The sequence below is a fragment of the Nicotiana sylvestris genome, chromosome 7, assembly GCF_000393655.2.
Source record: "Nicotiana sylvestris chromosome 7, ASM39365v2, whole genome shotgun sequence".
Taxonomy (NCBI): domain Eukaryota; kingdom Viridiplantae; phylum Streptophyta; class Magnoliopsida; order Solanales; family Solanaceae; genus Nicotiana; species Nicotiana sylvestris.
This window is the reverse complement of record NC_091063.1, coordinates 170,541,451-170,613,539: the sequence shown is the minus strand read 5'-3', so window position 1 is coordinate 170,613,539 and position 72,089 is coordinate 170,541,451. Positions and strand designations below refer to the sequence as shown.

Sequence of the window (72,089 nt, the reverse complement as noted above, 5' to 3'; positions counted from 1 at the left end):
GGTCCTGGATCATTCGTTTGGTTGCGTGTTGGGTCAACACGACATCACAGGAAGAAAAGAGCAAGCCATCTATTATCTCAGCAAGAAGTTTACAGTCTATGAGAATAAGTACACTCAACTTGAGAAAACATGTTGTGCTCTAACTTGGGTAGCACAGAAGTTTAAGCATTATCTGTCGTCACATACTACTTACCTTATTTCACGTCTGGATCCATTAAAGTATATTTTCCAGAAGCCTATGCCCACAGGAAGATTGGCAAAATGGCAGATATTACTCACAGAGTTCGACATTGTCTATGTGACGAGGACGGCCATGAAAGCTCAAGCATTGGCCGATCACTTGGCTGAGAATCCTATTGATGAAGAATACGAGCCTTTGAGGACGTATTTTCCAGATGAAGAAGTGATACATATAGAGGAGTTAGAACTGAATGAGAAACCAGGGTGGAAGCTTTTCTTTGACGGGGCTGCTAATGCAAAAGGAGTTGGAGTAGGAGCAGTACTTATTTCAGAAACAGGACATCACTATCCTGTTACAGCTCAGCTACGTTTCTATTGTACCAACAACATGGCTGAATATGAGGCATGTATTTTGGGCCTACGATTGGCTGCAGACATGGATGTTCAGGACGTCTTGGTCTTGGGAGACTCGGACCTCCTAGTACATCAGATCCAGGGTGAATGGGAAACACGGGATTTGAAGCTTATACCATACCGACAATGTTTGCACGATTTGAGCAAGCGATTTCGATCAGTGGAGTTCAGACACATCCCGAGAGTTCACAATGAGGTTGCCGATGCTTTGGCCACTTTAGCATCGATGTTGCACCATCCAGACAAAATCCATGTTGACCCATTGTATATTCAGGTTCGTGATCAGCATGCCTACTGCAACATAATAGAAGAAGAAATGGATGGCGAGCCATGGTTTTATGATATCAAGGAATACCTCAGGATGGGGATATACCCGGAGCAGGCAACCGGAGATCAAAAGAGAGCCATTCGACGACTGGCAAATGGATTTTTCCTCAGTGGAGGAATGTTGTACAAAAGAACCCCAGATCTGGGATTGCTGAGATGTATTGATGCAGGTCAAGCCACGATAGTGATGACAGAGGTACATGCTGGAGTCTGTGGGCCCCATATGAGCGGATATGTGTTGGCAAAGAAGATTCTGCGAGCGGGATATTATTGGCTCACTATGGAGCATGATTGTATCAGTTTCGTACGAAAATGCCATCAGTGTCAGATACACGGAGATCTGATTCATTCTCCACCAATGGAATTGCACACAATGTCCGCACCATGGCCATTTGTAGCATGGGGCATGGATGTCATTGGGCCTATCGAGCCGGCAGCTTCGAACGGTCACAGGTTCATTCTGGTAGCCATCGATTATTTCACTAAGTGGGTTGAAGCCAAAACTTTTAAGTCTGTAACCAAGAAGGCAGTGGTGGATTTCGTCCATTCCCATATCATTTGTAGATTTGGGATCCCAAATATAATAATCACGGACAATGGTGCTAATCTTAACAGCAACTTGATGAGAGAAGTATGTGAACAGTTTAAGATTACACACCGTAATTCCACTCCGTATCGGCCCAAGGCGAATGGAGCAGTTGAGGCAGCCAACAAAAATATAAAGAAGATATTGAGGAAAATGATTGAAGGATCCAGACAATGGCATGAAAAGCTACCATTTGCGTTGTTAGGATACCGCACTACTGTTCGTACTTCAATAGGTGCGACTCCTTATTTGTTGGTATACGGAACCGAAGCAGTAATACCAGCAGAAGTTGAAATTCCTTCCCTTCGAATTATCGCTGAGGCCGGGATTGACGATGATGAATGGGTCAAAACCCGACTAGAGCAGCTGAGTTTAATGGATGAAAAAAGATTGGCAGCAGTATGTCATGGCCAGTTGTATCAAAAGAGAATGGCAAGAGCATACAATAAGAAGGTGCGCCCCAGAAAATTTGAAGTAGGGCAACAAGTATTGAAACGGATCCTCCCACATCAGATTGAGGCAAAAGGCAAGTTCGCCCCGAATTGGCAAGGGCCGTATATTGTGACCAGAGTATTATCCAATGGCGCTTTACGTCTGACGGATGTTGAAGGAAGATGCGTCGACATGGCTATCAATTCTGATGCAGTCAAAAGATATTATGTGTAATTTCTTTTGTTGTTTATTTGTTTGTTTATACTTAGTGCTTATCGGATAATGAAATGACGGAGGCAATTCTTTCTTCTATCCAAACACTTTTAACCTTTGCTTTACCCCTTTGAGCCATACTTATCTTTTTATACCCCTCTCTTGGAATCATTAATGAAAAAATGTATGAAAAAAAAAACTTTTTGAAGGTCGCAAGAAAACAAAGGAGTCAGTGAACTACGTTCGACCTGATTCCTCAAAGAGGATACGTAGGCGCCTCACGGCTCGGTCATAAGGTATAAAATAAAAAAAAGAAAAAAAAATCAAAAGAAAAATCCCCAAGTAAGAAAACTGGGGCAGAAATTATGTTTCTAAATTTTGAAAAAAAAAAAAAGAAAAAAAAAGAGTTTGATTCCAAGAGTTGTAATACTTTACCCATCAAAGTTATTTTGAATTTTATATCCTTTTCTTCTAAAACCTATATTGATATCCAAAAAAGACCTCCCGATCAGTATCCGAGAGGTGTTAAGATAGGCAAATGAAAACCAAGAATAAAACATCGGTCCCTGACTGAATGAGGATCATGAATTGAAAGAATTTTTAGCCAAAAGAATTCCCGGCAGAGATAAATCTTATCGGCAACACTCCAATCCCAAGCTGAGAAAATAAGATGAGAGAGTCTTATCGGCGAAAACCTTCACAGGCGCCATAAGGCGACATAAGCTGAGAAATACAAAATGAGAGAGTCTTATCGGTGAAAACCTTCACAGGCACCATAAGGCGACGGGAGTTGTGAGAAATGAGAGAGCCTTGTTAGTGAAAACCCCGCGAAGGGCACTATAAGGCGACAAGATAGATTGACGGAAAAGATCCGTATTTTGCGAAGAATTGGGCACCTATTTATCCCCAGCAAGTGAAGACATCAGAAAGTTTGATCGACACAAATAGACTGGGTTGATTAATCCGGAATGCACAACATGATCATTGGAATCGGTTGTATCACCCAGATAAGTTCATTTTTTTGTTCAGAAAGATTTTCTCATTTTTCTATCTTTTCATTTTGTTGTTTAAAAGAATTTTTCTAGAAATTTATGTTTTAAGGAAGGTCTTTCAGAGCTTACTACCAGTTGCCAAAATGGTACAACATAAAAAGTGAAAAGGGCAGGCAAGAGACAAGGCAATAAGGCAAAAGACGTTGGTTGCTAGGCCGAATAATATTGTCCTAAAATGGCAAGGAAAGTACGGGGAAGAGCCGAAAAAAAAAATATGTTGAGGAAATTGTAAGCCAAGTTCCAAGACGATCCCCAGAGTACTCCGACCGAATATCGACCAAGCTACGAGGTGGTCGGACAACACAGAAGGGGAAGGGAAGAAAGGAAAATTCATCTTCGGCAAAATAACCTCCAGAAATTTTTGAGATACAAAATGGTGAAGGGATAAATGGAAAAACCGTCCCCAGCAGAATGTTATCCCCAGCAAATAACATCATCCCCAACAAGTTTTGAGAACGCCGAACAAGAATAAGGGAAAGGGAACAATCATCCCCATCAGGAGTGACATGACCATTCGCCATATTTCAAAAAAAAAAAAAAAAAAAAACTAACTAAATTTTCTTTGATTTGAACAGGAAAATAAAGTGTTGATGATGGCCTAAAGATACGCCATAAGAAAGATCGCCAGAATTGGGGCATAAAATTTTCTACCACAAGTGGAAATTTTCTCGGAGAATCGAGGAAACAAATTCAAATTATTCTTTGCCAATTAGGCGCCCACCAGGTATAATGCGGGAATACTTTCTGTTCTAGGTCGCCCACCAGTAAAATGCGGGAATACATTTCAGTTCTAGGTCGCCCACCAGTAAAATGCGGGAATACTTTTCTGTTCTAGGTCGCCCACCAGTAAAATGCGGGAATACATTTCAGTTCTAGGTCGCCCACCAGTAAAATGCGGGAATACTTTTAAGTTCTAGGTCGCCCACCAGTATAATGCGGGAATACTTTCTGTTCTAGGTCGCCCACCAGTAAAATGCGGGAATACATTTCAGTTCTAGGTCGCCCACCAGTAGAATGCGGGAATACTTTCTGTTCTAGGTCGCCCACCAGTAAAATGCGGGAATACATTTCAGTTCTAGGTCGCCCACCAGTAAAATGCGGGAATACATTTCAGTTCTAGGTCGCCCACCAGTAGAATGCGGGAATACTTTTAAGTTCTAGGTTGCCCACCAGTAAAATGCGGGAATACTTTCTGTTCTAGGTCGCCCACCAGTAAAATGCGGGAATACATTTCAGTTCTAGGTTGCCCACCAGTAAAATGCGGGAATACATTTCAGTTCTAGGTCGTCCACCAGTATAATGTGGGCATACATTTCATAATTTTGCATTGAAGCAACTTTTTAGTTTTGTATTACAGAGCTTGGAATCAGTAACCCCACCAGAAGGCGGAAGGTTACAACAGGAATCCCCAGCAGTAAACAATAAAATCCCCAGCACCGGGAAGCAGAAGGTTGCAACAAGAGGTCCCAGCATAAACTCAAGTCCATGTGTCAAAAGGAAGAAAAACATCGGAAGAAAAGCACCGGAGGAAACACAAGCCGACAAGAAAGCAAGACAACAAGAACAAATTTTAGTTTAGCCTAGCTTCTTGTTTTCTTTTAAGCACGGTGTAACAAGGAGATCGGTAAGCAGTGATAACAACATGCAACAGCAGTAACATCGCAGTCCCACGGTAGTCCCAGCTACCAAAAACTTCCCGAACTACATTGACCTGATTCCTGTTTAGCCCAGGATATGTAGGAAACCTTTGAAGCAAAGGTTCGGTCAAATCTTTTTAAAAAATGCTTCACACGGAGTACTCGGATGGGCAAAAATCGCTCGCTTTTTCTTTGCACGAAAACCCTTCGTGTATCCGGGCAAAGAGGGGCAGCTGTAAGCACGTGATTTTTGCCCTATATGAGAATTACTCCCAAAAAATTCAAAAAATAAAATGATTTTTCTTGGTGTGCCATTTTGTGATATTTTGTGACATTTTGAATAATTATTTGTATTTGTCTGTGCATGTTTATTTGCTAAATTAATAAATAATACAAAAATATGTCGCATTTTTGCATATAGGATTTAATTCTACAATTGTAAGTGATTAAATTTGTTTTACAAAAATTAAAATTACAAAAATAGGCATCATTTGCATTTTTAGCATTTAATGTCCAAATATACAATTTTATGCTTATTTAATACTTAATTGTGCGTTAATTGTTATTGAGAGTTAATTTGCGCTTTTATAACTTAATTTAGTTCTTAATAATAGTTTAAGTATTTTTATAATTTAGTTTTAGAAAAAATAAAAGAAGAAAAGAGAGCGAAAATATAAAGAAAGTCGGAATTAGGCCTCTTCTTCAATTTCAAGACATAGGCCCAAAAAATGGCCCAATCTTCCCTACGACCCAGTCCATTTCGAACTGGGTCGACCCAGTCCATAACCCAAAAGACCCAATACCCCTATCTTGCATTTCAAAGACACAAAACAAAACAAAACAAAAAAAAAAACCAAAAACCCTAAAAATGACCTAAGTCATCCGCCCCCCCCATCATTCTTCTTCTTCTTTTCTTCTTTCTTCTCAAAACTCTAAAACACACATCCATGGCTGCCATGGCTAAGCTCCAGAAGCTTAATCTCCTTCGACACAAGCGCACACACCACCAAGAAGCCCATCTTCTCCATGTCAAGCTCAAAAGGCACGTCCATGGCTGCGTCTTCGTCATCAACCCATCGCCATGTTTGTTGCTTTTTCTTGCTGCCTCCGCGTCCTCCATGGCTTCCCGAATTGCTGCTCCATTTTCTCCATAAGCTGCTGAACGCAGCAGCAGTAGACGACCAGCTGCTGCCCGTGTCCAGCTGCGACGAGCAGCCATGGCTATCCGCGACGCTGCCGCTGCTCCTCCTTCCTCCGCCGCTGCTTCTACTTCTTCTTCGTCTTCGTCGTCCTTCGTTCGAGCTTTGGTCGAGGCTTGGACAGATTTGTTTACAATCAAAGTTCGTCGTTGATTCATCTCCGGTTAGTTGTTTTTGAGTTTTATTTTTGTTCATATTTTGTTTGATATTTTCCGGATCCAAAATCGTTAAATGATTTAATCCTTGTTTTGTTCGTTGTTCATCTTTGAAATAATTTTCTATTGTGTTCATGTTGTTTGTTAAATTAATTTTCAGATTTCAAAATAGAAGTTTAATTAGTTGTTTTCATGTTTATTTCATGTTTGTATTATTGTTTAAGTAAGTATTTGTTAGTTTGATGTTTGTTAGATTCAAATTGAAATTTAATCAACTATTTCTTCAATTTGTTTCATGTGTTTATGTATTGTTAGAAATTGTTAATATTGTTAAGTTCAAGTTTAAGTTCATAATTGTTTCTTCGTCGATCTTGTTATTTGTTTAAAGAATTTAGTTGTATTAAAGGAATATATTGTTTTAATCGTTTAATCCGTCATGTTTGTTGTCTTAAAATAGATTCATTCATGTTCATACTTTGTTTGGATGATCTTGAATCCGAATTTTGTATAGTTTGATTTCTTGTTTACCATTTATTATTATTGCTTGAATTGTTCTCATAATCTTGTTTAAAGTTTAATATAAGAATTGTTTGTTGTAATGTTGTTAGAGTTGATTTTAAGTTCAATATGATTGAATTTAGAAATCTTCATACTTTGTTTGTTGTTGTTGTTGAATCCGAAAATAGGATTGTTTGTTGCTAAAATATTGTTCAATCAAATTTTAGTTATTCTTGGTTGTTCAATTTATGTTCATATGATTTGTTGTTGAAATGTTGTTAAAATCATGTTCATGTGATATTGTTGTTATGATGTTCATCCATGTTCATATTGTTGTTTGAACATTGTTAGAAATTGATCATATTGTCTATATTTTGGTTAAGTTTGATTAATTGATGTGTTATAGCTGATGGGTAGTTTGGTAAATTTGTAGTACGTTTAGGGGTAGTTTGGTAATTTCAGTAAGGTCGGAAGGGGTAGTTTAGGAATTGTACATTTTGTAATTGTTTATTTGAAGCATGGGGGACAAAATGAAATGGGGTGGGTTGTGATATGATTATTTAATATAAAGGGGGGACAAGATTTAAATTAAAGGGGAATCTTGTATTATTTTAAATAAAGCATGGGGGACAAAATATAATGGGGTGGTGTGATATATTTATTTAATGTAATGGGGATGAGTGGGAAGATAATGGGTTTGGTAGAGAAAGGGATTGATTTTAATTGATTTATGGGATGGGATATATATATGTGAAGTCTTGAACACAAAAGGGAGGAGAAATACAGACAGAAAAAAAAAGATTGAAAAAAAAGCTGAACATTTATTCCGAAAAAAAAAATTGAAACTCTCAAGAAAAGAAAAACATACAAAGAAAAAAAAATTGAAAATTAGAAGAGAAAGTAGTACACACCTGATAAATATTCTGGTATACAGGTGTAGAAATTAAGGGTTGAAGATTAACTAGCCTGTCAAAAATCTGAAAATTTCCCTTGGTTTCTGTCCGTTATTTTCGGCATTCCTGGATTTTATTTTGAATTTTTCAAAGCTGTCACTGGGATTTTCGTTGACTGGTTATTGCTGGTTATTGTTGCTGTTGCTGTGTTACGTATTACGTTGCTGACTTTCTTCTTCTTATATTGACAATATCAGGTACACAACTGTAATTTTGGCATTTTGTAAGCTGAAATGAAGAATGGAGTGTTAAATTTTTAATTTAGTTTAATTTAATTTTTTGTATTGTATTTAGGTTATTCATGTATTATTATTCCGTAAATCACTGTCATCGGCATAACTAGGCATATTATAGCGACATATTAAATAACGTCTTTACCAGATTATTAGGAAATATATTTAAACCTGATTATTAATTAAAATTGTTTAATAAAAAAAAATAGAAGAAATAACGTAAAAATGACGTTATTGAATCAGTTTGGCAAAAATTAACTAAGTTCCTTATTCATAAGGTTTTTTCGTCAACGATAAGTTAATCTGAATCATGTAGTCAATTTCAGTTATAACATGAATTAGTTTGCAAACAAGTATTAGGACATGATGAATTAAAACAAAGTTAGTTAATGTTAAATTGTTTAATTTTTTAGAAATATGATTTAGTACTCAAGTTTTTATTTTTATTTCTTTCAATTTTCAGTATTTGTAAATAATTAGTTTCAATAAGCTTAAGTCTTACTAATAATTTGAATTTTAATCCAACTATGGGATAATTAGTTTTTTTTATTTTTTTACTTTTCAATAATTCCATGTTGTATCTATGATTATAATTTTATTACTTTCTGCTAATATTTGTTTTTCTCTTCTATTTAATATGTCATTTTCAAGAATGTAGATATTGATTTTATATTTATAAAAAAAACTTAGTAATAATAAAAAGGTAGTCATTAAAGGATATTATTAAAGGATTTCGCTAAAAATAAATAGATGTAAATAATACAAATGTATAGGATTCTCCAATCTCATTTATTTATTTAATTATTAAAAAAAATTACTTAGAATTTGGGATGGATTGTTTAGTGAATTTCACTTCCTTCCCCAAAGATAATGACGCGTTAAACTCTTTAGGCGCGATTTAATTAATTTTACCTTCTTAAACTCGGATGCGCATTTCATGCGACCCAAATCTAAATCCTAAAACATCAAATAAAATATGTTTCGTATTGTGGGTGCATTTCATGTGACACAATCCAAAGATATGTTTTAAGCGATGTTCACATTCCTAAAAAATAATAATTATAATAATAAAGCGGTAAAAGATAAAATTTGCACATGGTTCATAATTGTATTAAAAATCAGATAAATAAGCCGAATATAACAGTTGAGCGACCGTGCTAGAACCACGGAACTCGGGAATGCCTAACACCTTCTCCCGGGTTAACAGAATTCCTTATCCGGATTTCTGGTACGCAGACTGTAATATAGAGTCATTCTTTTCCTCGATTCGGGATTAAAATTGGTGACTTGGGACACCCTAAATCTCCCAAGTGGCGACTCTGAAATAATTAAACCAATCCCGTTTCGACTGTCCTTTAATTGGAAAAACTCCCTACGCACCTCGCGGTGCCGGAAAAAGGAGGTGTGACACGCTCATTTTGTTCCTTAAGCTGTTTCTGCAAAGTTAGTACTAAATTTTGCAAATGAGAATTATTTGAATTACCTGGTTCTCCTTCCTGTGGTTCACTGGGGGTTCCTCCATTTCCAGAATTAACAAGGCCAGAACGAGGATTCTCCAATGTATTATTATTAGGCGTAGGTGTGGGCGGTGCAATATGTAATCGACTAACTAGAGCCTGAAGAGCTTTGTTAACCCGTGCATCAATTACTTTTTGTAAAGCTTTATCTGCCCCTTCAAAATGTTTAGATTGCTCTTGTTGATCAGCACGAGATTCAGGAGCAGGAGTGCCTTCACGAGATTGACGTGGTGAATTTTGAGGGGAGGGAACCACGTCAATGTTCTGTAAAGCTCCTTGATTTTGATAGATTTGATTTTCATGGTTTCCCAAGGTGTTTTCACTGTTATTGTTGTTTAACATGATGTAACAACGACTGGAATGTAGCTTAAAAGAGAAGATTATCAGATTTCCGGTAACGGAACCAATTTATTTAACCAAAAATCCGAGTCTTTGGTCAAAAGCTAGAAATATAGAGAAATTCGAGTTACTGATAATCTGGAGACGAAAGTAATAGAAGACTTTTGAGAATAATAAAGTAATAAGTAGTTTTGTTCAGTGTAATCTCAATAATATTTCTTGTGTCTCTACAGATGTTGAGTCCTTCTCCTTTTATAGTTGATTCTATGAGAAGATGTAATGCCTTTGTCTTAATGAGGCAATTATGACCAATAAATGACATTAAAAGAAACGTTACACAATCATTTCTATTTAGTTCAAATTTTCTAACGTATTTGATATTTAATGTTGTATTTAGACTCTTTTACGTCATCAGATTCGTATCTTCAACTTCTTCCGATCTTCGGTCTTTAAATGACTCGAATAGGTACGAGACTCATACCTATTTGAGTAACGGTCCACACCTATGTTGTTTTCTTCTCCTCATATTTGTTGTCTCCCGTGCCTCTTGGCTATTTATTATGTTTTGACCTTTTGACCAGTCCACGTGTCATGACACGTCATCTTCAATATTTAGACTCAGTTTTTTCCCAATACAGGATTAACAAAGGAAACTCTTGAAGACGTAGAGTTGGCTTCTAAACTTTATATATCAAACCTTTTTTTATTTGAACTATATCTTGCCTTATATGAATTTTGAACTATGAAAGGAGTTTTAATAGTTAGCTCTTTAAAATTCAATTATTTTAGCTTTCTTTTTCAGAACTCACGAGGAAAGAAAAAATAATACGTGTTCATCTTTTTTGTAGGTAAAAGAAGATTTTCGAACGCAGACCTACTAAAGATTAGTCGATTTCACAAAATAATTTAGGAGAAAATAAATTTTTATTAGTGTTCGTCTTGACTTGTGATTATAAAATATCTATATTTATCCCTTAGTGAAATATCGTTCGCCTTTTTTACTCTTTAAAAATAGAGTTCATACTAGATAAAATGGTCATTTAATTATTTTTTAAATTTTATTTAAAATCTACTAAGTTTTATTTACCAAATCCATCCTTATTTACACTATGTACAAAATCCTAATATTTAAAACTTAAAAGTCTACTCAGATTTCACCGTTTCAATTAAACACAAACGTAGAATAAACATATATAATTGAACACTAACCTAAATATCTCAACTTTTATGCAAATTACCTTACACATATAAACCAATGGACGATGGAGTAATCATTAAAAGATAGTGAATACTTATGTAGGCGTACTTATATAACTAAATAAGGAACCATATATAAATAGTCTAGCTATATATGTCATATAGGAATACTAAAATAAAAATATATTCGTGTACAAATTGATAATAGAGAAATATCGCATATGTATAGAAAATTATCAGACTTCTGCAGGGTAGAGTGTCTTACTTTATTGAGTAATTAAATTATTAAGATTAGTAATTAACAACAACAACAACAACAATTTAGTAGAATCTCACTGGTGGGGTATGGGGAGGGTAGAATGTACGCACACCTTACCCTACCCAGAAGGGATAGAGAGGCTATTTTCGAGAGACCCTCGACTCAGAGACAATAGATTCGTAAAGTACAACAAATAAATGGAAAGGCCAAAATGTAAAAGACAACAAAAATGTGAAACACAACAAAACCGCTAGCAGTCCTAGACAAAACACTATTAGGCTAGCCGGTGCAGCAAGGAGAAACGCTCGACTACCCCTAATCTACAACTCTAATGCCCGACCTCCACACCTTCATATTAAGATCAATAATCATTATATTTAAAAATTTATATATTTTTTTATTTTTATTTTATAATAATTCTTTATATATCTATATATCTATATCTATATATATATATATATATATATATATATATATATATATATATATATATATATATATATATATATATATATATATAATTCTTTAAAAATTTATACTCATTAAGCGAAAGTACACGAGCAACGCGCGTACCCTAAAACTAATATATATATCTATATATATATATATATATATAATTCTTTAAAAATTTATACTCATTAAGCGAAAGTACACGAGCAACGCGCGTACCCTAAAACTAATATATATATATATATATGTATGTATGAAATTCTTAACATGATGTGAGATTATTCACTTTGGGCCAAGGCCGCACGGTTTTCTCCAAAAGACCTCACACTAGGAGTGTTCATAAAAATCTGAAAAACCAAACTAAACCGACCAAAAAAACCGATACTTTTTTGCTTGATTTGGTTTTGGTTTTGAAATTTAAAAACCGATCAAATTTGGTTTGGTTTTGGTTTTAATATATATATGGAGAGAGTGGGGGTGGGGGAGAGAGAGGACCTTGCGCTATATGTATGTATATCTCGATAATGGATAGAAGTAACATTTGCATTGTAGGTATAAAACCTATGGTAACACTTTTCCACTAGGATGTACCTCAAGCCCTAGAAGATGACTATCTTGGTTTTCTCAGCCCAAAATTGTGCAAGTGAATCTTAAATTATTTAGCTATCGTTTGAACGTAGATTTATTTGAAATTAAAAAAAAAATAGAATTTTTGAAGTTGTGTTGAAAAATAGTTTTTGGAAGTTGAAGTTGTGTTTGGGCATGTATTTTACTTGAAAAAAAAAAAAGTTGAAGCTTTGTGAGTGGAAGAAAAAATTTCATCTAAAAACTATCCTAAACCAGTTTTTGAAAGAAAAAACAATAGTTTTTGAGAACTTGAATTTTTTTGGTTCAAAAAATAATCATATTCCACTTACAAACAACATTTTCAAATAAAAATTGGAGAGAAAAAAACCCAAGTTTTATGGCTAAACGGATCGAAAGCTTATACTTCTTATATGTTTGTTTACTTGTTAAAGACAAATTAAAATGCCAGTCCATCTCATTTGATTTGATTTTATCTGATCTATATTGTCAGGGGTGAATACCTAGACTTCGTGGAAATATGTTTCAAATATTTTGGAGATAGAGTTAAGTATTGGGTAACGATAAATGAGTCATTTAGTTGTCGTTAAACACGAACCCATAAACTTCAAATTATGACTCATCGGATGGCTACGCTATTAATCATTCATCTTTACAAATTGCTTTGCTCTTAATTTGAATTAATATAATCTCATGTGATAAGTGGGAAATCTTTTATGCTGCAATTAAATAAAAATTCACATACATTTCATGATCATAGTTGCTACGGAATTATCTTAGAGACCGTTTGACTTAGCTGATTTAGAGTAGCTGATAATTATTAGCTGCTGGAAAGCACTTTTAAGTGCTGAAACTGATTTAAAAAATAAACAGTTACGTGTTTGGATAAAAGTGCTGAAATTAATAATAAGCGGCTGAAGAACTGGGTATACGAAGAGTTTTGTTTAAAAAAAATTATTTTAGGGATAGAATAGTAAATATTTTGGTCAAACCTAAAGTGCTTATAAGCTGAAATTTGATAAGTTGGGGGAGACCAACTTATGGCTATTTGCTTATTTTTGGCCTTATAAGCACTTAACTTATAAGCACTTTTAATTTTACCAAACGCGTAGATAAGTCAAAAAGTGCTTATAAGCCAGTTTGACCGACTTATAAGCTTAGCCGAATACCCTCTTATTTTTTCTCTCACTTTTTTATGACACGCACAGGCTAAACAAAAGGGTAAAATAGGAATTGCACTAGTGTCTCATTGGTTCGAGCCTTACTCCATGAAATCAGCAATTTCACCATAATTGCTACTACTAAAATCTTTGGTATTGCTTACATTTCAGGAATGGTAGGGTTTAATCTATATCCATATCTATCTATATACTATATTAAAAGCACGAAGGTCCTTACCGAAATGTTGTTTGCCTTTTTTACTCTTTAAAAATAAATTTCGCATTGGACAAAATAGTAATTCAAATTATTTTTCTAATATTTAGGACTTAGTTTCCGATTTAAATTATGAAGTCCTAATATTTAGGAGTTCAAAATCAATTAAGATTTTATCTTATTTAAATTATTTATATAACTGTAATCATTCCATATTAAATTCTTAATATATAGGATTTTAACATCAACTAAAATTCTATTAATTAAACGCTTTAATAAACTCACCCAATACATGCACGTTCAATTGGTAAGAAATATAGGCTGATGCCGTTTTAACCAGGAGACGATTAATTTTAGAGAAACTTTCATAAACCACTATGTTTTAGTGGTTATTAGCTAGTTCTAGCTACCATTTACTATATTACTTCCTATAACTATGTTTTCAGATTTTTTTAGAGTGTATTCGATGTATTTAAGTTACCGATTCATGAAAATAGTAGCATTTCTAGGCGTGAAACAGGGGATTACAGCTAAACAGATTTTTGTATTCGAGTGTATTCGACTGTATTCATGGCGTGAAACATAGGATTACAGCTGGACAGATTATTGTATTCGACTGTATTCACGGCATGAAACAGGGGATTACACTGTTCTTAAACGGAAAGTGAATCAATTAACATAATAGACTCCTAATATAACTCAACAAACTCAATTATAACACACAAATTTTGTATTTCCAGTTATAAAAAAGATTCTCAACCGAATCACCCCAAAAACATAGCAAACTTCAGAGAAATTATATAATACATCTGAATACATAAATTATATTAATTAAAAAAAAACATATGAATACATTCATGGAAAATAGTGAGATAGTAAATACAATGAAATACATAGAATACAACGGGATACATTAAAATAAAATGAAAAAAAGACAATCAAATATATAGAATACAGCGGGATACATTGAAATATAATGAAAAGGAAGACAATGAATACAATGAAATACAACGAGATACATTGAAATACATTAAAATATATTAATAGAAAATTCAAGTTGCGCAGCCCCCAACTCTGTCGTCTTTGTTCAAGAACAATCCTAATGTCATCTCGTTGGAGCAACATCAGTATCCAGTCCTCGCTCGCCATCACCATTGCCTCCGGTTGCCGACGATTAGCACGTAATTACCGGATTAAAAACAAAGCATGTGATGAAGGGGAGAAGAAGAAACTTAGAAGCCGCTCTAATAGGCAACCTCCATCGACGGGTTCTTTTCCATCTTCGGAGGAGAAGTCGTGTTCTCCGCCGCTTATCAAAAGTAGAAGCAACAGAAGCCGAAGTCCAGTGCTTTCATCTTCAGCCTTGTTTCGGCGGAGGAGAAGACATCAGGAAGTAGAGAGAGGGAGAATAGATATGGGGTAGGGGGTAGGAGAAATTTGAGGAGATATGAGAAAGAAAAATATTACAAAGCTTATTTTATGACTTAAGGGTAGGAGGTGACCATAAATAAATATTTGGCTATAAAAATTAAAATGTAGCTATGGAATATAATTTTTTAAAAGGATATTTATTTAAAATAAATAAGGTATCAACCTTTGCTATAGGAGGTAACTAATCCTTAATTTTATTCCTTCGGCTGTAATTTAACTCGGTGTGAGTTTTTCTTTTTCCAAAATTAACTTAAGGTGAATAAGCAAAAATATATTTTCAATATGACCATGCATTAGCCGTGTCATATTTGGAGTGTTGGAGTGCTCCATGGGCCTATTTTATATGGGCCAGAAGCAGAAGCCCATCCTCAAAATATATCCCATTTCAAAGTTACCAAAAGGCATGTGGGCCTATGTTAATCTGATGATCCATAGTGAAATGCCCAGAACTAGAAAATCGTCAGGTGATTTGCGAGAATAGCCTTGAAAGTGAGTGATTTTGATTTTTTGACCCCGTTTCCCCCATAAGCAGAACTTTAAATTTAACAAGTGTTGCCCATCGATTGCCCTATGAATAACACTTTTAATTTTGGGAAATTTTCATAAAGCACTATCTTTTAGTAGTAATTAGTCATTTATAGATACCATTTGCTATATTACGGATTATAGATACCTTTTATGTGGTTATAAGATGTATTTGATGTATTTAAGCTATTGTATTCATGAATACATTAGCAAAAATAGGCGTGAATCAGGGAAGTCCAGCTAATTAGTTGTTGTATTCGAGTGTATTCGACTGTATTCATGGAGTGAAACATGGGATTACGGCTGGACAGATTATTATATTCGACTGTATTTACGGCGTGAAATAGGGGATGACACTATTTTTAAAAGGGAAAGTGAATCAATTAACATAATAGACTCCTAATATAACTCAATTATAACACACAAATTTTGTATTTTCAGTTATAAAAAAGATTGTCAACCGAAAAATACCCCAAAAACATAGCAATCTTCAGAGAAATTATATAATACATATGAATACATAAATTATATTAATTAAAAAAAACTTATGAATACATTCATGTCATATAGAGAGACAGTGAATACAATGAAATACATAGAATACAGCGGGATACATTGAAATACAATGAGAAAAAAAGATAGCGAATACAATGAAATACATGAAAATACAACGAGATACATTAAATTACAATGAAAAAAACAGTTTATATAATGAAATACATGAAAATACATTGACATATATTAACAGAAAATCATCCTACGACATCCATATCTCAATTTTTTCAATTGGCAGGGACGGTATTCACGATATCATAGATCCGCCGTCTTTCCACCCCTAATCTTCGTGCAGCAGCATCAAGCCCTATGGTTTCAATACCTTCTCGGTTGTATAAGCTCAAAAAATTGGAACATAGAAGACCGAGAGACTTTTGTTTACGACAATAAGTAGGTCTAGAATCTTTTGAAGGATCTGAAGTTAACGACATAATTGTTTTCTTTGAGGAAATTGATTCAACTGTGTGTGTGCGTGTATGGCCAAACTTTCTAAGTATTCTGAAATGGAATCGATATAAAAGAGAGAGAAAACTCCTCTCAAAGTAGACAGAGAAGAGTAAGAGTATCGGAAATTTTAATGGGATAGGGAAGAGAAGGGGATGTATCAAAGTAGAGAGAGAAAGAAAATATTATAACTGATTAGCGTATTTAGTGGCTTAGGGCTAGGAAGTAACCAAAATTAAATATTTTGCTATAAACCTTAAAAGGTATCTATAAAATATAATTTTTAAAATAATATTTATTTAAAATAAATAAGGTATTAACCTTTGCTATAGGAGGTAAAAATTCCTTTAATTTTTGACCGTAAACATTTGCCCACGAGACAAGCGACAGTCAAAAATTGAAAACTATCTATTTTCAAGATCATTGGGTGTAACTTCCTGAAAATCGTCCTCGTATTTCAATATGACCATGCTTTAGCCATGTCATTAGCCATGTCATATTTGGAGTGTTCAATGGGCCCATTCCAAAAGCAATAACCCATATGCAAAACATATCGCATTCCTAGAAATCAAAAGATATGATGGGCCTTATGATAAACTAATATGGAAATGACACCGGATAGTCATTTTTAAATATGTTGTTTAAAATATATTCACAGTTTATAATGTATTTAAAAATTAGCTAATTTCGCTCAAACTTTAGGGCACAACGTCCTAGAATTTAAACCTCAAAGTTCAAACTTCAGGACATCGTGTCCTAAAGTTCGAAAATTATGTTCAGAAGTACGAATCTTATGTCCTGAATTTTAAATTAATAGTTCAGAAATTAGGATACTTAGTCCTGAAGTTTCGATGAATTAGTTAATCTTTAAATACATTGTAAAATGTGAATATATTTTAAATAGCGGACTTAAAAGTAGTTATTGCTGCACTTCGTCCTATCTGATTCTGATTAAGAAAAATACCAGCTATGTCCATTTATAAGTAGTTTATTATAAAAATTGGCTCATTCATAAAATATTACTAATATTAGCCAAATATTACCAATATTAATCAATTAGCTATTTATAGCCAAAAGATGTTACATTTTTGCTTTCTTTTGACTGTGTGTTATTAGAATAGATTAGATACATTTTAAGGAGCTTGAATCTCAATTTTAAGATGATTTGGTGGAGTTTTGAGGTGGTTTGAATTGAAAATTCGAAGTAGAAAATGAATATGAAAATAATAATTGGTGTATCACATATGTATCATATTTGTTTCAAATGTATATCCATGTATATCTGCGTGTGAGATACATGCGTGATACATGTTTGATACATGTGTGGCAGAAGAATTTTTTGAACTAGATTTTAACTGTGAATTTGATACCAAATCAGTCCAAATCACCTCCAATCTTCCTCAAAATTTGTATATTGACTCATCTATATGTATTCAATGAATTTCAACCATATCCATTGAAAAATGTCCTTTTTTTCTTAGATTTTTAGAATCTTAAATATATATTTTTTGTATTACATCACCGTGTTTGCTACGTCATTCATGAAATTTTCTTTCCGTCTTGCATCTAATATTGCTAATCGCGCTTAAAATATATGGAAGGAGATCTTTGTGTGTGATTCTTGAAGAGAAAGGGCTTTATTTTCTTGAATTTTCAATTTTATATATATTTGGCTAGTTTTGATAAGTCTATAATTAATGGCTAAAGGTTGATAAGTTGGAACTTTTTTAGGATATTTCTAGCTTTGGTGTGTGAAATTGGTTGAAATGGAGTTTCTCAATCCAATACCATCCCCTCCTTAGTGGCGGAGTCAGGAATTTTTTCAAAGGTGTTCAAATTTGAATTAAGTGGAAAAAAAATTCTTGACAAAGGGTGTTCAATATATATTATATACCTTTAAAACCTAATATTTTACCTATATATACTGTGTAATTTTTCGGCGAAGAATGGTCAATTAAGGGAATGTAGCTTCGCCCATGCCTCCTCCTCCTCTTTTTCTTGTTTGTCCTCTTTTTTTTTTTTTTTTTTAAAAGAAATCCCATCTTATTTGCTTTTTTCTCTTACTATAATCAGAAGCGAATTTAAGATTTGAAAATTATAGGTTCAGAATTTTACCATAACCCATTCGATTTATTGAGTTCGCATATGTTATTTTTTTACGTATTTAGTGAATTTTCTATATTCGCTTCTAATTATGATGACAAAACTGGAGTTTATATTCCTCAGGAGAAGCATTTTCAATCCAAGTTATTCGAGGAATAGATAGTAACTCATCAATAATGTTGCTATTTCGTATTTTCCTCCTTTTTTTAAAAAAGTCCTCTTTTTCTCCCATTTTAATCTTTTCTCCAATGGCTTTAGTTTTAGAGAAAATTCACCCCATGTAATCTGAGACGAAGGGCTTGGAGCGAAGGAAATATTATGAACGCACATCTATTAACAATTCTTTTACATAAAATGCGAAGGTAATTAGTATAATGCATTTATTAAAATCCACAATCTCAACTTCAAAGAACTTAACCTTCGTGCACAAAGTATTCCGTATTCAAGCAAGGTCCAAGTAAGGGTCGGGCCCTAAGGGGCCGGGTGTGAGGTAGATAACCTACTCTAATACAAGTATTTATTGTTGTTTAACAAAAATAACTTTACCGTCGATCTAAGATTCTCCTTCGCACACTCTATCTCCATCTCGGCTTTATCGCTCTCTTATGTTTGAGTTTAGAAATGCAAGAACATGGAGTATAAGTTTTAGATTATAGTTATAATAACTTGGTCAGGGATTGAGGTAATACAACAACATAAGCTAAACGTACAAGTTTCTTAGAAGCAAAGCAATTGAACATCAAATTTTAGAGCTTAGACTTTACGTACCAAACATAATTAATCAGAGGCGGAGCTACGATTTTAAATTTATGAATTCAAAATTTTAATCACCTTAAGTTACAAATTTTAAATTAATAATTCATACATACTCAATGAATTTATTAAGACAAATACATGATTCGAACCAAATCTATTAGGTTCGACCGGACCCACTCTCGACACTCTAGCTCCGTCCTTTTAGTTAACAAGTATGAAAAAAGTGGTAAGACCTCGGAAAAATAGTTCACGTGTAGGCACGTGATTAATCTAAGATACTAGTGGCGTACCTGTGTTCCTCTTCCTCCACTATAATATTAATTAAACCGAATAAAGAAAATAAAATAAAAATAAAAAACAAAAAGAGAGAAAAGAACAAAAGGTCAAGAGGGAAGTGGGGGACCCACATTAGAAGCTGGCAAATATCTGACACAAATGTCTGAAATTTTGTCTGACATATTTAGAGTAGTCTCCTTCCCTTACTGACATGTGACCCACCCCCTACCTTTTTCTTTAATTATTTAACATATTTTAAAGATAATAAAATATTTATAACAACAAAAATATCTTTTGAGATAAAGACGAAACAAGTGAGGTGGATTGGTTTTTATCATACTTCATATTTGTGATCGTGCACATTTGGTCCAAGCCAAGGATCTATATTCAACAACAACAACAACCCAGAGGCTGTTTCCAAATAGAAACCCGGCATTCTTCCCTCCAAGAACTTCCCACCTAGCTCTTGGGGAGACTCGAACTCACAACCTCTTAGTTGGAAGTGGAGGTTGCTTACCATCAGAGCAACCCCTCTTGTCAAGGATCTATATTCAAAATTTCCAATTACTAGACCACCCAAAGTAATTATCCTACAAATTTCTTGCTTTGTTACGATGATTAATAACATGTTTGGTCAAGTTTCTCTCGGTCAAAAGTATTTTTTATCCTAAAAGTACTTTTTTTTTCCTAACTTGAGATATTTGGCTAACTTTTTTTTGGTGGAAAAAGTGCTTTTGGAAAGAACCAGAAAAACAAAAAAAATTTGTCCTTCCCAAAAGCAGGAGCAGAAGCAGTTTTGACTTTTCTTATTACCAAAAATACCCTTAACAAAATATAGTATATACCAAAATAACTGTTAAACTTAATACTTAGGATATTAATGTGTAAATATTTCTTATTATTTTTAGGATAACTTTCTAATATACAGTGACTTTAGGGGTGAATGTTTTATATTTGTTGAATGATTTTTAATATATTTAACTTATATTAAAAGAATTAAGAACTTTTAAATTTTATTTTCATATTTTACTTAAATAAAATAAAAAGATTTAATTATTGTATGTAATAACAAAAAATTGAAATTATTTATTTACTATAATATTAACTATTAAGTAAATTTATTCATGTCCTTATTCGTAATTTGATACTTAAAAGCACTTTCTGAAAAGTATGATCAAACACAAATTATTGCTCAAAAGTGTTTTTCAGAGTGATTAGCCAACCACAAATTGCTTATCTCCAAAAGTACTTTTTTCAAAAGCACTTTGGAAAAAACACTTCTCAAAATAAGTTGATTTCTCCAGCTTGGCCAAACAGGCTATAAGTCTAGTCCTTGAACAAAATTTGGTTCCAATTAGTGGCAAACTCAGGATTTTAACACGATGGGGCATCATTAATTTGCTTAACTAATGCTTTTTAAAGGCTTTTAATATTCAGAATGTCAAGTTATTTATATATTCGTATTTAAGATGTATACACATACATATACAAGAGTTTTGCCGAACTTCTCGTACGTGGCTAAACTTGTTGTTTTGTTACAAGGATTAAGTCTAGTCCTCGAACAAAATTTAGTTCCAATCTGAGGCGAACCCAAGATTTTAACGTGACAGAACATTGTTATTCTGTTTACCCGATGCTACCTAAAGGCTTTTAGTATTCAGAATGCCAAGTTGTTTATATACTCGTATTCAAGATATATATATATATATATATATATATATATATATATATATATATATATATATATATATATATATAACCGAGGTTTACGGGATCCGATGACCCCTCAAATGTTTTCTAGATGAGCTTTAATTCATTAATTGCAAACCTCTCGTTTGGTAGGGTGTATAAGAATAATGCGGAATAAGGTGTATTAGTAATGCATGGGTTAGTAATGCAAGCATTAGTTATGCAGATATTATTTCTTATCTACTGTTTGATGTAGTGTATTAAAATTACAATGCATTGCATAATTTTTAAGAAAAATAGTTGTTTACAAAAATGTCCTCCATATTCTCTAGCTTTAAGAGACTTTAAGGATACTTTTGTCTTTAACTATACTAATGCATGCATTAATAGCCTTGGTATTACCAATGCCATAGTTTTCTATGCATTACTTATACATAGGATAATATCAAGTATGATATATAGTTAATACAAGTGTATTAATTATACATAGGTTAAAAATATACACCAAACAAATTATTAGTAATGCATAAAACTAATGCTTGTATTATTTTTTCTAATACTTCCTGTCAAACGACTCCTTAGAGTGAAGGCATTGTACTTTAAGAGGAATAAGTGGAAACAAATGTTAGTGTGAAATGGTTCAAACAACTCGGAACACATCAAACCAAATATTAAAAAACCGAAAGCAATTCAAGAGCCTATTTTGGCTTAGCGAATTCAAAGTAACTAATAAATATAAAGTATATTGGAGTTGATTCTATCAACAAATAGTTATATTTTGATAGAATTAATAAAATTGAAATAAACAGATGTTGTGTTTGGTCGAAAAGCACTACTAATAAATACTTGGCTAAGATACTATTAAGTTATTACTCCTATGAATTTTTACATAGTAGATGGATCATTAAATCAAGATTAATGAAGTTCCAAAATAACTTAGATCAATTGAAAATAGTTAACAACCTTTTACTAGGCAAGAAAGAAACAAGTCATAATTAGATGCAGGCATTCAACATTTGACCATTTTTAAACAGTAAATAAATTAATAAATGCATGATAACGTGTATCACTTAAAAGTGGTAAAGTTAGATAAATATTTAAGACATTTCAAACAAGAAATTAAAAGAGGCAGCTCGTTGCACAAACTATTTCATATTCATGAAGAGCCTGCGAAAAGGCCGCACTTTTAGGGTATGATGAAAACAATAAACCCTAAAGCAAATTTTAGTGGTTATTTTCACAGTTCGAACCCATAATCTATAGGCAATGCGGCTCACGAGTAAGGCATACCAAGCAATTGCTTTAGGCCCCTGAAGTTTAGGGGCCCCATTTTTTACTGGTAATACTTTTTAAGAATTAATATTTAAAAAAAATTAATATTTTGAAGTAGAAAAACTATAATATTTTAATAGAAAAAAAACTTTGATTTGTTACTGATGTCAAGCATAGAGATTTGAATAATCTGAAACGTGAAAAGTATCTATAATTTTTATTTAGTGAAATTTTTTGAGATCACTAGGTGAAAAGAATCTGAGAAAAGTCACTCTGATGGATAATTTAGACTTATTCTTCGACTTAAAAGTATTCAAGGAAATACTATAAGTAGAAATAATCCCTAATCGATATACTCAATCAACTAACAAGACTTCAAAAAGTAAGACTTGATTCTTTTTTAAATATGTATATTCCTTATCGAATAATGTTCCTATATCAATTGCATTTGCGGGAAGAAGTTTATTAAATTTTAATGTAATACAATCTTACCTAGGATCAACAATGTCTCAGGAGACATTAAAATGTATTAGCTATATTATTAAGCGAAAAAGAATATTATTACAATAACTCAATTATAAATAAAATATTAATAATTTTGGGTCTTAAAAAAGTAAGGAAAATAGACTTAAATAAAAAATATATAAGATTATTTTCTTCTTTTTTTTTTACAAAAAAATAAAATAAAAAATAAAACCCCTCGTCAAGATTTAGCTTTAAGCCACCAATAATATTGAGTTCCTTTATCTATAGGTCACACAAAGATAATTTTAATGTTTCTCCGAATTCCCTTCAAATTAAATCAAGAAACTAACTACGGGATCTCAATTTTGTTTCATGTGTGATGATACTTTATTCTTGATGATTATTATCACAATAAGTTATCAGAAAGGAAAAGGAAGACATTTGACCACAAAAGTTTTAGGTTTGATTATTGTTACACTTGCTATTATCATGACATGCATGTGGAGAGAAATAATTGTTTTATCTGCCCTAGGTCTTATCATCTTATCTCTGGTAAATAACACCTAGAGAAAACATTTAACAGGGAATATCTTGGTGTTTGTAATTTAATAATTAAACAAAACAATATACTAATCTTGTTTCATTTCTAAAGAAAAAACATATTTGGAAAGTGCATGGAAAAAGGAGCTCATGTGTTACCATAAGGACTTTCACATTGAGCCAAAATACCCCAACATAAATAAAACTTCTTTTTTCAACTTCTAATTGTAATATAAGCTTGCCAAAGCTTGTAAAGAAAGTTGAGACTATAGCTAAGTAGAAATTACTACATAATAATTTCTTTCTTTTTATTTTCCTTTGAAAGTTCCTTGACCATGATTATAGGTGGAGCTAGAGTATAACTTACGTATTCGGTCGAATTCAGTAATTTTAGTTCAAATTATATATTTATTGTAAGAAAATTATTGGATATATATCCCTATGTCTCAATTTATGTAATATGTTCCATTTTTCGAGATTCAAATTTCTTAATTATGATGAGATATTTGCACATAATTTTCAAATTTATTTTGAAACATAATATATATATATATATATATATACATATTTGAAAACTAAGTAATAAAGTACTATAAGTTACAATAATTAATGATCGAAACATTTAAAAAGCATATGAAAAATTGCGGTCAAAGAACACTTCGTTTGACTCTCAAAAGTCGAATACCTTCATATAAGTTGGGACACAGAGAGTATAATTTAGTATTAATTTAACATCTAATAACTTAAAAGTACTTAAATTTGGAATACATAAAATTAAAATTCTAATTCCGTCTCTGATCATTGTTCTTTGATGCGTCTTAGCCCAAAGACAAATAATTTTAAACAATAACCATTTTAAAGAATCCTCTAACTACAAAATATTATGAGGTTGAAGAGAAAAAATTTGATGTTATTGAAGTGTAATAAAAAGATGTCATATATATATATATATATATATATATTTGAAATGACCAATGGAATAATCACAAGTTAGAGTCAAAATCAATGGATTCAATTACACTTACAGAATTGACCATATAAATCCACCTTTGACCTAAACTTTGTAGTAACAAACATGGTACAACTAATGAAAATTAGACAAACTCTGGTTTTTTACTGAAATAGAACTTGCAATTGTCAGCTTCATGTTTACAATATTTTCTCCTTTTATCACATTCTCAGGGATGTTCAGTTTCTTAAATTTTAGCAGAATAAAATGAAGAAAAAGTTATTTAAGTTTTTTGAGCCCCCAAATGGAATTGCATTTAAGCCACATTAACTGCAGCTTTATCTCTTTCTTTCCTTTTGGTTCCCTTCCCACTGCTTACACCTACAGACAGACACAGTCTGCACAAACTTACACCCCTATATTTTTTTTTAATAATAGTACTAGCATTTTACTAGTATAGATATATATATATATTTATATTTTTTTCATCTTATTTTATCTCTCTTCTATATTATATTATTATCTTTTATTTTAATTTTATTTTTTAATTTTCATTAAATAAATTTAATTTTTTATTTTTATTAATTTGTAATTTCTATTAAAATAATTCCATAAAATTTTAAATAATATAATTTGTATGCAATTATTATAGATTAACTAATAATTCAAATAAAAGTGAAATCATTGCGATACAAGATTAATTAAATACATATTACATAACGAAAAAAATTCATTCGAAATACTACATAAATATTCAACTTCAACCTCTAGTATTCTTTCATAAATGATCTATTAATGAATTACAAAGTACAAAATGAGCATCTTTGTCCTTAATTCTTCTATGTAGAGCTAAAAATTCTTGAAATCGTTGATTTTCATCTACTGCCATTTCTACTGTTGGAGTTGGACCTTCCAAATCACCTTTCAATTTTAGCAACATCTAATATTTTATATTTGCACCATTCATTTTTTAAGATAATTATATATTTTTTGTACAATTATAACTTATAATAAATTAACTTACAATGTTACATAAAAATAATAAATGCACGAAAATTAATTTATCAAAATTATACACCAAAGTTAAGATGTAAAATTAATATTATAAAGACATTACGTAAACATAATTAGGTATATATAAAGAGATAAATTAAAAGATTAAATAATAAAATAATAAAAAAAATTGATCAATAGCAATGAGGGAGATGAATAGTGTATCCCCTATATTTGAGAGAACACTATTCATCCCCCATTTTGGGGACAAAAATGGGGGAGGGTTGGAGCTAAATTACCCCCAAAAATTACTCCCATTACGGAAAATGGGGGTAAGGTTGGAGATGGCCTAAGACTTCTGAAATTTATAATCTTAAATATATTATAATATTTATATAGTTATAAAACTTGTCACTAAGGATAAAGTAAGAAGTTAAACGATTTTCTAATTTAGAAAAATTATAATTTTGAACAGATGCAAATTCAATTTTGAAGTAGTTTATGATTCCTACAACGTCTTCAAGTAAATATACAATATGTAACTGGTTTCACAATCAAATATTTATGATATTTACAACTTGTTTGGATGGTTGTTACCTATCGTATCGTATTGTTACTTTAAATAAAATATTTGTTTTGATGTTACTTAAATTTTATTGTATTGTATCATTATATCTGTCGCTATGTAATGACGAAAAATGCCACTTTATGTAATGACCAATTTGGTGTGGTCGCGACGTTACCTTATTTTTTCTCTCGTCCTTCATTATTAATATATAATCTTATTTTATCCTTTTCCATGTCTTTTTATAATTTTTTATAATGTTGCAAGTTTATTCTTCATATTGTTGATGCGTGATATCATAAAACGATAGAAAATGATACAGTTTATACAAATATTGTATTCATCAAACAATATGGTACCATATAACACAATACGATACAATATATTTATGAAACAATATGTAACAACTATCCAAACAAGCTGTTAGTGGTTTTTTTAATATACGTACAGGGCATGTGTAAAAGCTATTGGGTTCACGGGAACCCACACCAACTAAGCTGGATCCACCCCTGATTTTGAACCCATAAGTTATAAATTCTGGCTCCGGCTCTGAGCCTAGGCCATGACCTTATTAATCGCCTATTAACTCTAGTCTGTGTGTATGCTATTCCCTCAGTTTTAATTTATGTGTCTTAATTTGACTGAGCTAAAGTTTTAAAAAGTAAAGAAGACTTTTAAATCTTGTCGTCTAAAACTAATCTAATGTATCAAAATATTCTTGATTCTTGTGGTCTTAATAAATATACAATATGGAAAATTGGAGTTAAAGAGTTACTAAATAGTAAATATAGGTTAGACATTTTTTTTTAAAAAAATAGACTAAAAAAAATAAGACACTTAAATTGAAACGAAACTAATAATATATAAACTTCATAACACTACTAGAACTTGTTTGGTACAAGAGATAAGGGATAATTAATCCCGAAAATAAATTTGAGATGAGTTTATCCCATGTTTGATTAGGATAAAATCGTGGTATAACTAACCCCGAGATTAGTTATCCCGGGATTGTAGTGTTCTTTTATCCTCATGGAAATGTGAGATAACTATTCTCCAGATAACTAATCCCCGGATAATTAATCATGGGATAAGTTATTTCCCAACCAAACACCCCCTAATTTATACTCCCTCCAGTCCACAATAAGTAACCAATTTGCTTTTTTATTTTGGACAAAAATAAGTGTCCGTTTATATAATCAACAAAAAAGTTAATTTATTTTTCCAAAATTACCTTTATGTACGTATTCCTAAAACGTCATTTACTCCTCACACTTGAGAAGAGAAGTATCCCTAAAACGTCATTTACTCCTCACACTTGAGAAGAGAAGTAAGTGCTACTATAACTATGGTACAACATTTAATAAATAGTAGTTTAGTCACACTAATTAATTTTTATCTAGAATTTAATATTTTCTTAATGGGTGTGCCCAAAGTAAATTGATCATTTATTACGGACAAGAGGGAGTATAAGTTAAAATCTTTATAAAATATTATACTTTGCTTTTTCTCTCAACTGTCTTGTCTGAGTGTCTTTTATCTGTAAGTGCTCTAAACTGAGCTTAGCTAAAGGACTTTCCTTTTCCTTTTCCTTTTCCATTTCTTTTCTTTTTCATCACTTACTTTAATTTGCAGGCTTTTTTCAACTATCTCACTGATCTCTTCCTGCAAAAGATATACTTATAAAACTGTCCACAAAACTCTTTACAACAAAAAAACTTCTTTTTTTATGCTATCAAAAAACCAAACTTAATATCAAAGCCAAGAAAAAAACTGTCCCAAAAATGGACTTCAACATGAAGCAATGGAAAAACCAACAACAACAACAGCAGAATGAGTCAGAAGAAGAAATACAAACACAAATACCTTCTGCTAAATTACCAAGACTTGTTCTTGATCTTGACTCTTCTTTTTCACATTCTGCTTCTGATTCTGCTCTTCCTTTATTTATATCTGAACCTACTAAATTGTCAGCATATTCTCTTTCTTCAGATTCAACTTTCACTCCCACCAAATTTACAAGTAAGTAAAATACTAACAACCCCTTTAATTTGTCCATTTTTTTTTTCCTAAACTCATTTTCAAGAATATTATTTAGTTATACATTAGAATAATTTTTTGAATTTTTTTCGTTTCATGTTACTTTTTCAAGTGAAAATTTATTACCCCTCATTTTTTTAAGTGAAATTTATGTATAAACATAATTTTCTACTAAAATCTAAATATTATTTTTTAAAGAAAATTACATTTTTTTTTATGTCCAAACGCCTACAAAGGACCTGTTTGTCCATAGATGTTTTTCTTTTTTTAAGAACCATGTTTGTCCATGAAATTTTTGGAGATTTTTCAAAAACCAATAAATATTTTTTCAATTTTTTTTCCCACTCACATAAGTGCTTATATTTTGTCAGGTGAAATGCAGGTCCAAATACAGTATCAAATACCTTTTTTTTAACTTTAACTCTAAAATATTTCTGTAGTACTTTTTCAGATTTTTTTTTTAATGTCCAAACGCCTATTAATGCTCCTTTATTTCTGTTTTTTTTTGTGCAAGTTAAAAGTCTTGAATATTTTTATTGTTAAGGTAATATATCTATAATATTTTTTTTATTTGCTTGATTCTTAGGAATGGGAAGTAGTTATTTCAGTTTGGCACAGTGGCAAGAACTTGAATTGCAGGCTTTGATTTACAGACATATGTTAGCTGGTGCACCTGTTCCTCTTGAATTACTTCATCTTGTTAAGAAAAGTCTCATTAATTCTTCTCCTTATAATTACTTGCCTCAATCTTTTCAACAATATCACCACTATCAACAAGCTTGTAAGTAATTATCTCCCTTTTTCTTTTCAATTTAATGTCAAAATAGACTATACTACTACATACTAATTATTCATATATAGTTTGTATGTAGAAAGATCTGTATGTTGATGTTTTCCCTATTTTCTTGATTATTATTATTATTAGTAGTAGTAGTAAACTTTGTCCTCTTTCTTGTGCCGACGGTTTGTCGGAAACAACTTCTCCACTCCTTCGGAATAGGGGTAAGTTTTCCGTACACATTACCCTCCCTAGACCTCACTTGGGGGATTTCACCGGGTTGTTGTTGTTGTTGTTGTTATGACTGGGAGCCTCGGCGTGACTAGTAAAGTTGATACCATGGAGGTCAGGGATTCGAACTGTGAAATAGTCTCTTGCAGTGGAAAGTAAGGCTGCGTATGATAGACCTGGTTTGGCTCTTCCTTGCACCCCGCGTATAGCCGGAGTTTAATGCATCAGGCGGCCCTTTTTAAAAACTTTGAGAAATGAGTAATGCATGATGAATTTTTTTTTGTTGGTCAATATTTCACAGTCAATGAGCTCAATTGCTCTGCAATATTTTTATATACACCATCTCTGGGTATGCTGTTGTTGTTGTTGTTGTTATATACACCATTAGCTTAAGTTGCCTGTAATAACATACAACTGTTTATAACAAATACAGTCAGACCTCTTTATAACATCCTTATATAATAGCCATTCACTATAAAAATTAATTTTTTTTCGAACCGACTTTCATGTTATGTTATAATATATGTACTCTATAACAACACTTTATCATAACAACCAAAAAATATCGAATAAATAGGATTGTTATAGAAAGATTTGAGTGTACGGTCTAGAAAACTTCCTCTGTAGGTTACTAACAAATATTTTTTTTTATATGAAGTGGTACAATCAGGATATTGGGGAAGAACAGGCATGGATCCAGAGCCAGGGAGATGTAGGAGAACTGATGGGAAGAAATGGAGATGTTCGAGAGATGTTGTTAGTGGCCATAAATACTGTGAACGCCACGTGCACCGTGGCCGCAACCGTTCAAGAAAGCCTGTGGAAATCCCCACAACTGCCGCCCCATCTGGCGGTGTTAACACCGCCAACAATGACGGCGGTGAAGTCCTTAAAGTCAATAGTGGCCATGCTAGTGGTGCACCTCATTTTACTCTATCTGGAACTTCACCTTCCATTGATGTTCTTCACCTCAATCAAAGGTATACACTTTTTACCATTGAGTTTAAGTTATATGCACACGTATAATATTTTTACACATGAAGTTAAGTTGTAATAACATGTAATTATTGCTTATAATAAACATTATTGGAGAAAAAGTAAACAATTTGCTAATACATGTTAATTATACGAATAGTGTTGGAAAATTCGGATTGTCGGTATATATAACTTGAATTTTTTGAATATGTTGTGATTGTTACCTTGTGTTATTTCTTTGGAATTTTGTGCTTTTTTTTTTTCAATTTTATTAAGCAAAAGTACGATTACAGCATTGAACTCAACTTGTTTTGTAAAGGGTCAGGGTCCGTTTGGCCATAATTTTTTTTTTTCCGGAAATATATTGCTTTTTTTTTTCCTTCAAAATCAGTGTTTGGCCATGAAATTTTGAACTTCACTTTGAAGTTGAATTTCGAAATTTACCGAAAATTTGAAAAGTTCCAAAAAGCCGTTTTTCAAAATTTTCACTTCAAATTTCTCATAAAAATTCAAACACAGCTCGAAGATGTATTCATGTCCAAACACAACTCTAATTTTCAAATACCATTTTTATTTAAATTTTTTTTCATTTTTTCCGGAAATGTTACAATTCTTGTGTCCAAACGCCCACTAAATATCTATATTATTCCTTTCTTCCCCATCCTCTCCTTTTTCCCTACCACCTCTAAAGAAACATCTCATATTTACAATGGTTGATTTGATACTTGTCTCCTAAAAGGAAGAATATATAAATTAATACCTTGATCAAATGACTTTATCTACTTTAAATTCCATTATCACATTTTCCTATTGTTTCTTTCTAACTCATGGAGGGGTCCATTTACTGAATTTTTCTTGGATTTTTAGAATCTCATTTAAGATTGTTTGGTCCACTTTCAGTTTCATATTGGACCCCAAACCCCACCTTCTTGATTTTTTCCTGAAGTTTGCTTTGGCACAGGACTACTTTTTTGGTTGTGCATATTGAGTAGGACTCACCCCATCCACTTGTTCTGTGTCTCTGCACATATATAGGTCCCCATATGTACTAATGTTTTTGTGGCATTTAACATATTTAGCCGGTCGACTAAAAATAATTACAGCTGCTAGTCAAATATAAAAAAATATATATCTTGACTATGTATAAAAGATGTATATTATATGTATATTATATATTACTATATTAAAAATATAAATTTTCGGCTTTAATTTTGGAGGCGACGATACAGTGTAGATTTTCCATGTTTCATGTCTATCATGTCAGATTTATTATGAAGAGATATCTATTGTTATAAGTCTAACTTAACTTAATGGTGTAAAAATATATATACCGTCAATAACAACGACAACAATAACAACATACCCCGTGTATTCCCACAATGTGTGGTCTTGAGAGGATAATATATACGCAGACCTTACCCCTAGCTACAATAAACATAACTTAGAACTTTTATTTATTTTGTCTTTTGCTTGATTTGGGCTGGGCTAACATGATGTTTTGTAGGCCCTCAGAATGCATTAAGGAGCAAAAGGGCCCATTGGAAGCCCAAAATGATGTTACTGGGGATGGTAAATCCAGTGGCCAAATCCTTCGCTGCTTCTTTGATGATTGGCCTAGACAACTTCAAGAAGGTAACAATGCAAGAAGCAATGGTAGCTCTGTGTCTTCTGCTACCAACCTCTCCATTTCAATGCCCGGAAACCCCTCGTCCGACTTCTCGTTAAAGCTCTCAACCGGAGATAGACATAACTCTGGTGTTGGAGTCAGTAATGTTGAACGATCCCCGTGGGGAACGAACCAAGTGACATCGATGGGCGGACCACTAGCCGAGGCTTTAAGGTCATCGACGTCCAACTCGTCGCCAACGAGCGTTTTGCATCGGTTGCCGCGGGGCAGTGCATCGGAGGCTAGTTATGTTAGCACTTGAGTAAGCAAGTGCACTGTTGATTTTTCATGACAATGGTATTTTTGTACTCTTGTAAACTTCTTTTGGCTTGTTCTACTCTTCTGCATTGGGGCACCTAACAAAGCTGGTGCATGCAATGTGGAGTTTGTATTATTTTGGTTTCTGTAGGTGAAATCATGAATGCTTTGCTTTGCTTTGCTTATTTCTTTTACTTGAAGGGGAGTGTTGGAGCAACGGTAAATTTATCTCCATGTGACCTATAAGTCACGGGTTCGAGCCGTAAAAACAGCTACTAATGCTTTAATTAATGTAGGTTGTTCTACATTATCCCTTGGAGTGCAGCCCTTTTCCAAACCCTGCATGAATACGGGATGTCTTGTACATCGGACTGTCCTTTTTTGTGCACGTTGATTCCGTAATAGCTAAGTGTTACGATCATATTAGGAAGTTCTTGTATGTGCTTTATCCAGTAATTATACTATTCTCAATGACGATTAGGTGTTTCACTTGAGCTTGTCTCTTTCTTCCAAATTGCTGCAAGCAAAGTTAGTCTCATCAATTAAGCAATCATATCTTCCAAGTATTTCTTTTAAAGCAGACTAAAGTCCCCCGTATTAACCTCGAGTCCTATCCCTTGAACGACTTTGAGTAACGAGAAAATGACACGCTAAGTTTGATGGAAAGTTGCTTTGTCCAAAGACATCATTAAAAGAATGTGCAAAAGATCCAATCTTTTTCTGTGGTGACCTTAAAATTTATGCCTATTTGTATCTACAGTTCGCTAGCGAACGCGCCAGTTTATCATTAAGCGAGCAATGGCAAAAAAGCGAGGGAGTTGACTAACTTTGATAATCTTAGATGGTAAATTGGTAATGTGCAAAATCAACAAAATTTAGGCTCAAACCAACCACAGCAAATCTTTCAGTGGCTTAGACAAAATTTTTTTGTCAGACCAATCAATCGAATATTGATTAATACGTAATCGATCGAACACTACTTGAAAACGACTCTTCTACTCCGAAACGGATAATTCCAAATGTTCCTGAAAGTTCTTGCTCCCATTGGACCATTTGTATTTTTTGACACAATGTATGATGAATTCCCATGTACATACTTATTGGAGCTTTGGTGGGGCATTTAAGACTTGGGTTTTCTACTCAACAACAATCTGCCAGAATTTTAAAGTTTCCGATGTTGCGGAAGCCAAATGTATATAGTGTGAATAAGTCACAACTACTATACCAAAAATTATGACAACCACCAAATAATAAATAAATAAGACAATAAAGCAACAATAAAGAGAACACCAGAATTTACGAGGTTCGGCTAATTTTGCCTACTCCTCGGACACAACCAATATTTTATTCCACTCCAAAAATACAAGTGAAATAATACTAAAGAGAGAAGATACAAATGCCTTAAACAGATGAGAAGGCAAATGAGAGGTGTGTTTAAATCCTAAACATTAAGCCTTCTTTTATAGGGGGAAAATCCCCCCAACTTTTGTTTTCCCACCGATGTGGGACAAACATTTTGTCAAATTCAACAAATCTCCACCTTGGCAAAATTCCACATCTTCAATTTTCTCTCAATAACAAATTTGGTTGTGTCTTTCATCTTCAATCTTCAGTGTTCAACAATGTTGATCAAATCCAAACAATGTTGAAACTTGATCGCAGTCACCACCTTTGTCAGCATATCAGCAGGATTCTCCGTAGTATGAATTTTCTTCACTGTGACTCCACCTTCTTCTATGATTTCTCGTACAAAATGAATACCGAACATCAATGTGCTTCGTCCTTGCATGATAAACTTGGTTCTTCGCTAATTGAATAACACTTTGACTATCACAAAAAATTGTGATACCTTTTTGTTCAACACCAAGCTCCTTTAGCAATCCTTGAAGCCAAATTGCCTCTTTCACAGCCTCTGTAATAGCCATGTACTCTGCCTCTGTTGTAGACAAAGCAACTGTTGACTGCAAAGTAGACTTCCAACTAACTGGTGCCTTTGCAAAAGTAAACACATAACCAGTAGTTGATCTTCGTTTGTCCAGATCACCCGCAAAATCTGAGTCACAATATCCAACTACAGACTGATTGTCTTCCTGCTCAAAAACTAACCCGACATCTACAGTATTATGAATATACCGTAGAATCCACTTCACAGCTTGCCAATGCTCCTTCCCTGGATTGTGCATATATCTGCTAATAACTCCAACAGCTTGTGAAATGTCAGGCCTTGTGCAAACCATTGCATACATCAAGCTACCAACAGCATTTGCGTATGGTACCTTTGACATATACTTTCGTTCAACTTCATCCATTGGCGACATAGTAGTACTTAGCTTAAAATGGGAAGCAAGTGGAGTACTAACTGGCTTAGTCTTGTCATCTATGCCAAAACGTTGAAGTACTCTCTTCAAATATTCCTTTTGAGATAAACAGAGTTTCTTTGAACGTCTATCTCTAATTATCTCCATGCCAAGAATTTTCTTTGCCTCACCCAAATCCTTCATCTCGAACTCCTTCTTCAGTTGAATCTTCAACTTATCAATTTCTTCCAAATTCTTGGAAGCTATCAACATATCATCAACATATAGGAGAAGATATACAAAGGAACCATCTTTAAGCTTGTGCAAATACACACAATGATCGTATTTGCTTCTCTTGTACCCTTGCCGCAACATAAACTCGTCAAATCGCTTGTACCATTGTCTAGAAGATTGTTTCAATCCGTACAACGATTTTTCAAGTTTGCACACCATATTTTCTTTTCCAGCAACTTTGAATCCTTCTGGCTGAGTCATGTAGATTTCCTCCTCCAAGTTTCCATGTAAAAACGCAGTTTTTACATCCATCTGAACTAGTTCCAAATCCAATTGTGCTACCAAAGCCAACATAATTCTAATGGAGGAATGTTTTACAACTGGAGAAAACACTTCATTGTAATCAATTCCCTCCTTTTGAGCATATCCTTTGGCCACCAATCTTGCTTTGTAGCGAACATCTACTTGGTTAGGAAATCCTTCCTTCTTTGCAAATACCCATTTGCACCCAATTGCTTTCTTTCCCTTCGGGAGATTGGCCAATCTCCATGTATGATTCTGATGAAGGGACTGTATTTCATCATTCATGGCAATCCTCCACTTATCTTCTTCTGAACTTTGGACAACGTCTTTATAAGTAGTAGGAACATCATCAGCTACAATTGAGGTTGCACAAGCAACCGTCTCTATGAGACGAACAGGTTTCGTTATTGTTCTTTTTGTCCTGCTGGTTGCTATTGATTCAAGTTGTTGTTGAGGTTCCTGAGTTGGAATCTCCTCTACTGGCTCTCCTTCTAGAGGATAATCTTCATTTGTTTCCTCCTCTGCTTCTTGTGTAGGAAAAATAAATTTTCCCTCAAACTCCACCTGCTTAGAAGCACCTTCATTTTGTTTGGTATCTTCTGTTACCTTATTTACCATAGCAGATTCATCAAAGGTAACATCCCTGCTGAATATTACTTTCTTTGTCATAGGACACCATAAGCGATATCCTTTGACTCCAGAAGTAATTCCCATAAAAATAGCCTTCTTTGCCCTTGGATCCAATTTTGACTCCGTCACATGATAATATGCAGTTGAGCCAAACACGTGCAAAGAGTTATAATCTATAGCAGGTTTTCCATACCATTTTTCAAATGGTGTCTTGCCATTAATAGCAGCAGATGGTAAGCGATTAATGAGGTGGCATGCATATGTAATTGCCTCAGCCCAAAATTCTTTGCCCAAGCCAGCATTGGACAACATACACCGTACCTTCTCCAGCAAGGTCCGGTTCATACGTTCTGCCACTCCATTTTGTTGTGGTGTATGTCTAACAGTGAAGTGTCGGATGATGCCATCATTTTCACATACCTTATTGAAATGATCATTTTTGTATTCACCTCCATTGTCTGTGCGAATACACTTGATCCTCCTGCCTGTCTGATTCTCCACCATCGTCTTCCATTTGAGAAAAATTCCCAACACTTCATCTTTGCTCTTCATTGTATACACCCATACTCTTCGGGAAAAATCATCAACAAAGGTTACAAAATAGTGCTTCCCACCCAATGAAGGTGTTTTGGAAGGACCCCAAACATCAGAGTGTACATAATCCAAAATGCCTTTAGTATTATGGATCGCTGTACCAAATTTAACCCTTGTCTGTTTCCCTTTGACACAATGCTCACAAAACTCCAAGTTGCAAGCCTTTACTCCTTTTAACAATCCTTGATCTGATAGAGTTTTCAAGGATTTTCCTCCAGCATGTCCCAAGCGCATGTGCCATAGCTTGGTTGCTTCTGCCTCTTTGTCGTCACTGGATGTCACTGTCGCTGTCCCAATAACTGTACTGCCACGATAGCGGTACATATTATTATTCTTCCGATTAGCCTTCATTACCACTAGTGCACCGGAGCATACTCTCATCACTCCATTTTCTGCAATGATTTTGAACCCTTTTGATTCTAGGGCTCCCACAGAGATGAGATTCTTCTTCAAATCCGGTACATATCGAACATCTGTTAATGTTCTGATCATTCCATCATGGTTCCTTAATCGTATTGAACCAATGCCATATGAGGTAAGAGGGCTGTTATCCGCTGTGTGGATGACTCCATATTCTCCTTCTTGAAATTCCACAAACCAGTCCCTGTTGGGACACATATGATGGCTACAAGCCGAGTCCATCAACCATATGTCTGATGATGTTGATGACTCTGTTGTAACTAATGAGAAGTCTGAATCATCACAATCAGCTACATTTGAATCCATAATGGCCTTTCCATTATTATATTTGGCCTTATTCTTCAACTTCGGACAGTCTTTCTTCCAGTGCCCTTTTTCTCGACAAAAGGCACATTCATCTTTGCTGGGTCTGGATTTTGACTTGGATCTTCCCTTCTTTGTCCTCGTTTGATTTTGAGGACGACCCCTCACAAATAGTGCTTCTCCTTCTCCGCCCTTCTGTTTTTCTCGCTTTCTTTGTTCATAGCTGTACAAAGCCGAACAAACTTCTCTGAGAGAAACTTCGTCATTTCCATGGAGTAGAGTAGTTTCAAGGTGCTCGTACTCATCAGGAAGTGACGCCAACAACATCAAGGCCAAGTCACCATCATCATAAGTTGTATCCATATTTTGCAAATCTGTGACCAACTTATTGAAACTGGTGATATGTTCATTCATCGTGGTACCAGGAACATAGGTGAAGTGAAACAGTCTCTTCTTCATGTACAATTTATTTTGACTGTTTTTCTTCAAAAATTTATCCTCCAGTGCTTTCCATAATCTACTTGCAGAAGTTTCCTTTGTGTATGGATATTTCTGCTCTCTAGCAAGGTAGGATCGAATGGTACCGCAAGCAACACGATTGATAATTCTCCAATCTTCTTCTCCAATAGCATCTGGTCTCTTTTCTTCAATAGCAAGATCTAGCCCTTGTTGAAAAAGGACATCTAGAACCTCGCCTTGCCACATCCCAAAATGTCCGGACCCGTCAAATATTTCTACCGCAAATTTCGCATTTGACACAATTCTTGTCATAAGCGAAGATGCCAATGATGACGTATTGTTGACACTTGATGTAGATTCTTCTTGTTTATTGTCTCCCATCTTTGACACAAATATTATTTAATAGCTGACGACACAAATCAAGATTATTTCCTTTCTGGTGTGGAAGATCAGACTAAGCTGCAACCACAGAGCATACTAAGACAGAATCTTGACACAGTTACCAAGATAAATCTTTTCTGATGTGGAAGATCAGACTATGCTGCAACCACAGAGCATACTAAGACAGTACCTTGGCTCTGATACCAATTGTTGCGGAAGCCAAATGTATATAGTGTGAATAAGTCACAACTACTATACCAAAAATTATGACAACCACCAAATAATAAATAAATAAGACAATAAAGCAACAATAAAGAGAACACCAGAATTTACGAGGTTCGGCTAATTTTGCCTACTCCTCGGACACAACCAATATTTTATTCCACTCCAAAAATACAAGTGAAATAATACTAAAGAGAGAAGATACAAATGCCTTAAACAGATGAGAAGGCAAATGAGAGGTGTATTTAAATCCTAAACATTAAGCCTTCTTTTATAGGGGGAAAATCCCCCCAACTTTTGTTTTCCCACCGATGTGGGACAAACATTTTGTCAAATTCAACATCCGACAATAACATTGGAGCCAGCAAGTTGATAGCAAAACTTGGAAGGGGGAAAAAGGGATCTTTAAACAAAGAGCCGACCAGATTCACTATTTACTTTTTCTATCCGGTATACATAGGTTATGCACATATTATACATAGATTATACATATATTTTACGGTCGCCGGCTATTTTTAGTTTTAAGCAGTTGGGTGGAAGACACTAGGTTAATTCTTCAAAAAAGAAAATAACACCTTTTAAGCCACCAATTTTGAGCCCAATGAAATATCATTAGATCAGCTCTGTTTCCATTTTATACTTATTGTATATTAGGTCATATAGTTGATATCAAGTTGGCTGTACATGTAAAGAGATCTTACTGCTACCTCTCACTGGCTCAGCTAGATGATAATTTACAGAATGCAATATGAACTCCTAAGCAAAACCTGCTGAAGCCAGTCCAGCAGTTTGACATAAGTTTCGATTTTACATGCTTCTTCAGCACTTCAGCTCTGCGCAGATTGCTCTGCTAGTAGGGGAAAGAACTGCAAACCTTTGTCACATGAAACTCCGCCAGGACTGATGCAATAGCGCCCGACTTGTCAAGAAGCTTATCTGGATAACCGGGTGGGTGGTGTTCACATCTTTCAACAAGTCCATTCATTCTTCAACAGCTACTTCTTGGTCTTTGTCTACTAGTGCATAGACCACTGCCGTTCTGCTAGGTGCATACACCATAAAGGAACTAGGACGGTCATCATACCACCCTTCCTGCATAGACAAAATTGAATTTTTTATAGAAATTTCATTCTGAAAGAAAATTAAATAACACAGGCTGAGATTAATAATGGAGGGAGATTTTAACTTACGAAGGTGAAATATTCGGCATTGTGATCTATTCTTCCAAAGCCACCAAAAAGTGGATCATCTGAGTCCAAGACAACCTGGAAGTGCACCATTTGAGTTAAATCGCGTCAAAAGAAAATCAATTGAATTCATAGACCGCATCAAGAAGGCGATAGAAGAAATTAAGACAGCATTCCGGAATCTTTAAATTCTTAGAAATCACCTATTTTAAGGATTTCCAAAAGATACCTCAATTGTGGGATACCAGGATGTCCTACTCTTTATCAAATACAGGAAATGGACCAACTCCAAATTAGAGCATGAGTTCGCCACTAGAGAGTTTCTTCAAGAAATTCTTAGTTTCCAATAAAGTACCTTTTTTGAATTGAATCTAACACATCCTCACATTTGCATCTATAAAATCAACTATCTAACAAAACCTCATATCGTTCTACCACTTGAAAGTGAATACATTGAGGTGTCAATTCTTGAATAATCACTTGATCATCTTACAAATTGGCTAATGCAAGCAAAGGTATGGGAAGAGCTAAACTAATGGTCAAAGAATACCAGCATTCAGATTTTGCATTTCATATTCATCTACAGTACTGAAAAGAACTGAAGTCTAAAAGAGCTTTCGCTCAGATCACCCACATCAGTTTACTGTCAAATATGTTTACCAGTGAAGAGGAAAGAAATATGAACCATTGGGATCACGACGGGGAACAATGACGATACATTAGTGAAAAGAAACTTTTTTGATTATGCATTACAATTGTCAAATAAATCGGTTGCATTACTTATACAAAACTGATGGCCTCCATTTGAAAGGAAAGAATGAGTAAATATACTATCGAAGAAGACAAGTTTCAACTCAGCATACCTTGTATTTTCCAGGCTTCAGGCAGCCTATGCGATAGTCCGAATAACTATTTGTCCAGTGAAAATTAAAGACGAAAACAAGGTCACCTCTTTCAAATACAATCATCCTATCTCCTTCATCCTTTCGTGATATGTACTGGTGTTCTGATGTCATAAACTGCCAGAAAGAGTAGATAAAATTTCGTCCATTACACAGAAGTATAAAAAATGAACACATTATGAACCAATAAAGTAAATACGCACGACCACTGAAGAGAATAAAGCTACACGACATACTATTATCATGCTTGTTTTCTAAAGAAGACTGCCAAGAGCAGCCTAAAAATAACTTGACTGTTCCATATGTTCTCTTTTTCCATGATTTTCCATTAGAATTTGCAACACATGTCATTATCAAGTTTTAAAGTCGGCTGAAAGATGTTTTGACAACCTAGGGACAACAGATATGAGCAGGAACATTTTAAAAGAAAAAGATGATTGAGCCTTAGGGGACTAGGATGTCTGAAAATGACACTGGAAGCCTGGAACCGTCAGCAAAAGAAGAAACATTGGACTCAACATGCTCTAAGGGCGCAGTAAGATTTAATAGACAATACCAAGGTTGAGAGAGTTAACGAGAAGTTTCAAAACTCTAGAGAAGATTGTTAAGATAATCATCATTCTATTTGTTCTTTCGAAAGATCCATGAGCAACCTGCACTTGATAAATGGTGAAAGAAATACATAAATGCACTGTGAGCTGGATTTCCATACAAACAAAGTGCAAACTATACTGGTACAGCCAAGGTATCTCTAAACCTTTGTTTTGAAACTAGGTGATGGGCCTATGGAAGGATATAATGCTCATATTCTTATTGTTTTAATGATAGTTTTCGCTATGTTTGCCTAATTGCGGGAATTGGAGATAAAAATGTGTCTATCTGTGATAGTATTGCATGTCACAAATGATAATGCATAGTTAAGCATTTATTTGACACTTTAATTGTGGTTTCTTGGTGATTTGACTGCACTATGACAATATCCTTCAAGGTTTCGAAGGATGTTCACGCAAGAAGGGGGAGGGGGGAGCTGGAAGGCCAAGAGAGTCACAAATTGAGCAAGATAAGAAGAAGACAGAAGACTGCGAGCAAACATCGAAGGTGTTAACTGAAATATGCAAAAGGATCTGAGAGTGTAGTGCCTAGGTTCCCTGGAGCATGCTAGAAAATTCAGTAGAGGCTAGAGCCTCAGTGCTGAATCGCATTTTCATATTTACAGTTATGCTACTCCATGCCATCTATAAGGAATTTTGACAATCTGGGCAAAGGCAACAGAAATTCAAGGCAAGAAAGGTCTCCAACCAAGTTTCTTCTGGTTCTTCTTAATTCCATCATTATAATTGAGAAGTGCATAGATATTCCTATACACGGGCTAAATTTTTCATTCTAAGATTGTGATGAAACCCATGTATTTTAATTTATTTGTATTCTTCTTCTTGTGTTTGATGGATGTTGAGTTATTTGTCAAATCTTGTGCTTGTCTGTCAATATGTTTGTCCACATTGGTTGATAGATTGGGTTGCTGTCTCCTTATATGTCCTTGAATAATCTTCACCTCATGAGCTAGTTTTTGTGGTTGAGTTAGTTGCAATTTCCATTTTTTACATTCTTCTTTATTACCTAGTTTCCAGAAAAGCGGTAAACTCCCATAATGGAATCACAAAACCTATTTGCAATGAATCCACAATACGTAGTCAAACCCCCCAAGGCTTCCCTGTGAAGACTGTTATGTGTGTGGGGGGGGGAGGGGGGGGGGTTACCTGTGTTAATTAACTTGGTACAGAAAGATAAGTGAAATTCTATTCTTTTTAAAAGGACTACCAAAGTGAGAGTGGTGAAATTTACTAGCCAAGTTCTAATAGTGAAACTAAAGTAAAAAGCTTCCTGTATCTGTCAGATCGAGGAAGCATGACATGTCCATTCAACAAATTTCGCATAACCTATAGGGGTCATTTGGTTTGAGTATAGTAAGCATTAATCCCAGCATAAAATCTTGCATAAGATAATATGATGTTTGGTTGAGGTATATAATTAATCTCATTATAAAATTCCGCATAAGATAATATAATGTTTGGTTGGTGATACTAAATAATGCCCAGGAATCTATGTATTATTTTATAAGAGATAGAATGTGGAATAAGAATACGTGTATTAATAATGCAGTCTTTCCTTAGCCGATGGTCTTTCGGAAACAACCTCTCTGCCTTCTTGAAGGTAGAGTTAAGGTCTGCGTACATACTACCCTCCCCAGACCCCACTTGTGGGATTACACTGGGTTTGTTGTTGCTGTAATAATAATGCAGAGATTAAACTATTTAAAGGCATAAATGCCCTTTTAGAGTAATTAATTCCTGTATAACATTTTCTTAAGTATTAACCACGCATAACAATGCATTCATTATTAATCACCCGTACAACAATCCTTTCATTATTAATCACCACATAAACAGTACCTAGATTACTATCCATGCATTACTAATCCATGCATAACTTACTTCTAAACCAAATGGCCTTAATTTCTTATGCCAAAACTAGTCTATACATAGATTTTTTTGTAAATACATCTTAAAAGAAATTAGATGCTCATTAACTGACAAGCACTTGCTGTATTGACATGGTTCTTTGGGTAGTTTAGGATTTATATATCCGTGTAGAGGCAACAAAGTAGTTCACCATTTACAGAGAGCACAGAACCATCACCCCAAGACTGTACCCTACTTGTATCTAAGTAAAAGACACAACACTGATTGAGTATGAGATGCTTCAGTTCAGTGATTTTGTGCCACTTCCTTGAATGAATAAAAGTCATACTATCCTCATGCACATGAACAAAGGGATGATTCACTTTATATTGATTTTCTTATCCTTTCCTAATTATATTTTAACTGTTAGTAGGTCTTAGAGTTTCTCTAAAGACACAATAATTGCACTGGATCACGCAGCACAAGAAACGTGATGATGTGAGACCAACCTTTGGCTAGCCTTTATGTTTCTCTTACCATCATCTTCTCTTTTCGTCTTGTTTATGTTCTGAGTTCTGACTGTTCCACCAGTGTGAGATGAAAAGACAGCTGATTACAGATCTTTATTTAAAAAAAAAAAAAAATTCACCACAAATCTTGGCAGTTAACTCATGTTATTTTGTTTGGTTCATTAGCTTCCAACTGCTTGTCCTTGTGTGCTACAAAAGCAAACTACTCTTTATGCTTTTCTCTCATCAGACCTTCAGAACTGAAAGACCACAAATTGTTTCTCCCAGAAGACAGCGAACAAAGAATTGCCTACTTCATCTCCTCACACCAATTTCCACCACCAAACACCAAAAAGAACTATTAGCTCAATAATCCAAGCTACAATTAAGGATTAGGAATTTTATAACCTTCGAATTTTGGAGTGACTGTTTAACCTAATAACTATTTATTGCTGGTTAAGTCTTTGGTAAATAGGGTACTTTTTATCTCTTTCAAAAATTTGCTACAAGTTTGAAACTTTAACTACATTTTCCCATGATATATCTATAAGACTACCATAACCAGAAACTAATTCTCATGAATCAGCAAAGTAAATGACTGGATCCCAGTTTCGCCTGGTTGTTCAAAGGATGATAAATGATTACTGATTATGGACAAGAATTTTCAGCAAACTGTATTTAGCCAGATAGTAAAAGACACTACATGAATATGCTTATCACATAGATCTGAGACTATGTTTTACAAGACCTTAATGAAGTTAATCAAACAAATGAAGAACTACTGGCATGGGAAATCAAGAAGCACTAAACTGAGAAAGCGGCATAATATAAACTCATACCTCATATCTCTCTTCAAGATGCTGCATGGCCTGGTCAAATTCTTGCAACCCATGGTATCTTAAATAATCGGCATCTCCCTGAATATCCAGCAAGGATAAGCACTCACAAATTAAGACTGAAAAAAAGCTAAATAGGAACTTGGAATAATGCCAAGAAAAAGTTAGTAGAAGTATATTGGTCCTTATCCTTCTCTTTTACCAAAATAGAAAAAGCTGATGGGAATCCTGTATGTGATCCCACTTTTTGTGATCTTTTCTTTTACGTGTTAGCTAGACAATGGAATGACCCTTATCCTATCTCTTTTTTTTGTTATGTCCATGCAAAACGACAAGAGTATGAAGTATTTGGGGAAAATTTTTTACTCTACATGAAACATAAATGTCAATGTATATTTACACTAATGACAGAACTCATAAAAGCCACAGTTTGCGTGTCAGAAAAGGATGATTCTGTAAACTGTACACAAGACCTGACTTACCTTTAAGGAGATAAAAGAGGTCATCATAGTTCACAAAGCAACCAAGTCAGAGTTTCAATTGATAAATGTAACATGTCCATTCACTATAAGCATAGACAACATTATTTATGTTGAGTTATTGTCTATCTAAGTGAATTATCTTTTGGTTATACTCTCTTTATCCCACAAAATTTTTAGCTAGCAGCTCTATTAAGTAATTTGATTATTCACCCTTGCTCAGCGTAAAGACAACCTCAAAACATTAATCTCTCCATTCCATTCCATTTAGTACGACATTGTTACTATATAGGGAACCAAGGAGTGTTTTCTTTGACCATGCATTTGTAAGAAAATATGATTTACGGTATGTTTATATAATTAGTAAATATGTCGATATTTCAAAATAATTAAGAAATAAACATCCAAATTCACCCCGAAAATTAAATATTTTGATCCTCGTACTCTAAACCCCATCATTCCCTTTGGGAACAGAGGGAGTATTTGCATCAGCGCCACATCAATGCACCAAGAAGCTAGAATGGTAAAGCATACAACCTGGATAAGAAATAATGCAAGGGCTAACCAGATCAAATCTCCGTCTGCATTTATCATAACTGAAATTGTTTCCGGGAATCACTTGTCCATCAGGGAGGTGTTGTTCAGCCCTAGGGAAATCAATCCACTCTGGAAAATATAAGTGAATGTATTAATGTTCAATAAAGAATACCAGGAAAGAAAATAGTACAAGATCAAAAGCAGCCTAGCAAAGAATTAAAGCCAAGGAACAAAAATGTTAGCAATCTATACCAGGGTGGCCAAATTCATTTCCCATGAAATTTAGGTATCCTTCTCCTCCTAATCCCATAGTTATAAGCCTGATCATCTTGTGCAACGCAATCCCACGATCTATTAATGGTGTTGACGGTCTATCCAGAGCCATAAAATCATACATATCCTGAAAAGGATAGTTGCATTTGGGGGGGGGGGGCATTACATGAGAACTTGATAAACTAAATCAAGAAAAACACAGCTCTAGCCCTTGAAGACGTAATTTTGGGGCGTTATATAGACTCATAGTTGACATAATTGCGTGTTAACAACTCCATTCTGTTGTAATGCTTAAAGGACAGGGGATACTCATGCTCACTCATTACTATTAAAGAGATAAAAAGGGTAATCATCAAAATACACAGAAAATATCCAGCTTATACAGAACATGACGGTGCTTTTTTAAAAGGGAGAAAGTAGTAGATTCATGTATGAATACATCCTTCAGAGAAAATTTACTTCAGAAATGAAGCTGATAGTTTTGTGAAATTATAGAATATCTAATAGAACTGGTGGAACAGCCTCTCTACCTTTCCAAGCTTGGGGTAAGGTCGTTCTAATAAAACTGGTGGGTGAAAGAATGCAGACTTCTCCCTCAAATAAATGGATGAGTTAATAATGCAAAACTAAAGTTCTCCTTCAAGTGGCATGCCCAATCTTAAGTTTCAATTTGATTGCTGAGAAAAGACAGAAAAAGTATATATAACCTTGTCCATCAACCAGAATGCTATAGTTTTATCACCAACTAGAGCTTGATCATGACTTTCCGCATATGAAACACACTTTTCCGACCATCTTCTATTTGTCAGTGTATGAACAATATCACCCACTCTCCAATCCTCATCCCTTTTCCTGTAACAAACAGTGTTAGAAAAAAAAAAGAGTTTTCTAGATCAGCGACTTGCACATAGAGAAAAATATGAACTGCTGGAAATTAACTGAAGTCAAAATACAAAATATTAAGGAGCATATCCTGAGAGCAAGCGAGTGTTTTGTATTCTGGATAGAGAAAGCATATAGTCAAACAAGTAGTAGACACGCATTGCAACCCAGCGTAATAGCATCAACACTGAGATCATTTGCTTATAGTTGGACAGTCGCAGAATAATCTTTCTGAGTTGTCTCAGAACAAGAGCACATGCATCTTTGCCTCACTTGAGGAGATAGTTCGAAATCAATACTAGTTCACATAACCAAACACTACATCAATCAGACATTGAGAAATTACCAAAACAGTGAAACACTTTCTACGAGATGGCACCATTATTTTTCTTAGGCAAACAGTCCAACCATGGATGCAATCATATACTTGTTTTTCCATTTCTTTCCCCTACACAAGGCTAACATTGCCTTCTACATATACAAGGTAAACAAGCTTCCCCCACTACTCTCCCTTTGTTGAACTTATGCCTCACCCTAGAAAATGGTTCGGATGCTTCTAGATTAGAATAAATTTGAAATGCAAACCAAGAAATTGTAATCAAAAATGGGTTTTGGCTAGTGATTAAAAGGAGATAGGCTGGCTTGATTGCACGAGTCCATGTATCCTGATTATTGTACCATCACCATCAGAACTGCTGCACATTGAAAACAAATAAAAAGGCAAAAGAAGCTAGTGCAGATGGTTTTCACCTGGAAAGCATCCTATTGGCTCTTTGAGTGATTCAGATTACTGCTTACTAAGAATCTTATCTTGCAGCATTGATGAGAAAACTTCACGAGTTAACAGAGGGATCCAGTAAAACCTAAAGAGAACATGTAACTACTTTTCTCTAGACCAGTTACTATCCCTCAAAAGGGGCTCTCGAAAAAGGAAAGAAAAATGTACCAACAGCAAACAAGATATGCACTTGTTCAGTGTAGACCACATTAAAATGTTTCAGTGCTTGTGCTTGAGTCGCCTCATCTATTGTGAACTTCAAATTGACAGCATCTACACACTAATTTTATGTTCTCTATTTTTGAAATACTTCTTGTATTCAGTATCTTTCCCATACATTTATCAAATCAATTTACTTCATCAAAATATATATATAATTTCAGGGATAAGCATATGAAGCTTTAGAAACAGCATACTTGAGCAACTCAATCCATTTATCAGCAATTGCCATATGCAGCCGATAGTCAAAGCCAACACCCCCATCTTGAACGGGAATACAAAATGTCGGCATTCCACTAACCTGAAATTAGCAGCAAAAAGAGTAGAGCATTAAGAGGATGATCAGAAGAGTCGCAGCCCATATAGAGTAAAATGTCCTTTCTCTTCACCTTGCAAAATTTGCAATTAGCATAAATATCTGTTTCATAAAAGAGGAACCTTTGAAAATCATACAGTAGTACCAAGGACAAGCACACAGAGTCCTCCATATAAAGAAGAAAACCAAGCAGGTCGGAAAAGTCACCCAACTCCTTAAAAGGACACTACTTATACTATAAACTCTTTTGAGAAGAAATACTTGTCCTTCAAAATCCCTGCATCACCCGATGCCCCAAACACACTAAACAGTTACCATAGCAACACATTTGCCGATATCTTCCCTTCTTTGCTAATATTAAATTTACGGCCGATAAATAATCATCCATTCAGTGTTAGTAACCAGACACATTGCTCGGATTAATCAAATACGCCCAATCATAACTATTTTATATTTGATAAGTTACTTCGTTATAAATAAAGTACAATATCATCACAAACAAGTACTCCCATGCAAGATGCACTATTAATGGAATCACCTTACTGGGCTCTTGAAAGTCTAATAGGCCACTGTCATTTATTTTTTTTCCAATTTTTTTTGATGAAGTAATAGGCCATTGTTATTGTTAAAGACAAATAAAGCATTTCGATGAGGTAGCACACACAATTTAGCCGGTCAAAGGTTTTGTACCCTTGCAAAAAAAAAAGGCTAGGGAGAACCTAATGGAGTTATACACTTAGAAGAAGGAGAAAATAAAGACATATAACAGAGCAGGCCCATAATTAAGTTCCATATATGATAATCAGGAATTAAGAATGTGAAATAGAATTAACAATGAAGTGAGTGTTATCAAGAGAAAAAATTTTTCAAAGAAACCTAGAAAGAGGATTGGCTGTAATATGGAACCAAAGAAAGACAACAACAACGAGGATAAGAAGTTCAAAACTAAGTGCTACCTATTGGTCTTCCGAAAGACAAAATGAACATCCACATCCACTCTATAGGAAACAATGAGGAAAAAAGAATTTATATAATGCATTTTTTAAGGCTGTAGTAAGAGTTGCTACTACCACATGGTGCATCCTTCCATTTTCATGAAGATCATACTCGCTTTTTAGTCAACTTAACATAAGGGGCTTGACCTTAAAAGGAATAGCCAGACCACTAACTTATAAAGGAACTACTTTTGGAGAATATGCTACCTAGACCATTGAAATTTTATCCTCGGCCTACTAACCCGATCTTAACACTGATTGTCCAAGGTATCAATCCCACATAAGTCGCATACATTATGTTGGACTTTTACAACAGGCCGTACAAATACATCCATCATACCCAGTAAGCCATTTAAAGGAAAGAATAGATCCTCAGATAAGAAATACGAGCATATGAAAAGCAGAGACTTCACGTTGGCTTTTGCAGAGCTATCTTCAAATTAGAAATTAAAACAGAAAATGTTTTTAAGAGCAACAAATTTTCAGATAGTTTTTTTATCTTTAGTTATACATTAAAGTCGACAAGGGCAAAATAAGGCTTGACCAACATTAGCAGGAAATAAAGGGCATCAAACATATGTAACAAAACTATTACCCCATTGTCTGAAGAATGAAACTGATCCATCTCAAGATAAAATAATCAGGGAAGGTAAGACAGTTAGCATCATTCCAAGTTTCCAACAGTATTTAATTTGAGATATTGCCACAGGTGATGCTCAAGAATTGAACCCTCTGATGGGGGAAAGTTAAGATGGCCACAGAGGAGATAAGGAGAGGATGATCTGACATGAGGGGATAATAATAAGGTAGAAGTCCATTGGAGAAAAATTAGGAGCAAAGACCTTTCTCTTTTAATTTTATTCTGGAGATCAGAAAAGACTCCAGTCAGCATAATCAGCAGAATAGACTTGTTGTCACTGGAAAATGAACAAGAAATTTCCTTAAACTTTCTATACTGGGTTTCCACTTGCGTTCATTAAGGGAATTTTATACCTATATTAGAGATGGGGAACACTGAAACTTCAGATTTCTCTTTGAACAGGGTTCAGGAAGTCGAGAATTTGGAGAAGCAGTTCGGAGACATTAAAAAATAAACTTTTCTAAGCAGTAGTTTTCTGAAAATTGAACCAGACTCCTCTTAGAACAAAAACTTATATCCCCTGACGTCATAACCAAATTGATTCTCTAAGCTGTTTTTTTAATATTATTGAAACTTTTCATACAAACTTTATAGGTGGTGCTAGCAGATGGTATCCTCCAGCTTGAAGATCCTACCATCAGAAATTCAGCATACTGAGGACTATTTTGATTTTACACACGATCTCAGAGCATTCCAGTCACCATAAGGTCAATATGACAAGTACTTACATCTTCACCAATGGTAATCGCATCTGGGAAAAGCCCGTGAATAAGATCATTGACAAGCATCAAATACACCACAGCATCCACATCAGTCGCGAATCCAAAATATTCATTGTAGTTCCCAGTGAATGCCACCTATAGAAATTAAAATGCATCAGGTAAGTAGTTTAGCAGAATACTGGAGAGACCACCTTGGTAAAACACATGAAGCAGAAAGAAGGAAACTGATATTTCCAAATAGTATGACATTAGCTGTGCGTATAACTACTATAGAGTTCCTGAAGCTAAAAAGAGAATCTCATAAACCTTAATTTTTCATTATATTCTGTAGATATTGGAAAAGTATTTACCAACTCCACCTATGTGAGCCTTGCGAAGTATAGTCAGTCTCAAGCTTGGATGAGGGGGATCACATTAGGTTGAGGTTAGCATAAAAGTAGTTCAACTCTGATTAATCCTTTAAATATTAACCTGAATAGGATGGAACAGATACAGCTGATTCATATAGTCGACTTCAACTAATTTTGGATGAAAGCATATTGAATTGATCGATTCGAAATTGTTGACTAACATGTTCTTCCATACTTTTGCAAATTTGGAAATCATGCAACTCTTCAGCCTGTCTGTTTTATAGTAATCTCATTCGCATAGACACCTTTAATCCATATATAATTCATCTCTTTCAAGAACTTTTTACAAGTAAAAGCAATTCAAAGTTTGCTCAACCCAAAGAGAGGGCAAAAATAATGGAAATTAACTACTCGATGTAAACTACAAAAATTGTACTTCAGCTCCTTAAGAGGTCACTTGCCCTCTTAAGTGAAAACCACCAACAGATTTTCGCTAAACTATTTTTTTTCCTTTTTGCGTCCGGGCCAACTTGCATGCGCCTTAGCTAATTCCATCGGTAACTGCCACCTACCACCAGCACAAGTACCAGATAACTCGGCTCACTAAGGCTTGGGCAGATGAGAAGAAATCACCTAGTGTTTTTTGTCTCCGCTGAGATTTGAACTTGAGACCTCGTCGTTCTTCTCCACTTCATTGACCATTGGACCACACCATTGGGTGCAAGACATTCGCTAAATTATTTTTCCATTTGATTGGACAGATTTATCTTAGACATTCAGGCAGAGAATTAACATGACTTGCAGGCATTTAGCTTATTCAAGGAAAGAAGAGGAACAAATAATGAAGCCGATTTTATACAATGGTAATACCAGGGTAATACTAAATAAAATGAAGAGAAGGTACGAATTCTTCTAGACACTATTAAAATCACAATGCCTTGGCTAATAAATGGCCATGGTACTAAAAAAGGAATTGTTGCAATTAGATGCCTAATTACTTTATGAGTTGCTTACTAGAGTACTAAATAACTGCTGCGCACTCCATAGAATGATACAAAGGTCAACTAGGTTTTTTTCCCCATAATTTGGTAGTTACCAGGCACCTTGTTGTCTAAAAGCTGTCACTTATGATCACAAAATTGAGTATAAAAATTATGTTGGATCAACTTTACCGATAATCCGTGGTGAGTATACATCATTGATGTCACACCATCAAATCTAAATCCATCAAATTTGAACTCATCCAACCACCATCTCGCATTTGAGAGAAGATACCTAAGTACCTATAACAAGAAACATAGTTTCTGTCACACCCATGGACACGAGGCACAAGGTTCTGGTTGACTCATATTTGAAAGGAAGAAAGTACCTCCCAGTGTCCATAGTTAAAGAGGCGGGAATCCCACATCCAATGATAACCACGAGATCCAGAGTGAAAATAACAACTATCAGTTCCATCAAACATGTTCAGCCCATCTAAAGTATTATTTGATGCATGGCTGCAAAAAAGTTGCACGGTTACAGTGAGTTAAGGGCAAAGTAAAGCTTGTCAATAGAAAATAAGTGCCAATAAAAAAAGAATAACTCTTATTACGACCAGATGTAAGAATTAAGCACCATTTCTTTCATTTATGAATTAGACTATAGGAAATGCACCCACGGAAGAGAAAAATTAATGATGGATCCATGGGAATAAAAAATAAAGCCTAATCTGAAAGCTATGCACTTGCATCTTAACCACAAGAACAGAAAACAGACCTCAACATGGAGCGAAACAATGTTTTTTAGGCATCGAGTAGCATAATGCATCTGGCAGAAAAGATTATGTGCGATTAATGTTTCTTAATGAATATTTCCCCACCTACAGAAAAATAAGGAGAATATCTCCACACCTCTCCTTGGTTATCCTTATGAGTGCAGCAACGTTCATCATATGTAGACAGGAAAACTAATCCACATAATTAGAAGCTACAGCATTTTATAATTCATCAATTCCAAAAGGCAAATTTTTAGGCATTTTTATGGTAAGTGTCCAACATCCCCACCATCAGATTGACTAGTTCTTCACAAGGAAAACTATATGTCAACAATCAAAAACATGAAATGACAAAAAGACTTGATCCATAGATTCACTAAACACAGTTGCAATACCTGTGAACAATGTCCATGAGAACAACAATTCCTAGCTCATGAGCTTTATCAATCAAAGACTTAAGGTCATCAGGCGTCCCAAAACGGCTGCTTGGTGCAAAAAAATTTGTGACATGATAACTGAGACAAAGAAGGATAACGAGTTGCATTAGAAATACTAAAGTAGTCAGTTAAAACAGTTACTGACACCAGTTGACTAGATGAGAAACTGAGACGACTTGCTGAAGATATAGAGTAACCAGGGAAACAAATGCAAACATAAAAACTAGAATTACCCAAAACTAGCATAATAAGAATGCTCTTGAATAGCCATAATTTGCACAGCGTTGTATCCAAGTTTTTTTATGCGAGGAAGAACTTCATCTCTAAAATTCACGTATGAGTTAATTTTAGGCTCCTGCATCACAAATCATCTGTAGGGTCAGAGAATAACAACATAAACTCAATAGTTCAGACAAATAGCAAAACTTAAGGAGACTGAGATAAGAAATAACTAAAAGCTTCTTGAAAATGAATATAGCATTTAACTACGGTCCTAGTAGCTTGGGAGAAAATGGAATAGAAAAAGGGGTAAATATTTTATCTTATTTCTTTTTTGATAAAGACAAAGGGCCCAAATATTCACATCTCTGATGCATCACATTTTACAGCTACGATATATATGCACGGGGAATCAGTTCTTGCTATCATACCATCCATATACAAAAGTATCACAAAAATGAAGAAATCCATATAAACAGCTGGAAACACTCAAAAAATCTTGGCACAGTAAAAAGGTATCTGGTACTTTTTTTCTTCTATAGTTCTCGAAAACTAGGTCATATAAACAGAGAATAGTAATAGTAAAGTAAAAGAGCCAAAAATACACAAGTGTTCGCACTTGACAAATTCTCAGTCTGCCTATCCTGCCGTGCTTTTATGTGGAAGATGATTACTTGGTAAAGAACAATATCGACATGTGAAAAGGGGCCTTCAGATGTCATTTCTAGAACAGCAAGAAAAGAATTAACCTCTGGTTCATAAAGTTAACATCCAGAACACCACACGGCAAAACCTTAATCAACCAGCAATCACTTCAGTTCGAATTTCAACAGCCACTTTAGAGAAATAGCAACTCTGATGACTAAATGTTCACATATACGGTAGTCATGACAGGTCCAACATGAAATGAAATAACAAAAATCAGATTCATAAATTATAAAATTACATGAAAGAGGAGGGATGCACACCGGACTACTCATTCCGATATGAGATTCGTATATTCTCAGTGACTTTGGTTTCTTTGGCCGTGGATGTTGGAATACATACTTCTCCTACAAGGAATTGAAAACGAATCATAACATGAAAACAAATGACAGAAACAAAATAGAGTTTGTGAGGATGCAGAAATTAGCAAGGGAATACAAGCACCTACGTAGGAAAGAAAAGGACAACTTCTAGCTCACAGACTGCTGTGCAAGACACTACTAAATAAGCTAATCAACAAATCAACTGGACAAATATACCGGAGAACATGAAAAAGAAGAGTTCGTAGAAGACTATTAATGTATGCTTGCAAGGGACTAGCTCAAATCCATACATTAACATGTCAGCATATTTTGTAGCTTTTTCATTGAAACTCTATGCCACACAAATCCCTAACTTATCAACATATTCTTTTTTCTTTTTTTATGACGACTATTCCACCGGGTATATCTCCCACCAGTACTAAGTGACTATTCCGCCAACTTATCACTTAGTTTATTGCTAAATAAATATGAGATCAAGCTAATCTTAGGAAAGAGATCACTCTAATCGCTCAATGATTTCTCGGAAAGAATCTCTTTATATGAAAGGATTCTGAGTTCTGACAGCAAAGCTGGTCTAGTATTTCTCTAGGTCCAAATATTGCACCTTGAAGCTATAGCTTGAAATGTGTTTTGTAAGGAAGCTGAGGAAATAGTTAAGCCGTTAAGCATATAGTTGTTCAGCGTGAACACGTGAACAAGTGTTGGACCCTCATTTTTGGGCTTGAGGCATGAGTATGTTGTGTGGCTCGTGTCACATTTTGTCTACGATTCCCTTTCATTTAGGCTCGCTATTTTGGGGGTGGAAGGGGAAAGCATATGGCTACAGTATAAAATGCTTATTAAGGTGCATTTGGTTGTAAAGAAATAAGAAAGTTTTCAGCGGACAAAATTTGCTATTAACAGGTTGCAAATCCTAGTGTATCTCAATTGGAAAAACTAGCAAAAAGCCATGAAGACTTCTGGAGCTTATTTTTTTCCCTTATGCACCTGTTAACCATGGTTTAGAGCCTTCTTCTCTTAAACTCAGATAATTGATGCTCAATAAAGTTCCATATTCAAATAATTTATATGTTTCTAATACAGCTCGATTGTAAAACCTTATCTACTGTAGCGTTTTGGTGCAAACTGGTCGTTGCACATGATTAAATGCAATGCTAGACACAATAGAGGATTTGCACAATTGTAGCTACACTTGTTGCACTGGCTTAATGCAAGTATTTATAAAATATCATATTACTTATAATTTAAAAAAAAAGAACATTATAAAAGGGGATAGCATACTCCTTAAGTAATTCGATCATCTAGTATTTCTATTTTTTTTTTAGTAGCAATCTTTATTTATTTCCAGTAAAACCCATTTAGCCATTTCAATTACTATCCAAACAAAAGAATAATGCCAAACTTAAATGCAGCCACATGTGAATTTTCCAGTATGGGTTTTCACATATGAGTTCAAACTAATAAAGATTTTCCATTCCATTGAGTGTGACCATCTCATTTAAAAGCTTAAGCTATTATAAAGGGCATCTTTAATTTATTTAATTATGTCTTCAACATGCCCCTTCATGTGTGGGTCTAATTCTTTTTCATGTGCCAAGTACGAGGAAATTTTTCCTGATAATGAGTGGCGGTGAGACTCAAACCCAGGACCTCTACCTACTCTGCTACCATGTGGGAGTGTGTGAAAAACTCATCTAAAAGCTAAAGTTGTTCGAGATAGACACCTTAATTTATTTAATCATGTCTTTACCACATTCCTTTGTATGATGAACCAAATACAAGTCCATATACTGGGCAATTAGCAACAACAGAGAAAAGAGTGTAACCTCTTCGGGTGGATCATAGTATATTCCATTGTATGGAATTTCACCAGGAGGCTGTACAGAGAACTTGATCCAAGCAGGAATGGAATCCTTAACACCTGATGGAGTGTCCATACGTATCTACATTTTCAGTATATTAGAGTAATATTAGTAAATAGTGGCATAGAACCACAAGGATCAGACATAGACGATAAACTATGATTATATTATGAAACAAGCACAGTGAAAATATATGTTATATACATTATGGAGATGATGAATTACAATTAAATACTCTGACCTAGAACATTAGATCAAACTTAGAAAATCAAATAATGATATTCATTGTTACTAATCTTGAATTGAATAATTAAGAAATTGAATCAGGGAAACAACTTTTGAAAGCTCATTCATGGATGAATATTTATATTGTTTCTTTTTGGAAGAGGTGGGTTGGGGTGTCTGTGTGCTGAAAGAGAGAGCAAGAGGGGAGACAAGAGACACTATAAACTTTGTTAAAACATATCTCCTTGAAAGAGTTTGCAGCCAGCACTTATCAGGCTTAGAAGTGAATAGACCTATATAACTAAAAAGAATCTTGAACATTCTTTGACACAAGTATTTTAACTGAAAGGTGGAAAACAGTAGTATCGACAGCCAATGGATAAAATACCCAAAAGTCAATCAGAGCACTGTAGAAAATGAACATACCTTCACTCTGGACCCATGAGGAATTGCAGGAGAGCCATCCACATTATTTGGCAAAAAAATTTCCCAGACACCAAATTCGTTCTGCTTATAGATCATGAATTAGTTTTATGCAACATTCCATCACTGCATAGAGCTTAACATTGTAACATGCAAAGCATAACATGTCTTTATAAGATGGTAAGAGAATACTAAGAGCTTCAATCAACATGTTAACCACCATCATCCTAGATCAAAACAGCAGTACTATGCAGATTACTCTTGTGATATTGTCTCTATACTTCTTCACTACTCGTACAATTAGATATTATATAAAAGTGAATGCAAATAGATGATCCTTCTACATATCCTTCATTGTTAACATATTAATTACAGAAGATGACCGTAACAGTGAAACTCTCTATAACACCCACCTCCCCTCCCCCCCCCCCCCGCCCCAAGGGGCAAAAAGGAGAAAAGAGAAGAGAAAGACAATGGAAGCTAGTGAAGATGCGACTCGTCTACTATAGCAGTGGAAACTTGTATAATATCTGTGGAATATGATCCATAAAAATTCAGGGAAGTAGTTGGATAATGCCTGAAGAATTTTTGGGAAACTGGAAAATAAATGAAAGAAGGAATAAAGACAATGCTTGGACAGAAATTCCTCAAGTGATGGTTCTGTCAATTCGGAAAGAAGAGAATAGAAGATCTCTTGAGCAAGTGGAACTTTTTCCTTTTTTTGACAAGTACAAGTGGGACTTTCTTTTGTTCCAAACAGAACGTATGATGTTCTCTTAGAGTACTTCAGGAGTACTCAAAAGATGCAACTTGTATAGGTGATAGGATGTCTTCGGCAGAGAGCAATAATTTTTGTATAGCTCCTCTTTGACCTGTACATTGTCTATTATCCAGTTGATCCCTTTTGTGCAATGAACTGAAAAAGAAGGAATTTTGTTGCATGCTCGTAGAAGTAAAGCAGAATTCTGAAAGACTCGGAAAAATCTCAAGAACAACACCAGATCTTGAATTCATTTTATCAGATCAATGGAACATCTGACGGAATAATTAGACTTCTTTTCTTTTTTTGATAAGTAACCAGACATAGAAAGCACTATTCTCACCAAATACCAATTTAAAGTGTGTCGTCATTTTCAGACTTACTATCAAGGAACTAACGAAATATGAGCCTTACCAGAAAGAAGTCAAGAAACAGTTACTTTGAAATCTTAAGAAATCCATATTTTCTTGCAAAGACTCCCTTGTAACATGCAAATTTGAAAAGGGGATCACGTGCCAATATAACTCGATCAACAAAGGGGTAATAGAAAAGGTAAACAGAAATAAGAATACGAGAAATTTGTTAGAAACTGTGAAATGAGTAGCAAAGACAATCAAATGTAAAGAACACAAGGCTCTCAAACAAAAATGGCAACAGAACCACTTGGATATGTACTGTAAGGGATATACCCGAGTCATGACGTCAGCATTTGGGTTCCAATTGTTGAAATCTCCAATGAGGGCAGCCCACTGCAAGGGAAAGGATAGGATATACATGCAATTTAGACTTTCACAAAACGATATTATCATATCTTAAACAAAATGCAGAAGTTGGTATAAAAACTGATGGGCATATAAGGAGATCACCAATGACTTTACACTTTATTTCACATTAATGATCTCTCATTTCACCGTATACTGCACTTGAACCTTATTTCTTTAGTAATCAGTTTACACAAAACGTCAGAATTTGCAGCTTTGGCAGAAAAATGTTCTGCCATACATCCAGCAATATCGTGTTGCTGAAGGGATTCTCCTTTCTTTTAGAAGGCTCCTTAATGTAAAATCAGCGTACTGAACTCATCGGACTTGGTAAAAATCAAGAAACAGCATTTTATGCTGATAAAAGCACACTCTAACCAAAAGAGAAACACTTGGTTTGCTGTTTGTTATAGGTACCCATACTGGCATAAGACAAGCCAGGTCAAAATATATCATGGTCGTGTTCCTCAAGACAAATTTGTACGTAGTTGGCAGATCTTGAGTCAGTGTAGTCCTAGGAATCCTGGGAGCTAATTCTTACATGCCAAAATAGATCTTTTACTTGCTAGTGGGCAGTGGCAGAAGAAAGATGATTCACTAATTATTTTGGGATACAGAAGTTTGCAACCTGGAGTATTCTAAAATAGTTTCTCAGTTCTTGATCTTTATTCTGAAAAGATGACTTAATATATGTCCATTGTCACTCCATCCTCCAAGTGACCATCACATTGGACCAGAATAAGTCTTACAGACTAGGTTAATGGCTCACCAAGTAGATGGGGGAAAAAAATGGCTCACCAAGTCGAGGCCTAGATCAAGCTTGAAGAGGTAGCGAGTAATGCTATCAAGAAACAAAGCCTAACTTTAATAAGTTAAGCCAAAGGACTCTTTATCATCGTTTTTAGGTCAGAACTCCATCCAGGGTGAAGGCCATAATCTGTGCAAATGACAGAAACTGTGGAGCAATTACAATATTCTAAACTATCAGACAAGAAACATCTTTAGGTCAGAAGTCCTTAAACATCTTTCTTGAGAATTAAAACATAAATCTTCTCCTTTCTACTTTCTCTTAATTTCTCTCACCTTTTACTTTAAAAAGAAGTGGTTATCAATTTTGCGGTCCTTTTTATCATAGAGAATCCTAAAAAACAAGAAAGGAAACACTGACCTTGGCACCAGGAGCCCACTCCCGATAAGTGATACCTGTAGCACTGGCAACAAAGTTCACAGGCAATCAGTGACTGGTACTTCAGCCCCTCTCAGTAGAGCAAACTTACTAAGGGAAAGAAGGAGCATCTACAGTTAAGGTCAGGCTTACAGATCTGATATAACTTACATATACTCCAAGGAAAAGAAAAACAGAAAGTAAAAACATCTACAATAAAGGGAAAAACAATATCAATGAAGTACATAGATTCTCTTCCAACAATTAGGTGTAACACTAGCTCCAGATGGTTCCTTTTCGTAAACATTAACTTCGGAATGTCACTTTCCCAGAATCACTGCTGCTGTCTGAGACAAATAATTCCAATTCCAATATATACCATGCCTAGATTGCTAGAAACTAGATGATAGCTATTTTTGTAAAGGGCTGAGCATGTCAAGAATTAACCGCTGCTATATACATGTCTTCAAATACAAAATGTAATCTGTTTCTCTTTCTTTTATCTGCAGATATTAAAACCTATAATCACCTTTTCACTCCTCTATAGGTACGATTGTGGGTCAAAGAAGTACCAAGTTAGCGTCAACGAATAACATTATGGCATGAAATTGACAAGGTTTTGCACAAGGCCGGTCTCGAATACCTTCAGAAAGAAAATTAAATAAGATAGAAAGCAGTTATTACCTACGAGTGAAACCCATTTTTTCGTAACCACGAGAAAAAGCTTCCAAACCACCCTCATACTTGTCAATTGCCTCCCTCATTTTCTTGTACTCTGAAAACCTAAAAGGGGACAGCATAGAAAAGAATTCTTTAGATTTTAGCTGGCCATGTCCAGGCGCAGGAAATTCAGAGAAAGATAGCACTGCCACTTGGGGAAGAACGAAGCACATAAATGCTGAGGCATATAGATACACCAAGAGCATAACCATAATTGCATAACCAAAGGCAAATAATGCCTCGAGAGCAAGAACATCCAACAAAGAGAACAATTCATTGAGAAAGAACAAAAATTTTGGAAGTGCATGTGAGCAATCGGCTCTCAGAGTTAGTAAAATTGGAAAGTTGAAGAATAAAACAGAACTGCTGACGAACAGTCCAACCAATACAGAGCATGGTAGACTGCTACTAGAAATTAAACTAGCATGTTGCTGAGCTATGGGCCTATTGCGTCCTTCAAGAATTAGACTTGGGAGACAAAAACGAAGAATTTACAAAGCAAATACTCAAACCTAGGCAGAAGAACAAGCAAACCTAACATAGGACCACGGCCATTGAAAACAAGCATCGATGACAATGACAAAACAGAAAATACTAAGAGCATTCAGATTGAAAAAAAAAATTATGTTTCAAACAATGACTAAAATATTATAAAGCATCTTAATTGGGTAGAAACAAAAACAGTGGCTGGCAATGCCTAAACCAAGCATTAAAAAAATGGGTCAGATGGACCAAACTGTGCATCTTAACTGGTCAATGGTTCCCCAGAAGGCTTCTTCCCCTGTCAATGAGACTTGGGACAAGGTGATCATCTCCCTCTTTGTTCACGCAAGTGGTGGTCACCTATCTCCCGTTTTGTCCATGGCCAAAGGATTAAGGGACTTAAAAATATGCTGAAAGTGGCTGCAGACAGGGGATGGATTAAGGGATTTAATGTGGAGCCAGTAAACCTTCGAATTGCCTCCATTACCCCCATATTTATGCTGATAATACCATAATGCTCTGTGATGCTGTGGAGAGGCAACTGATGCACCTAAGAGTCATTCGTGATGCCTTTGAGGCAGTTCCTGGCCTAAGGATCAATAATGAACAAAAATTTCTCTTCCCAGTCAATAAAGTTCACAGCATACACTCACTGGCTGACCTGATCAAACGCAGAATCGGTGAACTACCCACCATTTACCAGGGAGTTCTCTCAGGGCCAAATATATAGACACAGCAGGGGAATGGAGTTAGACAAGGTGGAGAGGAGGCTGTCAAACTGGAATAGGCACTATCTTTCAATGCGTGGCAGACTAGTATTTATTAATTGAGTCCTAGATAGTCTTCTTCCAACAACACCACTACCTTCCTGTGTCCTAAACGTGTGACAAGCTCAGAAGGCATTCCTATGGGAAAGAAATGCAGAAGCCAAAAAGTACCAGCTACTTAGGTGGGCTAAGTGTAGAAGTGAAAGGAGGACGGTGATCTAGGAGTAAGAAACATGAAGAAGCCTGAAGCTCTTATACAAATGGTATGCAAATGGCTATGCAGGTAAACTTCTCAAGTCTCAACAAGAAGGAATGCTGGAGTAGTGGTTAGCGGAAAGTATGGTTAGTCAACTCAGTGGTGTTTCAACCAGTGAGTGCTCATCTTATGGGGTCTGCCTATGAAAAAACACAAGGAATCATTGGGCTGATTTGTTCAATTGTATAGATGTCAATCTACGCAATGGAAGAAATTAAGGTTTTGACAAGATGCATAACAGAGCCATATTACCCTCAAAGATAAATCCGCAGATCCTATGTCCTGGCAGATAATTTGCAACTAAGTTGCTGAAGAATGTTCAGAAAGATTTCATATATATACACACACAGCAGGACTGCTAAGCAGCAGCATATTGAAGTCTATAATAAAACCTAAATATCATCAACCAGATCATCACAGAAAAAAAAAAAACAGCCTATAGACGATATAATATCATCTCTCAATCTCCCAATCAACGAATGCTGCCTCTAAAATAGGCAAATTACTCAACAAATGAAAACATTTTTACCTGTAATCAAGGTGTTGACGATGGTTTGTCAAAAGGGGGTCTATTTCGTAAATTTTCCGACCAAGTCCAGGTGGAGGAATGCCCCTCTTTCTAACTCTAGCAGATTCATCGATGATCGTCTCTTCAGAAGTATCTAATGTTTTGGACTCCTTCAGTTTACCACCTTCTTCTAGTTGTAGTGATGACACAAAATCCAGCTCTTCAAAATTTCCTTTAAGACCACTTGCTGGCTCGACGTCACCGTTCTCAGCTTTAATCTGGCTAGCATGTTCCATTTCTGAACTATCTACATCAGTTGATGCCTAAAATAGAAAATGTAATAGAACAATTATGATGCAAAGTCACAATATGCATTGTCAGTGGTTCTATTATTCCAAAAAGATTTGTACATTCAATTTAACAAGATTAAAATTATATAGTAAAGAGACATGCTCTAAGGATCTATAGTCGGTGGTTGGAGCAAGATTACTGTTGAAGATAGAAAAGTCTCACTGCTGACAATGTTCTAGGGTTTTCATCATCTTACGAGTGAAGCTTTTAACTTATGTGCAAAAGATGCCACCAAGATTCAAAAACTCACACGTCTAGCCACCGAGACCCAAGCGTCTTCTTCCATCATAGTGGAGTACGAAACTAAAGATATCAAATGAGTCAAAGATCAATTCTAGAGGTACACAAGCTGGAAATTTTATCAATCAAGCATCCAATGAATAGCTTTATCTATCTCCTAATAAACAAGAGGTTGCCTCCAAATTGATTTGAAAAGGAGATTCCAAATTGCTTTATGTATGAGAATTATATAGAGATAAAGGCCCACCATCAAAACAATTAATAGATCAAAACAGTGTTCCAGTAATGAAAAGAGAAAATGACTCTCTTCAGAATTTAAAAAATGAATTTTCTTTTGGGGGGGGGGGGGGTGCTTAATAACATGATTTTGTTTTAATAAGTAAATAACATGATGATATTGTTGAGGCACTAGATACAGATGAGAGATGACACTGAACTTCTGAATTCACTGAAAGGTGTGGGAAACATTCGGAAATATTTGGATGCATGTTAGGCTATTCGGAGAGAGAGTTAATTCATAGCCCCAAAATATTTTTCTTTTTATCCTGTTAGACTATTGCTTTAATTTCTATAAAACGCAGAATTGTCTGAAAGATTTGGGACGAGTTCTATAAAGGTCTTACATGAAGGTTAGTGCTGTTGTAGGTCTTACATGACGGTTAAGTTGAGGAATCACTAGTAAAGAGTAGAATTAAAAGTCTGTGACAGAAAGGCCAGACCGCCACATTTTCTATGTTTATCTAGCAACTAGCAGTGAGATTACAAGTCGAACATTCCCGCCTCAGAGCTTTAATGATCAAAAAAAGCAATGAGATCTCATCCTATGTAGTTACAGAGAGGATGCAAGCAAGATTTTTTCCATCGACAAATTTCTCTGCAATTGCGTTAAACAAGTCGGACATTCCCACCCAAGCTTCTCTAGGGCTGTGTTTCTAGGCAAGCTCTGGTGGCATTCCCTATTGTCTTCTGGAAGTCGCTCCTCCACAAACAAACCTCCTCAAAAGTTGTGCCTTGGCACTTTAAAACCGTGCCTCTCCATTTTACTTGAGCTTCCCATTAATGGTGCTCTATATTCAAATATTCTGTATCCTCTGGTATCTGCTACACGATGCCTTAGTCCCCACTTTATAGTAAAATGCATTTCTCCTGTTACCAAATGGTAATTCCCGCGGCAAAACTAGTTTCACATCCTCCTCTGAAGATGCAGTGCGGCTACGCACGCCCTGCACTAGTATTCGTCGAATAGTGCTCCCTTGTCCAAAAGACATCTATACTGGTTGTACAAGTATGACGGGTCTAATTACCTTCTATCAATTTTAGGACATTTACTGTGGATAGCGCTCATCAGCTCATGTATGGAATGTGAACAATGCCTCTACATATAAAACTTGTATGTATGAATAGTATTATGAGAATGATTTGTATTATTCCTGTGAATGCTGCCCATGCTTACACGGAACCAAACTATTCCCTAGTCCTAGTACCACTTGTAGGGACATGCAATATACCGATAGGGATAACACAACAGAGTGTTTTGATGCCATTTGTTGAACAAAAGACACCCACAGTAAAAAAAAAAAGGGGGAAAATAATGGTAGACATTGAAACTTCCGATTCTCAGAGAAAAAATAATATCAATATCATAGAGAATAACATACACTTACTACTCTTTTATCACAAGTCTTCAAGATTATCACACTCAAAAGAAATACCCTCTTTAGAGACACTCTCAACATGATACTGTCAAAGTAACCACATTCCTCACATACTGTTGTGATACAGACTTTTATACCTTCAGTTGGATTTGACAAAGGAAACAGTCTCTCCTTTTGTGTCTTTATCTTGTTCAAAGTTTGCTCCCTCAATTGATACTTGCGTGAGACAAAATAGGTCACCTATTGGAATAAAGATTTGGAACCCAAAAATATTTTTCCGTAACCTGAGATAAGCATGTGTCTCTTGCAATTATCTAAACAAGACTGTTCAAGAAGCCTTAGTCATTCCAATATTATGGAAAGGATCTCTCTACCAAAATCCCAAACTGATTGTACAACGGGCTTTAAGAGTGGTAGGCTGAGCTGCTATATATCATTTTTTTTACTCCACAAAAGTGATATTATTAACCATGGTTCTAGAGGCACTCTTTGCTTATATGATGCCTAAAACCTCAAATTTGCAGGTAATAGGGGTAGATAACTTTCTACTATTATTTATTGGGAGAACCTAAGGGCACCAAAGCATAATCATGCCTCCCTCTGAACTAAGAGTGCACACAAATTTGTCGCATGAGTTAGCAACGATGCATCAACTGTAGCTAGAAGCCATGCATCTGGCATCTAGAATGCGGAAATATAGAGAAGACTGGTAACACTTTTTTACGACACTGTTCTCATGGGAACAAAATGCAATAACAATTTCATTTAAGCAGACTCAGGACGATATCTATTTAGAAGTGTTTTCCGCAAGAAAATCTGCCACCTCCACCCCCTCCCCCCCCCCCCCACAAAAAAAAAAAGATAAAAACTCTCCTTTCATGCGGTTGGAGATTAATGTAGCATACCAGGGAATTTTCTGGAACTGTATCAGCAACCTCCAATTGTTCAGTTGAGGATGAGGAGCTACCACTCTGGCTGCCAGGAACAAGGACTTTCCCTGATGCTGCAACTGTAGAAGATCGGGATTCGGGCTCGTAAGAAGACTTTTCAGCAAAGATCTTCCCTACATACATATATCAGATTAGTGTTATATCTCCACTATGCTACTTAAATGTCAATTAATCAAGGTTGAAGAGAGCAAAGATTTGTGTGATTAGAAGTGATGCTGCAGAAGCAATAAAAAACGTTTTTTTCTCCAAGCACAATTTTACCAAACTATTTCAACTACACGTTTAGTCTCGGAATCAAACAGGCCCATCTAGCTTAAACTAATGTTAAAAGGATCTCATTCTTCAGTGTGACAATATTCTCATGGTAAATCAAGAAACTTCTATAGTAGAGTCTACAAAAAGTAGAACAGCAATGACATCGCTAAGTAGCTTAGAAGCCCTATTTTCCAGACAAAACCTCAACTTTCACTATTCAATCAACAAATCAACTAAAAAACAAAATTAAAAAATATCTGATCACACAAAAAGGGGAAAAGAAGTATAACCACTGATCATTCTTACAACTTACTTTTTGGAGGAATAAAGATCCCTCCAGAAAAGCAACATACAGAAGGTCCTTTTAAACCCAAAACCGACACTTCAAAAGATTTAGTATTACCTTTAAAAATGTCAAATCAAAATTTTTCATGAATTCATTAATTTGTTTTCTTAGAGAAAATACTTAACAGACTTCAAGAACACCCAATTAGAGAAACAAAAGAAAGAATCAATATTAACTAAACTTTTTCACCAGCAAAATTGTCTAGAAAGGTACAACAGCCCCATTTCTTCAGACAAAAACCTCAGCTTTCACCACTCAATCAACAAATCACGTAAGGAAAAATAAAAAAGAAACTGATCATCCAATTGAAGAGAAAAGGAAAATCTAAGCATTGATTTTTACAACTTATATTTAGGAACAAAAAAAGATCTCGCCATATAGAAATAGAAGGTCTTTTTACACCCAAGCCAAAGTCAGTTATAACTGACCCAAACTTCAAAAAGTTACTACCTTCAGTAATGTCAACCATGAAAATTCATAAATATTTTTTACTTTTTGAGAGTATATACTTTAAAACTTTAGAGAATACCCAATTACAATAAACCAAAGAAAAAACACACACGCACACAGAGAAGAGAAGGAAAACCTAAGCATTGATTCTTACAGCTTATATGTAGGAGCAGAAAAGATCTCACAATAAAAAAATAGGAGGTCCTTTTAAACCCAAGCCAGAGTCAATTATAACTGACCCAAACTTCAAAAAGTTACTACCTTCGGTAATGTCAACCACGAAAAATTCACCAATTACAACAAACCAAAGAAACACAAACACAAACACACATACACACAGAGAGGAAACACAAATACACACATACACACAGACACAGAGGAAGGTAGTACGTGAAACATAGTGCTTTTTCGAGAAGACAGAAACGCTAGGATTCCGCCGATCAGCATTGGAAGTGAAAGCAGGGGATTTGTGAAGCGATGGAACAGTAGGAAAACGAACACCAGAGATTGTGTACACCATTGTTTTCCTTAGGGTTTTGCGAATCTACGAAGTACTATCTTTATTTCATGAGGTGCAATACTACAGATCTGATAATAACTAACTGTCAAAACTGTGCTGAGTTCAAGGCGCCAAGAGAAGCGTGATTACAGAGAGAGAAACAGCTACTGAGTTGAGTGGCGGAGGTTTTATATTTTAGTGAAACCAGATTTTATACGTCTTCTAAATGGGACTCTAATTTTTATATTTAACTCGTACTCGAATATATATTATATAAATTTTATACACTTTTATAGTTATCGGGTATAAAAATTTTGTCCGCGGACTAAAAATGGTCTTTGTCCTTAAAATTTATCAATATTATTTATGACCTTTTAAGCACTATAACTTTTTATGTGAGGTGAAAAAAACTCACAGAAAAATCTACTCTCACTCATTATTTATATCAGATTACAATTTATTGAAAAAATCACCTATTATGTGCTCATTAGTTTTGTGAAAACATCGAATTAAGTATTGCCACAACAGCAGTAATATTTTCTTTTAGATAATGAGTTGCATAGACCCATTTGGGAAAACGTCCAAATATAAGTGCACAAGTGTATTGAGATAAGTTGCATGGGGATTGAGTGAAGGGCTCCACACAAGACACTCTCCATCGTCAATTCAACGCCGACCTGAATTCAATTTATTTTGATTATTACACTTTTTTAATTCTTAACTAAAGTTCTTGAATTCGTAATCTGAATATAAAATTTCTTTTATTACGGAGCATATTATTTCATAATATATGATTTTTCCAGTACGAATTTGAATTTTATCGGGCTGGCCCGCTACAAAGACAGACGGGCAAGGTAATTTGGTGCATACAAAATTTCGGATTTACGTAGGGGCCGAGGAAGGGAAGCATCGGAAGGATGCTATGCGTGTAACTTAACCTAATGCAAGTATTAGTGGTTGGTTTCAGAGCTGGAACTTGTGACTTATAAGTCGCGTAGACATAATTTTACCTTTACTCCAATACTCTCCTTTTCAATACAAATATAGACACCGGATAAAAGATCAAAAAAGATTTTTTTTAATTATTTTAATTTTCAATGTTTTGATATTTTCCAAAAAAGAGGTGTGTACTCGATCTTGAGCCAAAGGGCCCACGTGCGGGGCTATAAAAAAAAAGGAGTACTATATGAATCTTCGAAAAGATGAGGAACGAAAGGCTACTAATGTATTTCATGTACAAGTGATTAGCTGTCTTTTTCAATCTTGTGGGGTTTCACTTGTGATCTTTTTAGTGGCATTATTCCATGTGTCTTCTAAAAGTTAGGAGTGTACATTTTGTTAAAAGAGTATTTTTATGGGATATTCTTTTTGCTTATTTTTATGCTTTATACATCATATGCTAATTGAAAAAAATACCATTAATATTGATTTTAAGTGCCACTTTAATGAGTTGATGAGATAATCACATGGATTATAGCGGGGATCTTTTAGAACAATAACGACGATCCAGTAAAATTTCATGGAGTCTGGGAAAAATAGTATAAGTGCAGACTATTTAATCATTTTTTATAGAATAAATCAACTAAACAATAGCTTCTTTCACAATTAAGCAATGATCTTTATCATTTGTATTATTATTGCTAGTCTATTATTATCTTATTCTTTAATTTTATTATTATTGTTGTTTCTTTTACTTTAGATATCTTTATTATTTTTGTGGTCAATACTTTTCTTTTCTTTACTATTTTAATCATAACTTTTTACTCTTGCATTTTTAAATATGTTTCGAAAATGTTTTTCTTGGGTCGAAGGTTTATCAGAAACAATCTCTTTGCCTCATACAAGGTAGGGTACAGTTGTGTATACGCTATCATTTCTATACCCCCACTTGTGAGATTACATTGGGTATGTTGTCATTGTTGTTGTTCCAATTAAGCAAGGATCCGGAACTTCAAGAGAATAGGTGCGCTATTACGTAGTGGTCGATCTAAAATTTATATTTGACAAGTTCAACCTTTAGATTCATACCATGAATTCATTATATTTTTGAAATTATCAGTTTAAAATTAAGTTATTTTTGTAATTTTATTTGTTTCTCGGGTATATATTTTTACAATGTCGAAAATATTTTTACTGTCTACTTGGCGCAGTTTAATAAAAATGAGCGTGTTTTTTGGCCTTTATCGAATTTTGTGTACCCAAAAGTGTAAGATACAGATCCACAATTTTGTAAGATAAAAAGATGTCTCATACAACTAATGTCATTTGTGTAAGGCACTAAATAAAAAATTTCCCCATTGGCCTATATGATTTAAAAACTAGGCCATTTCTCCCTATTTATCTTCTTCAACACAATCGCCTCTTATTTGTCATATGAGAAGCTCAATTTTGTTACCGTGGATGGAGCTAAATCGTGGTTAAAGAACTAGTTTTAAAAGATTTGGGTAGTGAAAATTATATTTGAAAGGTAATTCACCATTATTGAGCAAGCTTGAAGAAATGGATTTAAATTTCAAATATGATATTAGTGAAACTTTTGGAATTAGCATTATTTTGACTTAATAAAAATAATCTAAGGAGTTCATGTACAATTTTTGAAAGTTATCCGATGGAGATTTAATTATATTGATTTGGAACAAGAATTGTAACTAAAATCGTAGAAAAAGTTCGTTTCCATAGCTAGTGACGTGTTATACATTTTTATATATTATTATACACTTTTATATAAGATACATACATTCGAGCAGATCCATGGGTTACTGGACGTGCTAGCAAGTGTTGATTTCATCTGTCGCGAATCTATTGGAGTTATCAAGGTAGTTGCATGGTGATCGCATCCTTGCTCTTCTCCCTCCCATCCTCATATAGATGTTTTTTTTTTGTAGTTGTTTTCCAGACTGTATTAGTCTTAGTATTATCGGACAATTTTTAGTAGATGCTCATGATTAGTGACACCCCGATGTCGGGTTTTTCTTTCTGCACTTTTGTTATTCATATGTTCTTTATGAAGTTTTATTAGTAATTAGCATGAATTTATCTTTGAAAATGGAATATCGCGTTGTTTTTGGTAAAAAATCGGCTTGCCTAGTGTCACGATATGCGCCATCATGACAAGGATAGTTTTGGGTCGTGACAAGTTGGTATCAGAGCCTAGGTTACATAGGTCTCACGTTTCATGAGCGGGTTTAGTAGAGTCTTATGGATCGGTACGGAGACGTCTGTACTTATCTTCGAGAGGCTGTAGAAACCTTTAGGAAAGCGTCACATTCTTGAATTCTTATCGTGCGAATTTGTTAATTCTGGTAACTAAACTTCTGTTATTCTATTTTCTCACAGATGGTGAGGACACGTGCTACCGGTCAGGACGCACGACTTCCAGTACCACCCGTTGGGGCCGCGAAAAGCCGAGGTCGCGGTCGAGGCTGTGGTAGGGGCAGGGGTATAGCCCGCACAACAGCTAGGGAAGCACCTACAGATCCACCAGCCGCCCCAATTCATGATCAAGTCCCAGTTGTAGATATTTCAGTGGGACCAGTCCAGGCACCGGTTGTGCCTATTGTTATTCCAGGTCTTCAGGAGACCTTAGCTCAGATTCTGACTGTGTGCACTAGTCTTGCTCATGTGGTCGATGTTTTTACTACAATAGCTACTTCCCAGGCCGGGGGAGGCACTCAGACTCCTACCGCTCGTACACCCGAGCAGGTTGTTCAGGAACTACAGACACCAGAGGAACCACCCGCTCAGCTGGTTGCACCTACTCAGGACTATGTGGTACCAGTCATACCTGAGGACGAGCAGCATAGATTGGAGAGGTTTGGTAGACTCCAGCCTCCGACTTTTAGTGGTGCTGAGGGCGATGATACCCAAGGTTTCTTGGACAAGTGTTAGAGGATTCTTCGTACAACGGGTATTCTGGAGACCAGTGGAGTCTCGTTCACTACCTTTCAATTCTCGGGAGATGCCTTTACTTGGTGGGAGGCTTATAAGAGGCGTTGGCCTATTGGTGCAACGCCCCTTACCTGGAAGCAGTTCTCCGATCTCTTTTTGGAAAAAGTATGTGCCGCAGTCCCGTAGAGAGGAGCTACGCAGGCAGTTCGAGCAGTTGCATCAGGATGATATGACTGTGATGCAGTATGAGATGAGGTTCTTTGAGTTAGCTCGTCATGCTATCTAGTTGGTTCCCACAAACAGGGACAGGATCAGGAGGTTCGTTGATGGCCTCTCATATCAGTTATGAATTCTTATGATTGGAGAGAGGATGTCTGGTGCTTCTTTTGAGGAGGTTGTTGACATTGCACGAGACATAGAGTCGATTCACTGTCAAGAGCGAGTAGAGAGGGAGGCCAAGAGGCCTCGTAGATTCGGCAGTTTTAGGGGTGCTCCTCATGGGGGTCAGTTTTAGCACGGTAGAGGCCGTCCATTCAGACATGCTTAGTCAACTCGCCCAGTTCACCGTAGTGCATCATCGGGCCATGGTTCTCACAGTTCTCATCAGGGCCATTCATCACTTAATGCCCTCCCAACTCAGAGTTCGTCTTGTGCTCCATCAGTTTAGGACTCCTCTATGGCAGGTTCTTCTACTAGTCATCCCGATGCTAGGAGTTCCCTTCAGTCCCCGTCACTAGCCCAGGGGGTTGTTATGAGTGTGGGGAGTTAGGGCATATATGGAGGCAGTGTTCTCATCGTCATGGGGGTCCACCTCACTAGAGGAGTCAGCCATCGACTTTACCACCAGTTACTTCGCCACCCACCCAGTCAGCTAGGGGTGGAGGTTAGTCGCCTTAGGTCATCACTTATTTTAAAAATAAATTCTACGTTCTGAGGCCTTAAAAACCTCTTTCTGTCTTACCTCGATTTACGTGCGCAGTCTGGGCGCGTAGCCGGAAAGCCAATGTGAAAATCTGTGAAAAATGGTGAATTTTGACTTTAAAATGAATTAAGTTGACTTCGGTCAATATTTTGGGTAAACGGATCCGGACCCGTGATTTGACGGTTCCGGAGGGTCCGTAGAAAAATATAAGACTTGGGCGTATTCCCGTAATCGAATTCCGAGGTCCCAAGCCCGAGAAATGAATTTTTGAAGAAAATTATTTTGTGGAATACTTATGAGTTTTTGAAAATGAAATATGTTTAAAACTTGATGGTATCAGGCCCGTATTTTGGGTTCGGAGCCTGGTACAGGTCTTATATGATTTAAGATAAGTCTGTGAAATTTGGTAAGAAACGGACTTGAAATGACATGAATCAGATCGTATTTGAGCAAATTGGAATTTTTATTTGAAGTTCTTAGAAAATTTCATGATTTTGATGCTAAATTCATAGTTGTTGATGTTATTTTAGTGATTTGAATGCACGAGCGAGTCTGTATAATGATTTTAGGTTAGTGTGCATGTTTGGTTTGGAGCCCCGAGGGCTCGGGTGAGTTTTGGATAGACCACGGGGTGGATTTTGGACTCGAGAAATTGCAGGCTTCAACTTTTTCATTGCAGGCCTGCAGGCTTCGCATTTTGGACTCAAGAAATGCGAGATTTTCCTTCGCAAATGTGATACACCCTTTTTGGGCCTGTTATCGCAAATGCGATCGTTGGTTCGCAATTCCGGCCTCGCAAATGCGAGGGTCACTTTGCAAATGCGAACTTAGCAGAAGTTTAGGTTCGCAATTGTGAACCCTGGTCGCAATTGCGACATCTGCAATCTGCAATTTTATAACTTAGCCGAAAATCTTTCATTTTCACACTCTTTCAAAACCAAAACACTCTTGGGCGATTTTTCAAAGACAACTCTTCTTCCAAATCGATTGTAAGTCAATTTTAACTCGTTTTCTTCAATCATTAACATCTTTTCACATGATTTCAACTCAAAATCAATGATTTTCATGGGGGGAATTGGGTGTTTTGGGTAAAACCTAGGTTTTTAAAAAATTGGGGATTTGGACCTC

The 72,089-nt window shown here is 35.1% G+C and overlaps 2 protein-coding genes across 3 annotated transcripts; one reads left to right on the top strand and one right to left on the bottom strand.

Annotated features, from left to right (window-relative positions):
* The first annotated feature begins 27,689 nt into the window (after nt 1-27,689).
* Nucleotides 27,690-32,308, top strand: LOC104232165 (growth-regulating factor 3-like). The gene is made up of 4 exons (XM_009785287.2): nt 27,690-28,182; nt 28,787-28,981; nt 29,868-30,189; nt 31,689-32,308. The coding sequence occupies exons 1-4, from the start codon at nt 27,945-27,947 to the stop codon at nt 32,110-32,112; spliced, it is 1,179 nt and encodes a 392-aa protein (XP_009783589.1). The 5' UTR covers nt 27,690-27,944; the 3' UTR covers nt 32,113-32,308.
* A 6,219-nt stretch (nt 32,309-38,527) lies between these two features.
* Nucleotides 38,528-66,356, bottom strand: LOC104242868 (1,4-alpha-glucan-branching enzyme 2-2, chloroplastic/amyloplastic-like). 2 transcript variants are annotated; one of them, XM_009797982.2, is made up of 22 exons: nt 66,018-66,356; nt 64,557-64,714; nt 61,427-61,728; nt 59,356-59,454; nt 58,675-58,717; nt 57,435-57,494; nt 55,989-56,069; nt 55,302-55,418; nt 53,416-53,499; nt 52,462-52,583; nt 52,187-52,306; nt 51,405-51,534; nt 51,208-51,318; nt 49,692-49,820; nt 47,210-47,313; nt 45,841-45,985; nt 45,113-45,260; nt 44,889-44,989; nt 43,848-43,925; nt 40,002-40,157; nt 39,142-39,216; nt 38,528-39,043 (listed from the first exon to the last, which is right to left on the bottom strand). In XM_009797982.2, the coding sequence occupies exons 1-22, from the start codon at nt 66,097-66,099 to the stop codon at nt 38,933-38,935; spliced, it is 2,556 nt and encodes an 851-aa protein (XP_009796284.1). In that variant the 5' UTR covers nt 66,100-66,356; the 3' UTR covers nt 38,528-38,932. The 2 variants fall into 2 exon arrangements, with proteins under 2 accessions (XP_009796284.1, XP_009796283.1); XM_009797981.2 differs by having other exon boundaries at nt 66,043-66,356.
* Between the last annotated feature and the right edge of the window lie 5,733 nt (nt 66,357-72,089).

What these genes read in the sequence shown, in the direction of transcription:
- LOC104232165 (XM_009785287.2), top strand. Translation starts at nt 27,945, where the DNA reads ATGGACTTCAACATGAAGCAATGGAAAAACCAACAACAACAACAGCAG. An exon ending in TCACCACTATCAACAAGCTT is followed by an intron (nt 28,982 to 29,867) that starts GTAAGTAATTAT and finishes TTTTATATGAAG; the next exon opens with TGGTACAATCAGGATATTGG. An exon ending in GTTCTTCACCTCAATCAAAG is followed by an intron (nt 30,190 to 31,688) that starts GTATACACTTTT and finishes GATGTTTTGTAG; the next exon opens with GCCCTCAGAATGCATTAAGG.
- LOC104242868 (XM_009797981.2), bottom strand. Translation starts at nt 66,172, where the DNA reads ATGGTGTACACAATCTCTGGTGTTCGTTTTCCTACTGTTCCATCGCTT. An exon ending in AGTGGGCTCCTGGTGCCAAG is followed by an intron (nt 57,495 to 58,674) that starts GTCAGTGTTTCC and finishes TTTCCCTTGCAG; the next exon opens with TGGGCTGCCCTCATTGGAGA. An exon ending in TGAAGCCTGGAAAATACAAG is followed by an intron (nt 39,217 to 40,001) that starts GTATGCTGAGTT and finishes GTGCACTTCCAG; the next exon opens with GTTGTCTTGGACTCAGATGA.